This window comes from Centropristis striata, chromosome 24 (assembly GCF_030273125.1).
Source record: "Centropristis striata isolate RG_2023a ecotype Rhode Island chromosome 24, C.striata_1.0, whole genome shotgun sequence".
Classification (NCBI taxonomy): Eukaryota; Metazoa; Chordata; class Actinopteri; order Perciformes; family Serranidae; genus Centropristis; species Centropristis striata.
Window position 1 is genome coordinate 13,865,341 of NC_081540.1, and position 72,089 is coordinate 13,937,429.

Here is a 72,089-nt window from a genome sequence, read left to right on the forward strand (position 1 = left end):
TTTTGGGGGGTTTCCTCGTCTTTTCTTCAGGCCTCACAGAGCTTCTCTTCATGTAAGCTGGCGTGGAAAATAAACCGTCTTCTTCTCCGCTCGCCTTTCCAACCTGGAGACATTTCCAAGTGGGGGAAGCTGACGTGGTGGCACTCGGCCCGCACAGGCGACATCTGCTAACACTTTGCACATCGCTGCAGCAGCTGAGCGGCAACAAGAGAAGAAGGAGAAGAAGAAGACGGTATATAAAAAGTCATTAAAACCAGCTGACATACTAATGCATCAGTTATTACTATATCAAAATATGTGGGCTTTAATTCTGCATTAGAGATACTTTTACTTCTGGTACTTTAAGTAAATAGGATCATAGTTTTGCACGACTTTTACTTGTAACAGAGTATTTCTACACTTTAATAAAGAAAAACCATTAAAGTACTAATAGACACAGGTTAGACAGAGGTTAACAGATTAATTTACAAAAGAATGTGTTAAGTTTAGCTTAGTATAAAGATTGAAGGGTAAAAATTCCAGCCAGTGTAGTGCAAGCCTAATAATATGTTAATTCCATAGTATAATGACAGCTAGTTAGCTGCTTGTAGCTACAGCTAATATTAATGTAGCTCAACACAGCTGTAGCTAGCAGGACATGTTGAGCCTAGCTTAGCATAAAGACTGTGGGTTAAAATGCTAACCAGAATAGCCACAAAACAGCTAACTACAGCTATTGTTATTGTAGCTAATTAAAGCTCACATAACCAGTGTTGTTAAGCTAATATATGGCTAGCGGGATGTGTTTAGCCTAGCTTTGCAAAAAACTGGTAACAAGCAGTAGCGTTAGCTCTGAAGCTAAGTGCTGCAATTTGTCTGGTTTTCAGCACTTTAATCATTAAATCCAGCCGTGGCTCATTAAATTGATCACATAAATAACCTGTCAACTCTTAATTATAACTAATTATTAATTAAGCTGATTTAAAGCACATTTAACAAGTAAACTGAGTTGTGTGTAAAAGTAATGCTTCCAGTGCTGCTCGGCCTCCGAGCAGACAAAGACCGCTCTGTGCAGCAGAGAATAACATAGGTTATATAAGTTTAACTTTCCTCCTCTGTATTCATCACCATGATGTGATGCAGGTGGCGCGTGGGCTCTGGCACGCCAAATCTTTGCCAAGAACGTTTGATTGGTTTAAGAGCCCCCTGTCCACAGCTGACACTCTGTTTAAACATATAATCCTCCATCTTTCCCTCCTAACGCCATTTTTCTTTTCATTGAAGCTTCACAGACAAAATGTTTCAAAATGTGAAGTTAATTATATATATATAAATGAATTTCAATTATTTTATATCATATTTTATTTAGCTTTATTTTATTTCCTATTTTATTTTATTATACTTTATTATATTTAATATTTTTATATTATATTTTATTTGTTAATTTTGATTGTGTAATACATTGTGAAGTACTGCATGTTTTATTTTGAAAATTTTGTTGACTCTCAGAGAACCTTTGTACCTTAGTATCCGTTTGTTTCTTTAATTAATAGAAACCGTCATGTCTCTGCCTTTTTTTATTTATTTAGTCTAAACCTGTTGAGTCTTGGTGTGTTTCTTTAATAAGTCTGAGCCTGTCGTATCTCTGCTGGTCTGTTTCTTTATTTAGGCTAAACCAGTCAAGTCTTAGTCGCCTTCTTTAATTAGTCTGAACCATTGGAGTCTCGGCCTGTTTCTATAATTAGTCCAAACCCATCCAGTATCTGCATCTGGGTCTGTTTCTTCAATTAGTCTGTACCCATTGAGTCTCAGTCTGTTTCCTTAATTAGTCTGTACCCATCGAGTCTCAGTCTGTTTCTTTAATTAGTCTGTACCCGTCAAGTCTCAGTCTGTTTCTTTAATTAGTTTGTAACTGTCGAGTCTGTCTGTTTCTTTAATTAGTCTGTACCTGTCAAGTCTCACTCTGTTTCTTTAATTAGTCTGTACCTGTCAAGTCTCAGTCTGTTTCTTTAATTAGTCTGTACCTGTCAAGTCTCAGTCTGTTTCTTTAATTAGTCTGTACCCATCGAGTCTCAGTCTGTTTCTTTAATTAGTCTGTACCCGTCAAGTCTCAGTCTGTTTCGTTAATTAGTTTGTACCTGTCGAGTCTGTCTGTTTCTTTAATTAGTCTGTACCCGTCAAGTCTCACTCTGTTTCTTTAATTAGTCTGTACCTGTCAAGTCTGTCTGTTTCTTTAATTAGTCTGTACCTGTCGAGTCTGTCTGTTTCTTTAATTAGTCTGTACATGTCAAGTCTCAGTCTGTTTCTTTAATTAGTCTGTACCCGTCAAGTCTCAGTCTGTTTCTTGAATTAGTCTCTACCCGTCAAGTCTCAGTCTGTTTCTTTAATTAGTCTGAACCCGTCAAGTATCAGTCTGTTTCTTTAGTTAGTCCGTACCTGTCGAGTCTCAGTCTGTTTCTTAAGTCCAGAGTCCATTGAGTCCATTGAGTCTTGGCCTGTGAGTCTGTTCCTTTAATTACTCTGAACCCATCCAGCCGTCTGATGTGGGAGCCTAAAAGTTTTACAAGACAAGGCGTGGAGTCGTTCGGCTGCTCGCTGTCTAAAACAAACTTTGTGGAAATGAAGAAGAAGGAGAAAAATAGGGAGGAGAAGAAGAAGAAGAGTGACTTTTGACAGCCTGAGAGCAGTGGACTGTTGACTTTGGCGAGTTACAGCTTGTTGTTTGCAGCTGTCAGACTCTTGACAGCCTAATTCAAACTTTTACACTTCAAAGCATCAGTGACTAGTTTGTGCTCAGAAAGTTTGAGTTCCTCAGAATGTTTGCTTCCAGTCGTTTTGCATGTCTTTGTGGTCATTTTGGTGTGACATGACCACATACCTGCAAAACATTTTTCCAATTAGCTAATGTTTCTGTCTCTGTTTAGCCTGGCTTTGTCTTTGTGGTTGTTTTTTTGGGTCTGTTTGTAGGTGTCTTGCATCTTTGTGGTTGTTTTGCCCCTTGGCTTCTGTTTTACGTCTCTTTGTGATAATTTTGCATCTGTTTGTAGCAGTTTTGCATCTTGGTGGTGGTTCTGCATCTCTTTGTGGTACTTTGGCACCTATTTGGTGGTTTTGCATCCTGGAGGAAGTTTTACCTTGGCTTGTGGTTGTTTTGCATTACGTTGTGGTTGGTTTGTGTCCGTTTTAACTGTATTTAACCTCTTTGTGGTTGGTTTGTGTCTCTTTGTGGTTGTTGCACCTCCTGAACCTCAGCATGTTTGCACTCAGTTGTTCAGTGTTCTGCTGCAGACTGCTGTCAGTGTTTATAGTTGCAGTATTGCAGGTGAACACTGGGGGCAGCAGTCTCTGATATTAAACACATTCATCCAGAGAAGGATCATTAACTGGTTGAGGATTAAAACTTCTTCTTCTGTCCTTTGGTCAGTTTGTGCTGAAGCGTCCGTCATCAGCTGCATCAGCTGGCACCGCTGCAGCTCCATCTTGACGCATGTGACACCACGTGTTGGACCGACTGCGTCCACAGAGTCCAACCCCCCCCCCACCTCTTTTCTTCTCCTTGTTCTTCATTAGGTCGCCAACACGGAGAAAACATGTCAGTGGTTTTGGCTCTGCGTCTGTTTTCCCAGCATGCACGTGTGAAGCGGGCGGATGTGTTGTTATGCGAGTGAGTTTGTGTGTGTGTGTGTGTGTGTGTGTGTGTGATGTGATGGTGTTTCATTCTTCCCATCATGCTCTGCTCCAGGAGCAACGAGGCCACCGAGGACGCTCTAATTTCACAAGCTTCTCTGTAAGCACGTGGAACCAAACCTCAGTGACCCAAACACACATACAGCAGTAGTGTGTGTGTGTGTGTGTGTGTGTGTGTGTGTGTGTGTAGTCTGTTAGTGTCCACAGCTGATGTACATTCCTGTTAAAAACATCACCTCCTCAACACACTTCTTTGACACACACACACACACACACACACACACATGCAAAACATTACAAACCACTACAAAAAGACGCAAAACGACCACAAAGACATGCAAAATAACCACGAAGGGATGCAAAACAACCGCAAAGAGAAGCAAAACAACCACAAAGGTATACAAAACAACCTCAAATAGACACAAAACATTCACAAAGGGATGCAAAGCAACCACAAAGGGATGCAAAACAACCACAAAGGGATGCAAAGCACCCAAAAAGGGAGGCAAAGCAACCACAAAGAGATGCAAAACAACCACAAAGGGATGCAAAACAACCACAAGGAGACACAAAACAACCACAAAGGGATGCACAACAACCACAAAGAGATTCAATACAGCCAAAGGAGACATGAAACAACTGAAGAGATGTAAACCGCCACAAAAAGATGCAAACAACCACAGAGACTCAAAACAACAAAGGGGGATGCAAAACAACCAGTAAAATGCAAAACAAACACAAAGAGATGCAAAACAAACAAAACAAAACAAGACAAAAAACCACCACAAAGAAACAAAGATATGCAAATCAACCTCTGAAACGTGTACGAAACAAGCAGTTCCTGCTGGCAGCAACAGTGACATGATACAATAATAATTCATATAAAACTGTTGTAAATATCAGAGCACAGCCTGTAAAGTAAAAAAAAATCCTCAGTTTTTTTCATGCTTGTGCTCTTTTCTCATTTCATTATGTTCCCTCCAGGAAGAATCTGAGAGGAGGAGGAGGAGAGGAGGGTGGGGGGTTCATGATGAAGAAACCAGAGAGAAGAGAAGGAAAAACTTCATGTTTAAGGTCCAGAGAGAAGAAAAGGGAGAGAGGGGTGGGGGGGGGGGAGGGTACAGTACAACAGAAAGGTGATGATGTCTTCCAAGCCACGCCCCCTGCAGAGCCTATAGAAGGAGGTGTTTTGGTGGCGGTCCTCTCCACAGCAAGAACGTTCAGGCTGCAGACACAGACACACGTGAAGTTCTTGCTCCTCTTCTTCATCATCATCAACATCATCATCGTCAACGTCGTCCCGTAGCTCTGAGTGGTCATGGCGAGCATCGTCCTCCTCCTCCGAGTCATCCTGCTGCTCGCAGGGACGAGTCTCTTCAACTCTGCACAAAGAATTGGAGGCAAGTGGAGAAACTTTACTTCTAATGATCAGAGGAATAAGAAAAGTTACTGCAAAATCTGAAAAAACCCCAGCTTCTGTCCTATTTATAATTAATAACAACACTTATTGAAATGTATGTTTGTTAAATTAATTCATTGTATCAGTTTGTGCTTCTTTTTGGTACTTTGATATCACATGTGTAGTACATTTTATACCACATAATACCTGGTGAAAATTTAGTTTTTCATCTACATTAATGATGCTTTGTGCACTCTGATGTCTCACCTGTTTGCTTCTTATTCCTCTGTGGTATATAAGTTGTGGAAGTTGCAGTGTATTTGCAGTACCTCAATGTGTATGAAGCACTTTGATGAGTTTCTTTGCAGTAAATTTGATGCTAACTTTGAAGTAGTTTTGGTCCTAAGGCAGCTGTTTCCCGTAGTACTTTGTGAGTCTTTAGTTTTAACCATTTATTTTCCTGGAGAATTAACATTTTTTTAAAATCCCTCCAGAATCAACCATTAAGACACCAAGACCTTGAGGAACACCAGAGAAAAAAACATGCTGTGACTTTTGACTTTTTGTAGATTTCTGTATTTTGGCCAATTGTATGGCAAGCACCCTTACTGTCAATATACTGTGGAAAGCCCTCCATCCTCTGAATGCTCTAGGTCTCTAGTTTGTGGTTGTAAAGTTTCATGAGGCTGTGGTTATCGTAGAGGACACAGTAGCTCATTTTATACACCGAGTTCAAGTTTCACTGACTAACATAATTACACATGAATGAAATTGGGCTTTTTGAATATCCAAGCTTTCAGCTTTCCAGTCATACCCGATTTATGCAACTCACAGACTGTTTAGGGACCTCAGTATGCAGAATTATTCACATACGATAGGACAAAATAACACGTTCTACTGCAGGAGAAAAACTGCATGTTATCAGCATAAAGTGGGCATGTCGGTTTTTCCCTTGATTCCCTTAAATTATGCAAACTTTGTAGCGTTATATACCTTCCTTCCGGATGAGATATCAGCACATGTTTGGTTCCAGTGGATTCATATATCTTCTAGTTTCATCTGATACAGTGTCTTACAGTATCTACAGCCTCCAATAAAATCATTCTTCAGGGCCCCTCAGACCATAAGCGGATAAAATAAACTTCTATGCTGATGACACTCAGCTGTTAAAAGAAGAAAAGAAAGAAAAATCTTAGGAAAAAATTCAAGCTTGATCTAAAAAAAAAAAACCGCTCATGTTGTACTTGTTACTTGCTGTTGTACTTGTTGTACACTATGGTTGTGAGTGGTACTTTGTACTGTGGCAACAGTTTGTGCATCTTTTTGGTATGCTGAAGACAGATTGATGCAGATTGATAAGAAACAAGAGAGTCAGTAAATATAAAAACTGACATTAAAATATTTGGTTAAACTTCAGTTCTGCTGCATGAAGTTTCTAACATTTTTTAACTTAAGGTGATTTTGTAGAAAAAAAACAAGATGATTATTTTGGTGCGTTCGGTCCTCTGTACATGTTTGTGTCATGCAGCTCTTCGAAACTGCAGAAAAGTGATAAACTGTGGTGCAGGTTCTTTCTTTTTCTTTTTGCATGCAATTTGGTGCGTTTGCACTGCTGCAGTGACTCGTGTAGACAGGTCTGTGTAATTCATGATATAACCTGTGAATTTTCTGCCTCATTGAGATTTTTAAAGTTATGTAAGATCATTACATCCTTCTTTAGAGGGACGCTGGGCTGAGGAGAGGATTACCTCACCAGGCGGAACAGCCAACAACAACAGAGAGAGAGGGAGAGGGAGAGAGAGAGAAAGGGAGAGAGGTAGAGGGAGAGAGTTCCTCATATGGAAGTTTATGGGTGAGAAAACTGCAGTGTGAGCACGAAGTTTCATTAATGTTATAAAAGAATTTAAAGCCCTCGGAGGGACAGGTTTAACAGTACAGACTTCAACCAAACTCCATTGAAAGTTCTACACAATTTACTTGGATTTCCTGCTGCAGCTGCTATCTGCCATCTTGTTCATGCAAATTATTAAAACGTGAGACGACACTTAAGGACAAAAATGTTATAGTCATAAAATTTGATTAGTAGAAAACATCACTTTTAAGACTTCAGCTCTAATGTACCTAGGAAGGAAGCTACCAAAACCAAAAAAAGAAATAAATGAATGAGTTGCTAAATAAAATATTATGCCATTCACAATAAATACATTTATATTCAGGGAAATAAACTGAGGGGGGAAATACATGAAGAAAATAGTACAGAAATACATTGATAAATATATAATTCAATTTCTCAATAGTAAATTAATATTTCTGTTTTAAATTGCTATAATAATACAAGTGAATGAATGAACAGAAAATGAATGGAGTCTGGTTGTGATTTTTGACACTCTCATAACCTCAGACTGTAAAAGTCTCTTTCATGTTAATGAGCTGTTTTTACTGCTTTAACTCAACAAAATACTTTATTTTCAGTCAAAGTGCTTCCCTAATTACTTCAATAAAAAAGGATAATTTTCCAACCCAAAAATCCAACTCCAACACTTTTCAGTTCTTGACTTTAAAAAATAAAATTAAACTAAATAAAAAGGTTCATTTGTATGGAAGACCAAAGCTGCCACGATAAAAAACAACAACTTAATGTACCATTAAATTTATCAAATGTAACCATAACTAATCAATGAAATACAACTACTACAACTACTACTACTATTTTCAAATATATTTATTGAAATTTAATTTTAGTTTTAAATACATTTTCATGTATTTAAAACTTTTATTTTATTTTATTAACTTTTAAAGCATTTTCCTGCTTCTTATTTCCCAAACTGAATTGCATTTATTCAAAAGCACCAAAAAGTAGCAAAATATGTGTTAACATTACTATAAATAATTAAATATATAATTAGATAAATAAAATCAATTCAATGTCATTAAATAAAGAATAATTTATTGTATTTTGTAGTACTCTTTAGTATTCAAGGTACACTTTTTGTTTTAATACTTTGTGGTACTTTATTGTACCTTTTGTGGCAACTCAGTATTTTTTTTGGTACTTATGGTGGCTTGTGTAAGTTTTTTCTGTAGTACTTAATAGGTCTTTGTAGTTTTTTTGGTACTTATGGTGGCTTGTGGCATTTCTTTTGTAATTCTTTGATATACACTTAGTGAAAGTATTGTAGATTTTATGGCTCTTCATAGTACATAGTGGAATTTTCTGGGTTCTTTATTTTTTAATACTTTTTTGTTGTTTGTTGTACCTTTTGTGGTAACTTGTAGTAGTTTTTGTATTTTTGTGGCAGTTTCCTGTCGTACTTTTTTTGGTTGTTTGCTCTACTTCGCTAAGAAAACCATGTGGCTGTCTTTTTTTTTTTTTGCCAGGACTTTGTTTTTTTGTGGCCTTTTTGTACTTCCTTTAGTTGTCAGTGAGATATTGTAGTTTTTAAAAAAATATATAGTTTTCTTTCTCAGGAATGAGCTGCATGATTCCACACACCCTCTAACCTGCAGCACAAACATGAAACAGAAAACATGAAATCATTCATTCATCTTTAAAGGGACACAACACTTCGTTTAACATCTTCAGGGTGTTTTTATCAAATTCATCTTATTTTACTGAGCCTCTAAAAGGGCACAAACATGATTTTTAAACAAATTATACGTACTATCTCTTACAGCTGTTTCAGGTTATCTTAGTAAAACATGTTAAAATGCAATGGAGTTTGGTTTGATGGTTGAGATTTGTGAAGATTGTGATTTTATTTTAATGAAAATAAAGCAGTATAAATACAACCCAAAAATACAAGTACATGACTCAATAAATAGATGAATATACCATAAAATGTACCAAAAATGTTTTATTACATAATTATTTTATTATTGTACATATCTTCCTCATTTATTTACGCCCCAATTCATATGATTCTTTATCTTCTATTTTCTTCTAAATGGGGCCATTATTAACTATATTAACATCAAATTGTCTTGAAGAAGATTTTTTAGTAGTGATTGAGACCATAATGTTGTCCTAAAAAAAAATTCTGAGGTAATAAATCAAATAAATCAAGAAGTTTTCTTATTAAATTAATAGACAGAAATGTTTTTGCAGCCACACTTAGCGCCCCCTGTTGGAATTTTTTGGTAGAATGCAGCTTAAGGCACTTCCTGGTTTGCCTTCCTGCTCAGACCCGGAGGTTGCCGCCTGGGTGGATGGCTCAACATTGACTCAGAGTTGATATTTAGAAACCAGCTCTTCTTCTTCTCTTCCTCTAAACTATGTCCTTTCTGCTTCTTCTCGTCCTCAGTGCGGCGTCAGAACATGAAGGTCCGGATTAACGCCACCGGCGACACCATTGTGATGAAATTTGTGCGTCCAAGTCCAGACGTGAAGCTGGAGGGTTATATTCTGGGTTATGGCAGCAGCATGTTCTCCAAACAGTTCATCCAGTTGCCAGAGAATGGACAACCCTACGAGACAGAGATGGGTAAGACACTGGAGGGGTCTTTACTCTGTATTTTAATTTTTTTTAATGTTTTTTTTTTCTTTGTAACAGCTGCTACATAAGTTTCCATTTAATTTCTAATATCTTCTTAAATCTGTTATTTTTTTAAACATCATTTAAAGAAAGTAACTTGTGTCATCTCTGGACTATGGAAGACAGAACCTACCTAAATAAATAATAAGTAAATGACTCAATAAATAAATAAATAAATAAATGTATATGCTATTACATTAAAAAAAAGTATATATTTATTTACTTCTCTATTTAACTTTCCCCTTTTTTATTAATTTATTTACTAATTTTTATTTAATGTATTTTCAATTTTATTATTTTGTTCATTGTTTCCGGATAAATGTATTTTTTTTAATATCAACAAAACATTCACGCAAAATAATAAATAAATACATTTTAACATTACCATAAAAAAATCTGTCAATAAATAAAATTCCTCTATTTCTTTATTTCCTATTTAATTTTTATTAAATAATTAATTTCCTATTTAATGTCCCCTTCATTTATTTACTTTGATGTTTTTGTTTTTTGCATTTAGTTTAGATTTATTTAATTTTTGATATATTTATTTTGTATTTATTCATTTTTTAATCCATTTAAAAAAACATACATTTCTATCACAATTAGGTAAATGTGTCATTAAAAAAAGAAAATTATAAATCGGAGATTTAATACAAAAGGTTTATAAATAAAGAACCAAATTAAAATCTAAATATCAGTTATGTATAATGTTTATTTTTATATAATTTTCAGTATCTTTAATAATTCATTATTTTATTTATCAAGTCATTTATGTATTGGTCAATCTTTAATGTTTGTGAGGCTTCAAAATGCACCAAACTGTGTGTGGAGTTTTGTTGTTAGGTAGTTCAGAGTGGTGGGGCGGCAGCAGTAACAACAGCAGATGTTTCTTGGGTTTTCCACTCAGTTTCTTCTAATTTCTAAACTTGAGCAGCAGTGAAACCCTGAAGCTTCAGACCCGTGGGAAACGGGGATGTTCTGCAGAAATACTTTGGGGAAAAGCAGAACGTGAGAAGCTCTGAGAGGCAGCAGGTGGTTCTGATCCTTTTTCTGAAGCTCGGCCAACAATCTTTATCCCATCAGCTCAGAAAAATGCCCAAACTTAAGACATGTGATGTGTTTAAGGCAGCATGTCATCGAGGGGCCGAACAGCAAACCTGCTGAAAGTCGTCCTTCAACACCGTGTGACTCTGGAGGCCCACTCTGTTCACACTCTGCACAACTTAGGAGCAAATTATTGCAGCACGTTGTTGGATGTTGAGCTGAAGGATGAGGGGTTTGTTTTTCTTTCAGTTATATTCACTGTTATCGTCTCATTTACTTTCACAGACAATAACTTTTAAAAGATTTAGATGAATTCTGGTGGACTGGTCTCCTTTTGCTTCTTTGTATTTTGGATGTTGTGCGAGCTTCATAACTTCCACATTTTTGCTGAAGTTTGGTGGCTCTTTCTGATGAAGTTCAAGAGACTTAGTACCAATATTTCAGGCCTGATGCTGAGTCAGAACACCCTAAAATTTGGCTGAAGTTTGGTGGACAGCTCAAAAACAACAACCCAAATATGTACAGGATAGATTATTATAATATTTCTTTCATTTTGGATCTTTTTCTTTCAAGTTTTATTAAATTTGAGAGATGGATTTTGTTACACAGAGCTTTTAAAAAGCATAAAAATGTAGCTGAGGTTTTTTGGTGGTCCTCTGGATATCTTTGAATTTTGTCTGAGGGGGTTCAAGAGACTCCAACACAAATATTTATAATATTCCAATATTTCTTTGTTTTGGATGTTTTATTCACTGTGAAAGCCGGATTTCATTACACAGACATTAGTGTTTAAAAACTTCAAAATTTGTCTGAAGCTTGGTGGACAGATCTCTTAAATCCAAACATTGAAACTGAATTTGTGTGTGTGTGTGTGTGTGTGTGTGTGTGTGTGTGTGTGTGTGTGTGTTTGTGTGTGTGTGTGTGTGTGTGTGTGTGTGCGCGTGTGTGTGTGTGTGTGTGTTTACTTTCTGTGGGTGAATTGAAGCCAGAAGAGTTTTTTAATTTTACATTATCCATCTGTCATCTCTGCTTTTTTCGTCCCCGAGGTCACCTGTCAGTTAAACAGCGTGGGCGGGGCCGCAGTGTTGATGTGGTGTTTACCTTGCTGGTTAAAAACCTCCAGTAGAGATCCATCCATCAGCAGCTTGGAGAGGAGGGCGACTGCACTGTTGACTCTTTAAATCCCACTGGTTTGTGGTGTTTGCCACACGACACTCAATCATTCAGTTATTCCTACAGGAAAGGAATGTTGAAAAAATACAAAAATGTGAAGAAGAAGACAAAGTTTATATTATACGTAGGGTGGCCCTGAGAGCTCACAGCGCTGCAACTTAAAAAAACATGCAAATACACAAAACACAAGCAAATTGAGAAAACATCTTCAACAATTTGACACAAAACACAAACTCAGCATTAAGAAAACACGCTGCAAAGACCACAACACAACACAATAAGTAAAAGCTGCTTGTGTTTTGTGTATTTGCATGTTTTCTTAAGTTGTAGTTGATGTGAGCTCTCAGGGCCACCGTACATATGCCAACAAATGATGGAAACCCACCATTTAGATTATTTAAATACTCAGATTCAGTGGAGGTTTTAGCTGTGGTCGATCTGCACATCAAACATAAGCCAATTTTTTTCATGTTTTTAAACAAATCAAGAGCCGGATGTCCCTCCACTCTCATTTGGAAACCAAATTAAGCTCTCACACCTTAAGATTTTCTAGGATATATTAGAAAAAATTTAGAACATAAATATTAGTGTTGTTGTTGATCTGTCCGTTAGACTTGAGCCAAATTTTGGGCTGTTTTAACTGGGGCTCACTCAGAAAGAATTCAAATGCATCCAGAAGACCACCACCAAACCTTTCACAGAGAGAAACACTGGATTTGAATCCTACAGAAGAATTGTGACTTTTGATTAATTATAATTCTGTCAGAGTATGGCCAAACCGAACTACAGCCAAAGAACACACTCATTTAAACCTGACCTTCAGGACAAAAGCAGCTGATTCATTTTTCAACAAGACAGGAAAAGAAAAGAATTCAGGATTGCTTCAGACAAACACTGACTGCACTCGCTGTTCCAGGTGATTACAGATGATTGATGGGGTCAGGAGGGGAGGGGGATGGGGCATGTTTCCACCTGTCAGTGTAAGGAGCTTTAAACCTCTTAACTCCACAAAGAGTTTGTTTTCATAGAAACAGCACAGTTTTTATGGAGCATCAAAGCTGCCAAAACAGAAGGATGAGGGTTAATAAATTACCAAATAATCCATTAATATGCCATTAAATGTACCATGCATAATATTAACCATAAATTAAGTTATTGTTTAATTGATAAAATGTGACATAAAATTATATTTATTTTTGTTATAATTTTGATCATTAAAAAAATTAAAATTTATTTATTTCATTATTTTTTTAAAATATTTTTTACATTTCAAAATGGCAAAACATAAAATAAATAAATGAATAAATAAAAGGGAAAAGTATTTTTTTTAATATTTATTAATTTTTAAAAATTAATTAAAATATTTAACATTTATTTCTGTAATATTGTGTGATGCAAATGAGGGCAGCTGTCTTTCAAAGTATGTCACAGGAAAAAAAAGTACATTTAGTAGCATATTAATTAATTAATTTATGTTTCTGTAGTATAATTTACAATGATAACACGAGAAAAGCTGCAGGATTATCGGCCAATAACCCGCCACTCCTCCTTCCTGTTTATCCTTCACTCTTAATTCCGAGGATTTAACTCATAATGCCGCTTGGCACATCGCCTCTGCACCCACATGCCCTGACAGAGTTTAACATTTATGAAAACTTTGTGTTGTTGTTGTCATATGTTTTCATTCAGTCCGTGGAATAAAGAAATGAACCCAACCTAATCCAAACATTTAACTGAACACCAGATGCAGAGCCTAAGTACCTGGTGGCTGTCCAGCCGATCCCCGCCAACGACGTGAAGAAACACTGCACAGGTACATCGCACACTTCCTGTTTGTGCTTTAATAAGCTGCGGTGCAACGCAACGCCTCACTCTGTCTTCGCCTGTGTGCACAGGGAAGGTGAACCTGGAAAAGCCGCTGCACCTGGTGATCGGCTCCGTCAGCCCGACGGCGGTGCTGCTGTCGTGGGGGAACTACCTGAAGACGCCGTACGAAAGGAACATCATGAACGAGTGTCTGGAGGATGGGTAAGAGCCCATCGCTGAGGAACGATTGAACATCGTTAGAATAATGTTTCGATCCCAATCTGTGTTTTTTAAAATGAAAAACTAACTTGTCATTTCGGTGTTATCATTACACAAAAAATACCTGATAATAATTAAATGTGATTATCGCAATTACAAGGAAGTAAATGGGGTGCACTTATATAGTGCTTTTTATCCAAAGCGCTTTACATTACACACTACGCTCATTCCATTCACACACACATTCATTCTGGTGGCCGAGGCTACCAGGCTACCACCTGCCACCATTGGGAATTCATTCACTCACCGATGAACGCAGCATCGAAGCCATTTGGGGTTCAGTATCTTGCCCAAGGATACTTCGACTTTTAGGCCGCCATGGTCAGGGATCGAACCACCGGCCTTCCAATCAGTGGACAACCACTCTACCTACTGAGCCACAGGCGCCCCCAAGAAAGTATCTTATAGTTACGTAATCTGATTACTGCAATTAGACAAAAAAATCTCAATGACATTTCAGTTGTCGTAATTATAAGAAAATATCTTATAGTTACGGAAACTGATTGTTGTATTGTAATAATGCATTATAAAATGCATAAGTCGTACATGATAATATATAAAAATAGTGTCAGAACTTTGACGACCTCCTCTTCGTACAAAAAGAAAATAAAAGGAAAAAAGAAATCTGTGTGTGATGAAAAGCCAGTTGGACCTGCTGTGTGGGGAATTATGAACATCTGAAGGACATCAGATCACACGTGTTTCAGATCAAACTCTTCAACATGAAACTCTTTTCATGTGTATTTATGAGCACTGAGGAAGTCTTTATCCTACAGTTTGACTTGTTTTAAATCTCACCCACCAGCCAAGACTTCGACCTATCAACATGACGAACGGTACGATTCATAGTGCTGAAACTGCTGCTGTGCTAAGTGCCATTTCACCGGCTCTCTTTTCCATCAGCTCTCCTCCAGTGATCCAGATTTTTTTTCCTGTCAAACAAGTTGGAAAAGCCATCGGAAAGCTTGACCCTGGAGTGCTCGCCGCTCTTATTACACGTCTTATTAAGAGCTAATGTCAGTTCCTTGTGTGGACTGTTTGGCTGCCACCTCAGCTTCTTTGGATCTGAAAACACAACATGAGATCTGCTGGCCACGGGTAACACCAACTGGGGAAGCTGTTGAGCGATCGCTTGGCGTTAGCGAGTTGTCCAATTCCAGTCATGGGCAAAAGTCAACGAACTATAAAAATGTGGTTTTCTGGTCGAGGAAACTCTGATGAACTGGTTTTTGTTTGAGTTCCAGATGCTGTTTTCAGTTTGCTTTATTTAGCAGTTCAGTGATGATGAACTGAACCATCTCTGACTTAATCGCCACACAAGGACAAAAAACAGTGTTTCTAAACATACATAGCAGAGTTAATGCAAGTGTTGGAGGGATTCTGTATGGTTCGTGTCTCATAAAGAATTCTATTGACTTTTCCTGTAGCGCCACCAACAGGTCAACGTCTTATCCATCAAAACATTTCAACATATATTACATATCCCCAGACCGTATTATCTGATGTCATGACATCATGAGGTCATTACAAGTGACAAAGTAAAAGCAACTTTAAATAGTTTTTGTGCCTGAACATCACCAAGCTTTTGAGGTTTCATTTGGGTTCTTTTTAAAGACTTGTTATGTTGTTTAGGAAGACCTGTCTGATGTTTTATTGACACTTATGAGCCTGTAAAATAAAAATATAAAGGACCCAGAGTTGAACCCTGAAGGACATCGGATGTTTTTAATTTGTTCCGCCGCCCCCAAGTGGCCAAAATCACTCAATTTAAGCAAATCGCCAAACCTTTGATGTAATTTGGGTTCTTTTAAAAGACTTGTTATGTTGTTAAGGAAGGCCTGTCTGATGGTAGAAATTTTAATTTATGAAATACATATTATGTGTTATGTATAATAACATTTAAGCTAAATATAAACTAAAAATACAAAGGACCCAGAGTCGAACCCTGAGGAACACCACAAGTAAAAACTGACAGTGTGGATGGGACGTTGCTCTGTGTCTCATGGATGTAGATAACTGGTATGTCAGTTACTTTATAAATTATATGTTTTGGGTTTCTTCTGCTACCCCCAAGTGGCCAAAAAGACTTAATTAATTCAGCTGAAGACTTAATCATTGTGATGTTCCCCTTCAGGTTCTACACCATCCGCTACAGAGAGAGGAACAGGAAGTGGATCTATCAGACCTGCCCAAGCAGTGACACAGTGATCGACAACCTGAAGCCCAACACACCGTACGAGTTTGGTGTCCGGTCCAACAAAGACGACCGCAGCGGGATGTGGAGCAAACCGATGATCCATAACACCAACATGGGCAGTAAGGACGCTATCTTTTTGTCATTTGACACATTTTATTATGGAGGATTGACACTGCAAAAAATAAATAAAACATACAAATATAAATTAATGAATATGGCATTAAATTTACCAAAATAAATGAATCCTTTAAATAATTGATAAAAAGTGAAAATTGTTTCTTTTTTTATTTACTCTTGTATTAAATTCCTTATTTATTTACTTTCCTATTCTTTTTTTTTTACTGATATGCTTTGAAAGACAGCTCCACTCATTTGAATAATGAAAGAAATGCATATTAATGAAAACGATTAAATGAGTGAAAAAAAGATTAAAACCAATGTTTCTCAAAATCTCAAATAATTGCAAAAATTTGAAATTATTTTATGAATAAAAGGGAACGTTAAATAGGAAAGTAAAGAAATAGTGGACTAAGGTTAATAAATTAAAAAGTTTATGACAGCCAAAAAATTAATATATGTCACATTTCATCAGTTAATTATTGTCTTCTGTGTTTCTCAGATAAAAACACACAGAAGCCTTTCAAGCTACGTAATCCTCTGGCGAAGCCGCTGGTAAGTAAAGAAAAGTGATCTGTTTCATTCTGAAGAGTCAGCTTTTTCAAAACCAACATGGCTCAGTTCAAAATTTTGTTTCAAAACAAAACTTCTCATCTCTTCTCTGACATGATTTTGACATGATATTATAATTCTATATAAACTGAATATATATTTATGCTATATAAAAACACATTTTTGCAAGAGAAATATAATTGTGAATGAAATGTGTAACCTTTAATCATAAACTTCTGTCAGAAATCAAAAAGTTTTGTTTTTGAATCAAAAAGTTTTGTTTGTGGTCGATCTGAATCTGGTGGGCGGGGCCTGACAGATGTAAGACACGTCTCTATTGGTCAGTCTGGATTAGAGTGAGAGCTTGGAAAGGAAAACTTTGGTTAATGCAACAAAACAACAAAATTTGGGGGTTTGTAAGCCCCTTTCTGGGAATTTGCAACACAATTTTAGGATTTGCCACAAAATTTGGGGGTTAGTAAATTATTTTTTCGGGATTTGCAACAACAACAAAAAATTGTATTCGGGTATGGAGCTCTCTGATTGGATTTTTTTTTTTTTTTTTTTACAGCAGTGCGCTCTGGGACTTGTAGATTTTTCTTCTTTTTAATTTGATGTTTTGGAATGTTTGTGTTTTTCAGAAACCTCTGGGTCCTCATGCTCTCTTCCCTCCTCGACCCGGTAAGATTATAACTCTGTGAAGTATTAACTCAGTGTGTCCTCAACACTTAGAGGTGAAGTGAACGTGTCGAGGCGCCTGCTCGTTATTTCAGCGTCACATTACGGGAGGAATCTGTTTAATAGGTGCTCCTCCGTCTGTTTTCTGATCATAAAATCATGTTTCATGTTCAGACGTGTTCCACAGAAACCACGGACATGTCTTTGCTTTTTCACTGAATGAAAAAACAATTTTATTTTATTTATCATTTAATCATCTGCAGAATATAACCAGAGCACACTTTTTTTTACATGAATTGAAGCTCACTTGTTGTTTCATTTAATAACATTTTAATTAACAAATTCTAGAAATCATATGAAAAAAATCTCACTCATCAGCTGAAAACAGATTCATAAATGATAATTATTATTCGTATTATTATGAATTCACTGGTGTGTCTTTATTATCAAACTGAAAAAAAATTAAGAGCAGAACTTTTGTTTTAGAATCCAAAGGTTTGTTTGTTGATCTAAGTGTGGTGGGCACATTTATTTTATAATCTTGATTTGTTTTATGATAAAAAAAATTTTTCCCATAAAATTTAGATTCTCGAAAAGGAAACATTTAAATTATTATTCAATTAATAATTAATTTTAAATGATGATTTTGTGTTGTAGCTCTTCACAACAGGACTCGACTCTCTCCGCTGCTCAAACATTCTGCTTTCCCCGGAGCGCCTCGCACTTCTTTTGGTGATTATCACTTCCTGTTTCCTCCACACACACACACACACACACACACACACACACAAAATGTTTGTTTCCTGACAGACTGAAAGTGAGTGATTGAGTCTTTTGGCTATTTAATACATTTATTGAATAATTAATGCAAAATATTTTGATCATTTGTTAGAATTAAAGAATTGTAAGATTTTCTTGATCAGAGGCTACTGAAATAAAAGAGAAATCAATAATGACTTGATAAATTAATAAACATTTCTATTAAATACTATTTATTTTTTCCTTGTAATTATTTATTTTTTATTTATTCTTTAAATTAGTTTATTGCATTTATTTTATATGTATTTATCTGTTTATTATTTTATTAAGTTTCTCTAAGCATTCATCCCCTCTTTCATTTCTCCCAACTTCTTTATTTCAGTTTTATTTTCTTTATATGTTTCTGCCTGTTATTCATGGCATACATTTTTTGAAAATTGGTAATATAATTAAAAATATATTAAAAATAAATAGGAAATACATTTTTAAGTGCATATGTAATAATAAAAATTAATTAAGGGAAGAAAATGGAGGAATTATTATAAAGGGCAATCAAAACAATAGCAATTTATGTCACTTTATCAATTAATGGTTGATTTTTCAAAGATTATTTTTGATACATTTAATTGTGTATTATTTTTTAATTTATTGAGTAATTTTTTCCCTTCACAATTAAAAGCACTCACTCACTTCCTGTTTGTCAGGAACATATGTTACAATAAAGTTTGTTCAACACTCAGACGAGTCTGACCCGATGTCTGCTTCTATTATTTCTATCATTTTATACTTCTATACTTTCACCACTTTTATCTTGACATTTACTTCCTTTAAACGTGTTACTTCCTGCAGCGCCGCTGGAGAGCCAACAGGAACCTTTCCCTCCCAAACTCGGTAACAACAGAGGCTTTCATTTTGTTAATCATGCAGCTTCTTCCTGTCTCTACCTGCTTCAGCTGAGCCCCCATGATGCACCTGTGAGGGGGCGGGGCCTGTGGCGATTGGCTGCATGTTAGCATGCCTTGAAACTGGTTTAGAAAGTCGATGCGAGGCGCGGAAGTGATGTCACCGGAGGTCACGTGGTACGAGTAAGTTCCCTTTGCCCTGCCAACCCTAAGCACTGCCACGGCTCGTTTTTTTTTTAAATGCCCCGTTGCTTCAACGATGCTTCGTCACTTTTCTTCTTTTGCTGCTTTTCTTCTTTCAGCCTGGAACGTTTTCTGTTTGTCTGTTTGTCTGTTTGTCTCGTCAGATGATCTCAGAGGGCCAACACTTTATTATTTATTAATCATTATTGGATGGAGAAGTGAATCATCATAATCATTTTAACCAATAAAAAATTTGATTTTCACAATAAAATATTGGGCCAACATTTTATTGAAAATTTCCAAATTTCCCCAGTTTTAGCTGTGGTTATGACTTTGGTTCTACAAAAAAAACTTTGTTGTGCTGGAAAATATTAAAATAATTAAATGTTTTGATAGTTTTTTTAACCAAAAAATTCCCAATTTTCCAGTTCCCCTGAGGAACCTATTTGAGAAACATTAAGCCAAAAAACAATGTCTGTCTGTCTGTCTGTCTGTCTGTATGTCTGTTTGTCTTCAGTCTGCATGTCAGTCAGTTAAGATGCAGATGTTGTTGGATTTCCCTTTAAGGGAAAAACAACACAAGTCATTCTGCAAACTCCTCAAACACTTCCTGTCTGTTTGTCATGAGTCACAATGTCTTCTGGACTTTTCTGTATTTCTATGAGGTACAAGATTATGGGACCAAAAACAAATCCTGATCAGAGAATTGAAAGTGGGACTGAGTTTGGACTGAAATGGTACTTTTTAAAAACCTAACGTTAATAAAGTACTTTGTCTTAATAAACAGTCAGCAGAATTTAAGTTAATGTATAAACTACATGATTTGGAGGGTGGATACCCAGTCCAAAGTAAAAGAAGACCTTTATCTGGTAACATTAAGATAAGGTTACCGAAACAAATGTCTTCTATCAAAAGATGATCAGACTCCCATGATCATGGTACCTCTGTCCTCTCTCACTCCAGACACAGAAAACACTGTCCAACCAGCGGATCCACTTCCTGTCTTCCCACAACTCCCATCCACCAAAGCCCCTCTTGCCAACACAGCAGCCTCCCCCCGCCTTAACTTACCATCCAATGGCGACTCACTTCAAGGGCAGACTACTAAGATGCCCACTCATGCCCCTGAGAAGTCTCGTATTCCTGCTGGTAATTTCCATCCCCTAACTTCCCTTTTTTATTATGATATTTATCAAATAATTGCCACGTTTTTGGAGGCACAAGTCAGTAAAAAATAAGAGGAAATGCTTTTGTATCTCTCTTTGTGACTTCCATGAAATCAAGAGTGTCGTCTGCAAACAGTTGCACTCTTAAGGTCACGTTGCCTCACTTAACGGCTGTTAAGCTTGAGATGTAATGAAATGTGAATTCTTCCTTCTGAGAACTTTTCAGTATCCACAGTCTTTGTTGTGTTTGAGAATTTGGTTTCATCATGATTAAAATCAGTTCAAATCTTTTTAAAGCCATCTTTTGGGAAGTTGAATTTCAGAATTTCCTGGTTCCAACTTTCTTTTGTGTATGAGAACTTTTTCGTACTTCTTTAACTGTTTGAGGTTAAAATAGTTCAGTCTTTTTTGATTTATGGGGCTAACTATAAGGAGTTCTACAAACAATTAGGCTTTAACCCCTTATCACCCTGCCCCCTTTTATATATTGAGAATCGGATTATTTTAAAAGACTTATTATGTTGTTTAAGAAGACCTGTCTGAAGGAAAAAGAAACAACAAAACTCTCTTTTGGAAAACTTAAAATTTTCACCTTCATGTCTCAATTTCCATCATACCTTCAGTTTTTTCCTCTGCATGGAATAAAGGTGATTTTTTAATCATTTGTTCAACTACATCCCAGATTCCAAAAAAAGTTAAGACATTGTCTTAGTCATAAATAATATTAATAAGTCCTTTGTGACATATATTAAATTAAAAACTGTACAAATACATTATATTTAATGTTGTACCAAGCCTCATGGAATATGGGCTGTACCATGAAAATAAGAGCGTCATCTGCAAACAGTTGAAGGAAATACAAATCTTGCTCCTGACACTTTCAACTCTTTCTAGGCTACAAGTAAATATTTTTTTCTAATATAATGATTATTCGACAGGTTGTGGACCATCTCTGTGTTAAAGCTTCTCTTTCCCACACAGCTTTCGACAAATCACAGGATGGACTGTCTCGTCTGGCCAATGAGAGAGCCAAAACTAACAGCTGGGGTAATAATGACCTCATCAATGGCTTCCTGTGTCTTGCAATCAGACGCATTCTTGCTCTTTCCGTTAATCGCTGACCATCTAATTTTCTCGAGCTTCCAGATAAAGTTTTTGTCCACAGGAATGGAGCTGCACCTTTTTAAACACATTTCATCCAACATGGCCTCCAATATCTGCATGCAGCACACAATCTCACAGTCAAAACTCATCAGCAGCTTCAATGGCTGTCGTTTCCGAGACCTCATGACCCCATCATTATTATCATAATGACCTTAAGGGTCTTCCATCACTAACATCCATGCTGAGTGCTGCTGCTGCACGCTAACCGCCACCCTGGAAAAACATCAGACTTTAACTCAGGACCTGCAACTGTTTTTGATGTTTTAGGTCAAAGCAGCAAAAGAAATCCACGACTGCCTTTGCAGCCCAACAACCCGTCAGCCAACACGGTTGCCAGATCCTCAAGGCCTGCATCAAGAACCCCCCTCTTTCCCTTCTCTAACAGCCTCAGACTGCCACACTCCTCTTCCTCTAGACCTAGTAGCTCGTCCCCAACCTCGGGGATACTCGGGGGTAATCCTCCTTCGACACGTTTCTTTACTTTCTTTCATTATTTTACATTTGCTCTCTTCAGTGAAACCTTCAGAGCCTGTAAATCTCAGGAGGAAAACTTTTGACTTCCATGCCCTCAAATGACTCATTCATTGGCCATTACTTTTTTATTTGACAGGATGTATTTCAATAATAGCCAATGAAAAAAATGATAATTTTGCATTTTTGGACCATTTAGTTCATGAAAAAAGTTTTTAGATGAGGAAAATAAAGCTAAAAACCATGCTAACAGTCAGTTAGCAATCCAAAGAATTAAATATGTGATATTAACTCCTTTTAAAATTTGTGTAACTCTGAAATCTATCAGTCAGTACGTTTACATGTAACTTGAAAGAAAAAACAAATTTTTGCCTTAATCTGACTATAACTGGACAACTGAAGTGTATGTAAACGTGTTAGTCCGACTAATGTCGGAGTTCTCCAATTGCGATTAAGATACCCAGATAATGGGATTGGAATAGGATTTTTGCTGGCATGTATGACAAGACAATGCATGTGTGCATGCTCTCCCATGCTCTGTCCGGAGCAACAACATCTAAGAAAGCCAGTCACATTAGCCACCGCTGGTCACAGTAGCCAGTCGCATTAGCCGGTCAGTAGCGACAGCCCAAAGTGTCAAACTGAGGTCAACTGGAAAGGGGGCCATATTTACCCGCTGAAACAACGCATATCGCCATCCAGTGTTGAGGAGGAGGACACGTTCCCGTCAGTTATTCGATTTTCTCAGTTGCATGTAAACTGGGACAAGGACAGAAATCCGATTAGATGCCAAAATCGATTTTTAAGCTTAGCTCGACTAAACTGTGCATGTAAGTGTTGAAAACCTCTTGCACAGCAAAGCTCTGCTAAACCAAGCTACACTCAGAAAAAACATTCATTTTAAAAGTAGTTATCTTTTGGTTTTGTAGACAGACCTGACAAAGCATTAATTCAGACGTTTTATCCGTTTATTGACATTAAACTACAGCTATATCACTTTATCTTGGGTTCATACTGATGTATTAGTGCTGTATCAGCTGTCATCCAGACACAGTTCCTGGAGAAGGTGATGAGTTTCCTCCGGATCAGATTCATAATCCAGACATGACGGTTTGGTTTACCTGCGACATTGTTTACACTAACGTCTCCCTTGCAAGTAATGCAAACCTTTGCTTTGTGAACACATCTTTGAATCTTGAATTGTGCCCTCAAGAAACTTATAATTTTTAATCCACAATTCATGGTCTTAAATTTGAGTTATCGCCTCTATCAGTAGTCTCTTTGGATTTAATATAGTTTATATTCCAGAATGAAGTTGTTTAAGACAAAGAAGAGTCCAAACTTTTCCTCCTGACACCCTCCAGATATCTAAGTGGTGTTTTCAGCCCTCGGAGGAAACACTTTGAACTTTTGTGATTGGCTGTAAATGCTCAGGTGAAGCTTTGGAATTGACATCACTGTATCTGATGATTTGCTGCAATGTTCTTTTCATTTTGAATGAAATCCCAACAGGTTGACTTGTCTCTGCACTGATTCACATCTTTCTTTCAACACTTTCACTTTTTTTTTTTGCTGACTCACTTTGTGTCCATAAACTGCGACCTTACAGCCGAACAACCAAACGAGTCCATTTTAAGCTACTCAACCAGACTCAAGTGCTCAACTTTAAGTGAAGCACTTGAAAATGAAAATGTAATATTTCTAAATAAGTGAGAAAAATCTCATCAAATTGGATGCTTTAACATCAACTTCAATGAAAGTATGTTTCGAAACGTTAAGTTCAGCTAGAAGAAGTTTGTCTTTGGAGTTTGGTGAATTCACTGCAAAGAAATCCTGAACTTTGGCACTGATTTGACGAATGATCAGTAGAAGTCTGGTGGTTTTAAAGAGTCAACACTAAAATGAGCGACTCGTAAAGATGAATATGACTTGGACTGTTGTTCTGGTGTTGGGTTTAGGTTTCTGTCCCTTCTTAACATTTGGTTTTATCCCCACAGTAAACGGACAGCCACGCCGGGGCTTTTCTCCTCCTAAACCAGCCTTATGGTCCAGACCTCGACTGGGTAAAAAAACCAAACACTTTGTTTGTGTTTCATCATTAACCCTTCACTCGCTTTCAGCATCTTCACCTCCTGCAGCTCATGTTGGTGTCTTTGTCTCCATCCAGTGTGTTTATTAATACTTTATGTCCATCAGTCCGTCTGTCCATGTTGTCTCACCTCCAGCTTCTGCAGGTTTTCAGCTTCTGGCAAAGACTTGTTCAAATAATCAAGCCGGATGTCGGAGTTGGTGCTTGATTATTTGAGTTAGTTACATAATCTCAGTAACAGCAGCAGATTATGTCTGTGTGTGTGGTGGTGGGCGTGTAAACGTCTGGGTTTGAGGTTGTGGTTTTGACTCGTTCTCTGTTGGGGTTCTTTGGATCATGGACTACAGAATACTTCAGTTTGTCTCACAAACATCTAAAAGTTGTTGTTTGGTATGTGAAAATATAAATGTGTTGCCACCAGTTTATTATTCACTTTGTCTTTAAACTTAGTCTGTAAACTTCATATTTAAACTTCATCTTCAGACTTTAAAACACTTTCCAAATTGTAACTATTCCTTTGCATTTTATAAATATGTTCAAAATATTAACCAAAAATAAATGTAAAAGGGGACAATTTAAATTGAAAAATAAATAAATAATTTTATTTATCCAATAAATAAAATTAAAATTCTGATAGAAAAAATAAATAAATAATTAGGGGAGTATATACAGCGGTAAATAAAACCATTTAATCAATTAATCTTCACAAATTTGTTATTTATTGATTTCGTTATTGTCATCAATTTGTTCACTTATTAATTTACAGTTTACTTTTAAAAAGCTTTATTTGTTCATTTATTTTTCCCAACCTTGAATAAAAACAAATATTTATACATAAATGGATAAATAAATGTAAAGGGAAATTTAAACAGAAAGAATAAAAATAGGTAAACAAAAACATTTTTCTTTTCTTTTTTAATTTTTTTCCCAGTCTTTAAAAAAATTATAATTAGGAAACAATAGTTAACTTAATAGATTAAATGTAAAAATGTAAAAATAAAACTTAATAAACAGTTACAGTAGTAACTATTGAATGAATATATATCAATTTATGTCCATTTTTTTTATCAATGAATGAACGCCTACCTTTATCTTACATTTTATTTTTGGTAAATTTAATGGCATATTAATTAAATGATTGGGCTACTTTGGTCCTCCGTACACATGATTCTGATGAAAAGCATCTTGAGCGATTTAAGCTTCAGACATGTTCATGAAAGCGTCTGCATTGCATCGCGCGGTTTATATCCAAATGTTTGTGTGTGAAAAGAGAAAAATCATTCTGAATAAGATTCCTCTGCTGGTTCCACTCGCTGCTCTGCCTTCATACATATTTACACAGAACTGATTGAGAAGAATGCCTCTTTATTGTTTCATGTTAGGAGCAAAAAGTTTCAGGACTCCCTCATCTTTCATGTTTCTGGCTTTGCATTTCTTCCATTTAGTTTTGGAAGCATGTCAAGTAGCTGATTGTGAAGAATTTTGGCTTCTCCTTAAACAAGAGGAGGAAGGGGGGCATAATAGGCTGCAGGTCCTGGACTTCTTTAGAAAAACACACAGGACCTCGTGGAGTTACATGAGATTGTTCATGTTTTCAGGTTCATTTGGAAACGTGAAACTCTGGAGATATTTAGATTAAGAGATCTACAACTCATCGATTCATGTTTGTGGTGGTTTTCCATGAAATAAACCCACAGATTAGAAAAGTTGTGTGCATGTTAAGATAATGTTCTTGTTTGTTGTAGGATCACCTGCACGCCCGTCCATACCGATTAACAAGAAGCCGAACCTGGTGGGGAAACCTGGAGAAACAGGTGAGCACTGAAGAAGGCTGCAGAAATTTCAGAAAGGATATCTGCATGTTCCCATCTTCTCCATCTTCAACTTTCATCAGACAAGGTGAACAACTTAAAGCAGACCGACAAGCTGCCGATCCTGAAACCCAAAGTCCAGCCTGCAACCGCCAAGCCCACCAAATTGGACCGGAAGCACACCACAACTGGAGCGCCGACAACAACCGGTAGGAACCAGCTGACACTTATTTATTTATTCATTTATGAATAAAAAATAGGGAAAATAACAAAAATGGGAAATAATAAATTAATAAAAACCGTCCTCTAAGCAAGCGACACTGAACTTTACACGAACGACACAGTGCTTTATTCATCTCAATTTTGAAAAATCTGTTTATATTTCTTTTTCTAGCGAGCCGACAGGAAACTTGGGAGGACTCGGAGCTCTTTAAATCTCAGCCGGCCTCTGACGTCGACGCCTTGGGCAAGAAACGTTACGTGGGTAAGTTACTAGAGCTGTTTCAAACAACTTTGGATCAAGAAAAAGCTTCAAACGGGAAACTGAACCTTTCCAGCTTCCAACAAACTGCTTCCCTCCTCCTCACACAGCGCCTCACGTCATCTACCAAACGGGCAAGAAACCGGACGAACCCTGTTCCATCACCTCCTCCCTCAGCTACTTCCCCGGAGACGAACCTGGCGAGGCAAACGTCACCGCTCCACCCAGGTCTCCGCCCTCCAACCTCACTGTGGTAACGGTGGAGGGATGTCCATCTTTTGTCATCCTGGACTGGGAGAAAACCGACAATGACACTACGGGTATGAGGACGAAGCTGAAAGATGTGTGTTTGGTTTGTAGTCTGAAGTTTCTGATGGTTCTGTGAAGTGACTTTGTTGTCCCTTCTCAGAGTATGAAGTCATCTCCACCGCCAAAGGACCTGACGGCGAGCAGGTTTCCATCATGATTACCAACCAGACTCACACCACTGTGGAAAACCTCAAACCTGAGAGCAGGTACACTTGATTTAGGATTTACTCTTGTTCATGTCCAGAGTTTCAGTCAAAAAGTTGACCAGGTCCCCTAAAGTTTAATGTGGATCAAAACTAAATCCAGGAAGAAACTAAAGCCAGACTCGTTCAAGCCAAATCTGTTAAAAGCTCGGATTAGTTTGCATCTGTAGATGCACTATGCATTGTTTGGAAGGCTCAAATACCAACAGCCTCAAACCTGGTTCTGGTCCCAGTCTATCCCACATCAACACCTGGGTCTGATACCAGTCTGTCCCACATAAAGACCCCGTTCTGGATCAGGAGTGAATTGTGTTGTTGTTGCTGTGTCTTTGAACCTGGCACAGTGGAAGTATTCTGATCCTTCACTGCAGTAAAGTACTAATACCACAGTGTTAAAATGCTATAACAGTGAAAGGGTTGGATTGTCCAATTAAAGAGAGGTGGACTTGAACTTAACATGGTTTGGTTTGTTACTAAACTTATTGTCGTCAGGAAGCTGTGAGACTTATTTATAGGTGTATAATCGTTTGGAGGAGCTGGAGGATTACGATGCTGATAATTCGTCTCTTCCTCTGTTTGGTTTTAGCTACGAGTTTAAGGTGAAGCCAAAGAACGAGCTGGGTGAAGGTCCTCCCAGTGAACCGGTGTCCTTCAACACAGAGTCTGGTACAGTAACAGTAACTCAACAGAGCAAAACACAGCATGTTAAGACCCTGTTTATAGGCCAATTAGCCTTAAAGGGACGCTGTAGTTAAAGGGAACAATTTGAACTTTAAAAAGTCATATTTACATGAAACTCTCTCCAGTTTTTCCACCAATTCTTTGAAAAACACATTTTTGATATTTGTTTTCTAAACTATGTTCGATTTGTAACAAATGTTCTGTACGTCAATATTGTCTGAACAGAACTTATCTGGTATTTCAACAACAGGCACAAAACTCACAGGATGAGTCCACATAAGTAGCTGCAACATACCAATCCTTAACACAACACAAATCAGACTATAATTCAGAAATTGTTTGTTGTGTTAAATTATTTGGAAATTGGTTAAAAGGTGGCCCCACCAGTTCCAAACATTTGCATCGTCCTGTAAAACGGGTCAAATTTGACCAGGTCCAGATCAAACCTATGTTGGCTTGAACCCCAGAATCTGCTCAGACTATAATTATTATAAATTATTAACTATCTTTTCCTGTGTGTCCTTCTTCAGCGGATCCACGAGTGAGTGAGAACGTCTCAGGTATGCTCGAATAACCAAATAATCATCAATTCATTCTGGTGATTAATACTTTACACTAATCTGTCAATCATCTCTGCAGGAAAAGACGCAATCTGGACTCAGTTCCCCTTTAAGACGGACTCATACTCAGACTGTCACGGTAAACAGTATGTGAAGAGAACCTGGTACCGTAAGTTTGTCGGGGTCCAGCTGTGCAACTCTCTCAGGTACAAGATTTACCTGAGCGACTCCCTCAACGGTAAGTGGCGTTTCCCTGTCTCGCCTCGTACACGAGTTTATCTGAGCACGTACTGATCTGTATCTGGTTTCACTTTGAAGGTAAATTCCACAACATCGGGGATCAGACTGGCTTTGGTGAGGATCACTGTCAGTTCGTCGATTCGTTCCTGGATGGAAGAACGGGCCGGCAGCTCAGTGCAGACCAGCTACAATCCAGACCTGGTAAAACCTTTATTTCATAATCTCGACACAGTTAATCCTTATTTCCATAGGGTCAATGCCAATCTGACCCGGAAAAACCTTTTATTCATAAACCCCTTTTTGAACAACGCAAACCTAGTTCTTTTCCTGTGTTGGTGCTGGAGCTGGTTCACAGTTGGTTCAACTTGCGAACCGTCTCAGAACCTGTTTGCCTTTCAACAGGCTAGAGAGTCACGTCATAACGTCACTCCGCTAACTTAAGCCCGCTAGCGATAGCCCATATCACAATCACATTGCAGCTAAATAAATAAAATAAAATAAGTGATATACATAATAGTTGGTCTTGTTGGTCACAGTAATTCAGCCTCCAAGTGCTTTGTGGTTCGTGGTTCAAGACCCGCAAAGAGTCTGGAACCAGTTTTCCTGGCTGCGAGCCGGTTCTTTAGCTGTTTAAAAGTGAGGAACTGGTTCAAGATTATGTACCGGCTCCTAACCGGCCCAGGAACTGCTTTGGTCAAAAAGGGTTAATAGTCCTGACACTGTCCAGACCTGGTGAAACCTTTATTTAATAGTCCTAATACTGTCAAGACCCAGTAAAATGTTTATGTCATAGAGTCCTGATATTATCTAGTCCTGGTAAAACATTTATTTTTCAGTCCGGATACCAACCAGGCTTAGTATTTCATAGGCCTAATACTATCAAGACCCAGTAAAATCTTTATTTATTGGTCCTGATATCATCCAGGCCCAGTAAAACTGGTATTTCATGGTCCTGACATCATCCAGGCCCAGTAAAACCTTTATATCACAGTCCTGGTACCAGCAAGGCCCAGTAAAAAAACTTTTTTTCATAGAGTCCTTTGAACCTCTATCTGAAGTGAAACCAGTCCTCACAGCTCTCTTCTTGGTGTTCCTGGTCCAGGTTTCTACAGAGCCGTGCGTCAGGAGCCTGTCCACTTTGGACAGATAGGAGGACACTCCCACATCAACTACGTGTCATGGTATGAGTGTGGGACGCCGATTCCTGGGAAATGGTGAACGGACTGAATGGTCCTGGGAGAAGCACAGAAGAGGACCGGTGGCCCAGACTGGGATGGACCTCCGGACCACCTTGACCCAGAGCTGTAAAAACATGTACAGGACATAATCGTCAGGGATTCTTTAACAATATAGCTCACATGCCTCATCTGTACTATTTATCAACAACAGGGTGGTAGAAGAAGAAGAAGAGGTTCGGTTCAGACTCACGCTAGATTTATTTTGTGTAAAGTAACGGGAAGCTGGCTCCCGCAAATAATAATAACTTATTTATCAAAAGATTTTTGATTACATCGCCTCACCAGGTCCAACAGGAAATGGTCTTCTTCTTCTCTGGTGTCGATTTTCACAACCGTCCTGCTTGAGATTTCAGAACTGGCAGCTGACCAGTAGAACCAGTCCACTACTGGCGGATACGAAGCCGACCAACACGAGTTCAGAAGAAATGTTTGATATGCGCTAAACTTTTCTGCCTCTGACATGACTTTTCTACAAATTTAGCATGATTTCGTTCCTACAAGGCAACAGGTGCTCCGGGTACAACCCTGATTCCACGAGCCTGGCCTCCTAGTCCCTGACTTGGCTCTGACTATGTCTCCTAGTCCCTGACACTGTCTCCTTGTCTCTGAATGAGTCTCCTAGTCTCTGAATGTGTCTGTATATGAAATGTGGGAGTGTCAGAAGATTTTGTGTCAGTCCATCTGAGATGGCGGCGTATTGGCACTGTAGGTAAAAATAAAATTATAAATACAGAGCCGGGGGGTATTCTGAGGGAAAAAAATGAATTTCAAGATTATTCCCCACCTGCTGAGACTTCCTGAATGCTGAAATGTTTTTGAAGTGCCATACGACACTTATAGGATTGGAGCTGTGTGCTAACGTGCTTTATAATTGGCTCAACGTGTCGTCTCTGTGTGTTGAGTTATTTTCTTGTTGATGGTTCCATAAAAACAGTTTACACTTAAACTTTGAGCTGTACTAATTCTTTAGACCTCGTTATTATAAAATACGAGTGCTTTGTAAAGAACATGAGAATGTATGTTAACATGATGTTTTTATACATATTGATTTTCAACAATAAAGATTTGATTTTTGTTTTTTTAAAAGAAATGTCTTTATTTATCCTCATTAAATATTCATATCTGATAATAAACCATTCACTATTGTGTTCAGACTAAAACCACATTTTTAAATTAGATGAGTTAAAGTTCTATGAAGCATTATATATATATATATATATATATATATATATATATATATATATATATATATATATACACAGGTGCTGGTCATATAATTAGAATATCATGAAAAAGTTGATTTATTTCAGTAATTCCATTCAAAAAGTGAAACTTGTATACCGTATACATTCATTCCACACAGACTGGTATATTAGTAAATAGTGTTTATTTCTTTTCATTTTGATTATTATAACTGAAACTAATGGAAATTCCAAATTCAGTATCTCAGAAAATTTGAATATTACTTAAGACCAATACAAAAAAAGGGTTTTTAGAAATGTTGGCCAACTGAAAAGTATGAACATTAAAAGTATGAGCATATACAGCACTCAATACTTAGTTGGGTCTCCTTTTGCCTGAATTACTGCACCAATGCGGCGTGGCATGGAGTGGATTATTCTGTGGAACTGCTCAGGTGTTATGAGAGCCCAGGTTGCTCTGATAGTGGCCTTCAGCGCTTTTGCATTTTTGGGTCTGGCGTATCGCATCTTCCTCTTCACAATACCCCATAGATTCTCTATGGGGTTAAGGTCAGGCGAGTTTGCTGACCAATTAAGAACAGGGATACCATTTTCCTTAATCCAGGTACTGGTAGCTTTGGCACTGTGTGCAGGTGCCAAGTCCTGTTGGAAAAAGAAATCTGCATCTCCATAAAGTTGGTCAGCAGCAGGAAGCATGAAGTGCTCTAAAACTTCCTGGTAGACGGCTGCTTTGACCTTGGACCTCAGAAAACACAGTGGACCAACACCAGCAGATGACATGGCCCCCCAAACCATCACTGACTGTGGAAACTTTAGACTGGACCTCAAGCAATGTGGATTCTGTGCCTCTCCTCTCTTCCTCCAGACTCTGGGACCTTGATTTCCAAAGGAAATGCAAAATTTACTTTCATCAGAGAACATAACTTTGGACCACAGTCCAGTGCTTTTTGTCTTTAGCCCAGGCGAGGCGCTTCTGACGCTGTCTCTTGTTCAAGAGTGGCTTGACACAAGGGATGCGACAGCTGAAACCATGTCTTCATACGTCTGTCTGGTGGTTCTTGAAGCACCGACTCCAGCTGCAGTCCACTCTTTGTGAATCTCCCCCACGTTTTGAATGGGTTTTGCTTCACAATCCTCTCCAGGGTGCGGTTATCCCTATTGCTGGTACACTTTTTTCTACCACATCTTTCCTTCCCTTTGCCTCTCTATTAACAGAGCTGTGAACAGCCAGCATCTTTAGCAATCACCTTTTGTGTCTTGCCCTCCTTGTGCAAGGTGTCAATGGTCGTCTTTTGGACAACTGTCCAGTCAGCAGTCTTCCCCATGATTGTGTAGCCTACAGAACTAGACTGAGAGACCATTTAAAGGCCTTTGCAGGTGTTTTGAATTTTCTGATTAGAGTGTGGCACCAGGGGTCTTCAATATTGAACCTTTTCACAATATTCTAATTTTCTGAGATACTGAATTTGGGATTTTCATTAGTTGTCAGTTATAATAATCAAAATTAAAAGAAATAAACACTTGAAATATATCAGTCTGTGTGGAATGAATGTATACATTATACAAGTTTCACTTTTTGAATGGAATTACTGAAATAAATCAACTTTTTCATGATATTCTAATTATGTGACCAGCACCTGTATATATGTATATATATATATATATATATATATATATATATATATATATATATATATATATATGATATGATATATTTCAATATCATCATCATATATATATACATATATATATATATATATACATATATATATATATATATACATATATATATATATATATATATATATATATATTACGGAGCCCCAGACATGACATGCTAAAAAAATAATAATTGTGGCCACAATAGCTCTATAACGAAGCACGATGGTATAATGTGCGCACGAAATACTAAGCTAATTAATAATATTATAATATAATAATATAATATAATAAAAAAATAAAAATAATAATAATATTAATATCATTCCTGGACAGCTGGGTACGCAAATCTAGCGTACCTTCTCTACTCTAGGAACTGCAATTGCCTACGTGATGTCCTTAAGGTGAATGTCTTTTCTTATTCTGTTTAATATCTTGTTATCCCGCATTTAGGCAATTTAATTAGGCCCATGTTTGATACTTTGTTACAACGGGTAGCCTATCTGCTGACGTCTCACCGACTTACAGACGTGTTATCCTCATCCTGTTACTACACTTTGTTTTGTTGTGCTAATGTGTAGCCGTAAACTCATTTGTGTCTGCAGGAGCTGCAGCCCTGGACACACATCATGACACTTTTTATATTTTATTATAAAGTAGTAGTAGTATTTTATTATTAAGTAGACCAGAGGGGTGTACTACTAAGCGAGTCATGTTGAGCATAAAGCCAGAGTTTTCCGTGTCACGAAGGTGTCTCTCTTTTAACCTGGCTAGATCACCATGCTTACTTATGCTGCAGACCTAACCTGGTCCAGACCAAATGTTAAAGGAACACTCCACCGTTTTTTCATATTAAAACATGTTATTCGGTCAAGTAAGACGAGTTGATACAGACCTCTTGCGTCTCAATGCGTGCACTCAATCGCCCTGGCGCGCGGCACCACTTGGCTAGCACTTAGCTTAGCCCAGTTCATTCATTAGGATCCAAACAGATGGACAGTTAGAAGCGACCAAACTCCTCCACGTTTTCCCTATTTAAATACAGCTACACGAGTAGTTAAACGACCAAGTATGGCGACACAAAATAAAACGTGGCGCTTTTCTAAGCGGATAAAAAGGATAACTATAATGTCTGGCGGAATAGCACTTGGGAGCACTTCGACTCGGCGCAGTAATATCATCACTCCTGAAAAATCTTCTCCCCCTCTCCCCGGGCTGAACACTCAAGTTGGATAAGCTAACGTTATATTATGGCCACTTCCAGGACAACCAATTACCATACAAAAGGATACTTACAGTGTTGGGTGATCCACTTTGTTGTGTTCGTGATTTGAGTATTGTCGGTGTGGCCGCATCCTTTAGGCGTAATCCTGTGGATGTATTAGTCCTCCTGTGTGAAATGCTCGGAGCAAACACGCCAGTTCAGGTGTCGTGCCAAAAAGTGATAGGCTGCCAGAATCTGATTTCTGGCCGCGGGAGCGCACACGGCAGCCCGTTGAGCGGTAGCGTAAACACGTCTGCTTTTCTCTGGATTAAACGGTCTTAATATGCAGATACACACAACTGTATTATAATGTAATTATAGCAAAGGCATGTGGCTTCGAAAGTTTAACGTTTGTTGTTGCGTAATTATTACAACTGTGGACAAAAGAAGTGTATAGTTTGTAGCGAAATCAGACATGGCAACTACGTGATAGACACGTCTATTTCAGTTTTCACCTCGCAAAAACTGATTGAAGGCATAGTATAGTTACTGAGATGTTATTTCTGCCTAAATATGACTTGATCTCATTCATGAGCTTCATAATGTAAACACTAGCGCTCACAGGACAGCTTGGAATCCCTTTAAAGCACCATTACAACACAAAATAGGCATTTTCACCTGCCAAAAATTGATTGAAGGCCAGATACAGTTACTCAAAGGTTATTTCTGCCTAAATATGACTTGATCTCATTCATGAACTTCATAATGTAAAGATCTGACCGCTCAACGGGCTGCCGTGCGCGCTCCCGCGGCCAGAAATCAGATTCTGGCAGGCAATCACTTTTTGGCACGACAACGGCACTATATACCTTCTGCTTGTTATCGCAACCCTTTACGATGCACGTTATAACCATGATTGTTCACAAATATCTTCCTACAACCTGATACTTCGTCAGCTCTGCTCGAACTACTACTCCTGGTGCAGCTCACGTTGGTTCTGTTGACGGAAGTGAGAGGGAGAGGGAGAGGGAGGGGGAGAAGATTTTTCAGGAGTGATGATATTACTGCGCCGAGTCGAAGTGCTCCCAAGTGCTATTCCGCCATACATTATAGTTATCCTTTTTATCCGCTTAGAAAAGCGCCACGTTTTATTTTGTGTCGCCATACTTGGTCGTTTAACTACTCGTGTAGCTGTATTTAAATAGGGAAAACGTGGAGGAGTTTGGTCGCTTCTAACTGTCCATCTGTTTGGGTCCTAATGAATGAACTGGGCTAAGCTAAGTGCTAGCCAAGTGGCGCCGTGCGCCAGGGCGATTGAGTGCACGCATTGAGACGCAAGAGGTCTGTATCAACTCGTCTTACTTGACCGAATAACATGTTTTAATATGAAAAAACGGTGGAGTGTTCCTTTAAGAGTTTCAGCTTGAAATCAGCTAAATCAGTGCCTTTCACTGATCATCTCCTTTGAAAGTAGCATCATGTGTGTCAGACTCTCAGCTGAGGGAACACACAAGCTATATGAGCCGCAACGTTTAATGATGCCACCGAACGAAGCCGTGCAGTTACAGTAGCGCTTACTGTATGTATCGTGTTGCCAAGGGAACCGACAGCCTATCAGTGGCCAGAATCTAGTTTGTATTGATTTGCAGGTTGTTGTTGCTCTGACTGAACTACTGAAGGTGTCTGTAGTGTTCTCTGGACATTTGTCCTTCAATAAAATCACAGAAGATTAAAAGTTCACTACATTATTGATCAGTCTGACGCTTACCTGCATATGAAATGTGCTATAATTCCTTTAAACTATTATGTTAACACTTTGATGATGTTTTTATGCTTGGTCCTGATTTGCTGAAGTCCGATATGACAGCTCATAGAAAACTGATTAGAAAATTGCTCAATCTATTATTACCACAGATAATATCTGATCAATAAAAATTATTTCACTTTGATTTGCCAAAGACTAAAATGATTTCATGGGACAGTGTCAGAGCTAAAGTCAGTTCTTCAATATAATGTTTAAATCAGCTGAGCAACAACAACCTGCAAATCAATACTAATTTGGTATTTCCTGTCATGCTGGGACATGAAGCAGGCGGCAACCTACTTGATATTCAAGACACAAAAACAAAAAGATCTCAAACTGTGAACCTAACTCTGATAACACCATGTGAAAGGGGAACATGTAAGTGAGCTCTGTCCTGATGTGATCTACAGGGCAAAAGGTTAGGGCCACATTTTCTCTTGTTGAAGAGCTAATGATGGAAAGTGCAACAACCAAGTCGAGCGGTGTACGGGACTTTGTTGCTGCATTAAATAACCATCCGGGACTGAGCGGTGTATTGGAGTACAGATGTGTTAATATAACCTGGAGAACTGAGTATTGTGTGCTTCTTGTTTGGCCAGCTCACCCATTAACTTAGAGCAATTGTCAAAGTTGCCATGACAACATGGAATATAGAATTCCAAGCATTCCGTATTATCTGACAGCAGCTCCTGTTTGCAATGAACTCATGGATGTACAGACAACCATCACTGGATTACTGTGATATTGAAAAAAAACCTTGAATCATGAAGAATCTCAGGCAAGCTTCAAGTTTTGCTGCAGCTTCTTCTGTCTCTGATTTCTAAGTGGAGTTCTGGACGTTTCTTTCAGATGCACAACAGAGTTAAATACTTCATCTGGAAGTGAACGTCACACTAACTCTAAAAACACGTGCTTCATGTCTCACTTAGGACTGAGTTTTGAGGACGTGAGTTTCGAGCAATACGTGACTGAAACATGAGAACAGTGTCTGCGTACGTGAGTGACGTCACTCCCCGCTAGCAGGAGCTGCAGGTGTGCTGAGGAGCTCCAGGTGAGAACAATCATTTCTGCACGATTCATAGAAAGGAACATTTCAAGCGTCATTCTGGTTCTGTAAAATAAGCCAGACTCTGGTCTTTTTCTTCACTAAAAAAAATTGTTGGATGTTTTTTAAATGTGAGATGTTTTTAATTTGGAACAAAAAGCTGCAACATGTTTTCAAAGTTCAGCTGGATGTGAACAGAGGCAGAATATATTAATTTTTATTAATAATAATATCATGTACTCATACTGCAAACCTTTTCAGCTTGCACTGTGTTTTAAGTTTATAAAAGATGTGTAAATGTGAATGAGCTTTGGTTCCACCATGAGCCAACAAGCTTTTACCCACAAGCCCCCAGTGAGAAAAACATGACCTCATCACTTTTCCAACTGCAGTCCTGTCGCCATGACAGCCACTGGATTATTTGAGTCCAGGGGGGAAAAAAGTGACAGGTTTATTCACCACAGAGGGAAAAAAGTGAAATCGGAGCTGTGACTGCTCTGCTTTAACACGTGAACACAATAATTAAATAAATAAATGAATGTGCCATTAAATATAACAATAACAATATTTAAAAATATATATAAATTGATTTAAAAATGAATTAATTGATGTCAAATTACATTTGTAACATTTCCCCAATATGTTAATTTATTTATATTTATTTATTTATTTATTTATTTTCCTATTGTAGTTTTCCCTCTATTTCTCTATTTCCACCTAAGATACTTTTAAAATGACCCCATACATAAATAAATGTGTAATTGAACGTAACAAAATAATATTAAAAATACATATTAATTTATATTAATAAGATTAAATGTCAAATAAATAAGGACTTAAATGTCAAATAAATAAAAAATCTAACTAAACAGAAATATCTGTTAATGTCATGTCATGTATATATATTTTTATGCCCACATTTATTTTTAATAATGTTTTTGTTGAATGTTCATTCATATTTAATGCCATATTAATTTATTCATCAAGTCATATATTGTTTTATATACATAGGTATATATATATTTTGTAAATTTTTTGGAATTATTTTGTTTGACAACTTTTTATATAAAGAGCATCAGTAACCGTCAAAGAATAATTAAAAATAAAATTATTTCACCAGAAACTATAAAATATATGATGATGTGAATAGAAGATAGCAAGGAGGAGAAGATAAAGTAAATATTTAGAATAAAAACAACATTTATGTCTGTTATTAAAGAGTTAAAGAGCGGACAGTTTGTGTTGGACTCAAAAGTCTCATAGTAAAAACCATGATGAAGAAAACAGGCTACAGTTAAAGACAGGAAATGATGTCACATCTGTCAACTGTGTGGAGTGTTTGTGCAGAAATATGAGACACATGAAGAAGAAGCAGTTATGTAACATGGAGACGGCAGCAGACCCTGTTATTAAACCCATGAAGAAAAACTTTTATAACTTTAACAAGCAGATATCGTTTCTGCAGAAATATAAAACACATGACGAACTAAACAATATAAATGATGGACTAAATAACTACTTAAATATAATATTTGACTTTATATTTTTGATTTTTTACATCTTATGTGAAGCTAGTGGAGCTGAAACCCGCTGGAGATGTCACAAGTCTTTAAATTGTATTTTTTCTATGGAGGCTGGTGCACAAAGAGAGTTAAACAAAAGGAACTGTTTCAGTCACGTTTAACAACAATTTCTCTCCGTTTAAGACTTCCTCATAATGTGATGTAGTTTCTCATCGTTTCAGGGTCGCTGATGCATTTTTTTCTAAGTTTCCGCAGTTTATCTCAATTCTGACATAGTTTTTTTCAATATAGACATACTTTCAACTTTGAAGTAGTTTCTCGTCATTTTAGTGTAGGGTGTCATCATTTTATTATGTAGTTTCTCATTATTTATTCTCAATTTTCACTGTTTTTCTCATAACTTGATGCAATTTCCCATCATTTTAAAACATTTCTGTTAATATAAAAGTCTTTTTTGTTGAATGAGGCACAGGTTATTTAAAGTCATTGCCTTCAGGCACTATCAGCTTTGGCTCTGACAGCCTCCATCTGTTCCCTCCAAACAGGAAGTTCTGTGTCTCTACAGGTTCAGTTGTTAATTATTTTCGCAGTGATTCGTTGTTCGACCCTGAACATCGCTCAGTGTTTGGATGTTAGTGATGAATGTTTCACGGGACATTTGTTACTGAGCTTTTCATTTTAATGTTCTTTACTTTTACATGGTTGCTTCATTTGTGTCCTTTTCTGAGCCTTCACAGCAGTTCACTTTGCCAGACTCAGACTTGTTTTGTAACGTGTTGGATTTATTGGCTGAAGTCAGATTTTGACATATCAAACCAGTGTTTATTGATTCCCTTGTTTGATTGGGCAAGTGAAAACAGTTTTGACCTGTTGGTCTTTAAAAGGGTCTTAACCCTTTTCTTTTGTTTTTTGTGTATTTTCATGTGTTTTCTTAAGTTGCAGTTGCTTAGAGCTCTCAGGGCCACCGTATAAAACAAATCACTGGTCCTGACTTGTGACCTGGCCTCGAGTCCTTTCAGTCAGATTTATTGTCTTTACATTTAAAAGTGACTGAACTTGTAGTTTTGTTATTGTAACGTCAGATCTTTGTGGTGTTCGTAGGCTTCCAGAGGTTGTGGTGTTCTTAATCCTCCAGAGTTCCTGGTTTTCGTAGTCCTCCACAGTTTCTCATCTGGACTCCAAATACAGTGTATCCCTCTTTGTTCCCTCGAGTTCCTCTGACAGACCAATAAGTTACGATTCAGAGGAACTCCCCGCTCCCCCTCTGAAATCATCGGAACTGGGATTCCCCTTGTTTTAGGAAAATCAGGACTTGGCAATGTTGATCGGAGGCAACAGGGGAGGACATCGTTAAGGATGTAAGGAGGACGAGGGGAGGACAGGAGGGAGGACACAATGAAGGATTAGTGCTGTGTGAGTCAGGGGAACCCCAGACGCTGCTGAGGCGAGAGGCTCACACATTAATAACATTGCCTGATTTTATTGTCTTAAAGTGTTTCACAGAGAAATCTCCATCTTAACTGTTGACCGCAGATCACGATTTGTCTTCTTCTTCTTCTTCTCCTTTTTCTTTCTTCTTTTTCTTCTTCTTCTTCTTCTTCTTCTTCTTCTTCTTCTTCTTCTTCTTCTTCTTCTTCTTCTATTTTACATCTTCTTCAGCCCAAGATGTGTTTTCTACATTTAGAGAGAAGACGTATGTACGTCTATGTACAATGTATAAAAAACAAAACGGTAAAAAGTCTGGCAACACAACACTTACCACCAAATTACGGTAAACAACCGTAAGTTATTTTACTTTATTATTTTCTTTAAATATATGGATATTTTACAGTAAAAGTCTTTATTTAAAAAATATTGACTGTCAAAAAAAACTAAAGGTTTTTATTTTAATATGACAGTCAGTGTTGCTGCTAGGCTTTTTTTTTTTTTTTTTTAAAGATTTCTTTATACAATATTTTTTTACATTAAATTCATAGTTTTACTGTTAGAAAAAAGAACGTTTTCTTAATCTTACATTCCGTCATATGACGTCTAACATTTACTGTAAGTTATAATTTAAGACCATAAGAAATGGAAAAATACTGTATCATAATAATAATAATAATAATAATAATAATAATAATAATTGTTAATATGTGTAATAAAAGGAATTTACCTTTTTTAAAGTATTTGCACCTAAAAATCATCTGTGCATCTGTAAAATAATACTTATTACTATATATAATAATTTTTACAATGGCTAATGCAAATGATCTGCCAAATAACTTATGGTTCTTTACTGTTATATGGTAAGTGTTTGATGAATGTAAAGTTAAGGCAACTTTGGCTTACGGGAAAAAACTTTAAATTAATGTAAAAAAAAAATGTGGAAAAAGAAAAGATATTATACGTAAGTTTACTGTTACTTGATTATAACAACTGTTGCTGCCATACAGATATAACTGTATCTCTCTCTCTCTCTCTCTCTCTATATATATATATATATATATATATAAAATAAATATGATTACTTGACCAGAGCTGCTGATGGTTTGAGCAGAGAGGGTTTTTGGCTCTCTCTGGTTGTAATTGTGTTGCCTCTGGCTCTGGTCTGCAGGAACCTCTCTCAGAGTCTTTACAGGCCTGGGAATTAGTTCAGACAGCTCTCTTCAAATATAACAGGCCGGCCCCGAGGCCCCCGGGGGCCCCCAGCGCTGGCCTCACGTGAGCCTGCTGTATTCATGTCCTTGTCTGGTTTTACTTAGCAGAGTTATGTAACCATCGGGCTGAGGAATGTAGAGTACATACATTTACTCACATATACTGCAGTACATGTGTGAGGTACTTTATACTGCAGCAATTTTTTTCCTGAAATAGTATTTCTTACTTTGTGGTATTAGTACCTTTACTGCAAGAGAACACTTTTACAGTGCGGTATTAGTACTTTTACTGCAACAGAGTTCTTTTACAATGTGATATTTGTACTTTTACAGTGTGGTAATAGTACTTTTACTGCAACAGAGAACTTTTACAGTGTGGTATTAGTACTTTCACTGCAATAGAGTACATTTACAGTGTGGGAATAGTACTTTTACTGCAACAGAGAACTTTTACAGTGTGGTATTAGTACTTTCACTGCAATAGAGTACATTTACAGTGTGGTATTAGTACTTTCACTGCAATAGAGTACTTTTACAGTGTGTTATTAGTACTTTCACTGCAATAGAGTACTTTTATAGTGTGGTATTAGTACTTTCACTGCAATAGAGTACTTTTACAGTGTGGTGTTAGTATTTTTACATAGTGGTTTTAGTACTTTCATTGCAATAGAGTACTTTTACAGTGTGGTATTACTATTTTTATATAGTGTTATTAGTACTTTAACTGCAACAGAGTACTTTTACAGTGTGGTATCAGTATTTTTACAGTGTGGTATTAGTACTTTCATTTCAACAGAGTACTTTTACATAGTGGTATTAGTACTTTTACTGCAACAAAGTATTTTTACAGTGTGGTAATAGTACTTTACATAGTGATAATAGTACTTTTACTGCAACAGTGTTTTATACGTAATGTGGTAATAGTCCTTTTGCATAGTGGTATTAGTGCTTTTACTGCAGTAGTGGTATTAGTACTTTTAGTACTGCAGTAATGCATCTGATGACAGATTTGAGGACCTTTGTGGAGTAAAACCAGTCTTCCGTCTGAACCAGACTTCATTCATAAATCGGTTGTTTTAGCAGCAGGAACAGATCCAGAGAGAAGCATAACATCCACAGGGGATCTGTGTTTTATAACAGGTGAAAATATGAGGCAACCTCTGAAAGTGATGAAACCTTGAGTCCGGACTGTAAACAGCGTTTAAGGTGACGTTCAGGTGAAACAAAGAGCTTCATTCACAACAGACCCCCACTCTGTCATCAGCCACCTGTCAGCTGACGTCCAACAGGAGCGTTTTTTTTACAACACGTGTTTCAGTTTGAGACGCCGACGACTGACGCTTTGTCAGGCAACCTTCTTCGTCTCCGGTGAGAGTACAGAACTTCAATCTGCCGCTACAAAATACACTCAGATGATAAAAACACAAAAGAGACAGAACTGCGTTCCACAGATTAAGAATCTGTTTCAAAGAAAAAGAAACACAGCGGATTGTAAAACTTTACTGCTCTTCTATGAATCACTCTGAGCTGAAAGTTTTACTGCAGAGCTTCTACGAGACAAGATAAATGTTCCTCTAAAAGCTTTTTATCCTCAAGGATCAGTGGAGGCGTCCGGGGCGACAGCTTCATCATCATCTTCATCACTCTGGATGTTTTCCACATCTGTATGGCACACTGGATCACCTGAAAAAGGTTAATGAGGCAGAAACTGACAGGAAACAGAAACCACAGACTTTTACCATGAAAAATGATGATCTCGTAGCTCTTCACTTGACACCTTCATCATCTTCATAATAGTCACTCCTCCACCTGAAAAACAATGTCTCTGGGAATATTTTGGACTCAGTTATTTATATTTAACTCAGTAAAGATATGCACCATGCAGAAACAGCGCACAACCTAAACTAATACACTCCACCCATAAACATGTGCGCCAACCATCAAAATATGCCTTAGCTTATGAAAAAAACGCTCCACCCAAAAAAATTCATTCCACCTTTGAAAATAAGCTTCACCGATAATAATGCGCTCTACCTGTAAATATGTGCTCCACCCATAAAATTGTACCACAGCCATTAAATGATTTACCTATAGAAAAGTGCACCACCTATACAAATTTGTTCAAACCATAAAAATGCACATCATCCATAAAAATAAGTCAATAATTTCACGGTTTCTGGCTGGTATATAGTGCAAAAAAATTTGTTTTGACCCAAAACACCAGGCGGCAACCTCCGGGTCTGAGCAGGGAGGCAAACCAGGAAGTGCCTTAAGCTGCATTCTACCCAAAATTCCAGCAGGGGATGTTAAGTGTTGCTGCAAAAACATTTCTGGCCATTAATTTCAATGCAAAATGAGAAAACTTCTCACTTGATTTATTACCTCAGAATTTTTTTTCTGCAACAACAACACACTATGATCTCAATCGCTAGTAAAAAATCCTCAAGACAATTTGATGTTAATAGGTCAAATAATGGCCCCATTTAGAAGAAAACAGAAGATAAAGAATCGTATGATTTGGGGCATGGCCACCTTTGATTGACAGGTCACTAACAAGGCCAGCCGTCATTTGCTAGCCAAAACTAACATCCCAGTTAATGCTCCAGTTAATGCTCACATGAATTAGCAGCGGCTTCTCTCAGTCCAGATATGGTCTGCTCCTCGTATCGGAAACAAGATGGTGGCGAGTGTAACGCTGAACTCGATGCTTCCAACGGGCCACAAACCAATGGGTGACGTCACGGTGACTACGTCCATTATTTATATACAGTCTATGATAAACACTTTTTTAGGATTTAAGATCTGTCAAAATCACACTTTGTTTAGAGTTATAACTTCTAACATGAAAATTATATTTTTATTTGGTTTTAGGTAAGGATATCTTTTCTCTGATAACAGTCTACAGCCTGAGACCTGGACTTGAGTCCAGCTGTGGACTAGAGACCCAACCCCCTCCTCTTTAAACCAATATTTGAAGCCGAGCAACAGAACATCAGATCTGATTTAGTGGCTCTGACCTGCAGCTCCAGTCTTTGGTTGCTAAATTGAAAAATTGTGCTGACGTAGTTTAGTGGCCCTGAAGGTTGATGTGCAACAGACGTAGTAAATATGTAAACACACATGCGTCGAGGACGAGTTAAAGAGAATCTAAAGAGTCCTTTGATGTAACCTGAAGCCACCAGACCGGGACTCTGTCCAGGTCCTTTTGTGTTTCGCTTAGAGAGAAGTGTCGTCCTTTCATCACTCAGCTGTCCACATGTTTCCACTCTGCTGCTCTCATCATCGTCATTAAAGAGAAAATTAGATTACAGCTCAGAGCTCTGTGCAGCCGGGGAGGCCTTCCACAACCGGGGCCAGCATCCAAACCGCCGCCACACCCGCCAAGCCGGGATCGGCCTGGAAAACGCAGCCGCTGATTGGCCCTGGCAGGTCCGAGCCGCAGCGCTGATTGGCTGAGAGTTCAGACTCGGGTTAGGACACACAGGAACGTGAAGGAAGATTCCCAACAAACGCACACATCGTTAATCAGTGGATCCAGTAAACTGGAAACACGAGCAAAGCAGCCAAACAGGAAATGTTGCAACACGTCGCAGAGGAGATCCTTCTTGAAAAGTCATCAGCGTTTATCCAGCGTCACATCTGTTGTTGTTTTTATCACAAGGTGGAAGATTTAGCAGCTCAAGAGAACAACAAATTAATCAGTGGCTGTGACATATCGGTACATTAATCACACTCATTATGGAATCACAACTCCCTTAAATGTGAACATGCAGAAACTACACAAGGATTTAATTATTTCTGATATTCCTCAGAATAAACATTCAGAGAAAAAGATTGTGACTTTATTTTCGAATTGTTGCGACTTTATTCTTGGAAATAAAATCCTACTTTATTCTAAGATTTTATGACATTAATTCTGAAATGTTACAACTTTATTCCACTCTGAACTTTAAGTTGTAATTGAGAAGATTTAATCAGTTTTGATGATTTATCATTTTAGTCCCTTAATGAAGAAGAAAATCTTAGTTTGTGAGGATTCAGAGAGCAGTGGTTCTGCTTTATTTCCACGTTTGAGGCTCTGCTGCAGATGGTTTACAAAGTACTTGCAAGTTAAAGTACTTCCAAAGTTACTTTTACTCGTAATTCCATTTTTTTTTTTTTTACAGACTAATAAAACTAATAATGTCTTTTACACACACATAGACATTTTATTGTACATCTCTTTTTTTATGCACAAATTAAAAATGAGAATAGAAACATGAAGACAGCTCAACTTTTACATGTTGAATTGATTCAGAAACAAACAGGAACACAGTTTGTCTTGTTTCAATGTTTCCAACAGATTTATTCTGATAACCTGAAGGACTCAGAAAAAACACACACACGTTCAGCTTCATGTGTGGAGGAAACACCCTCCGACTTTAACTCCACATCTGCTTCCAGTCAGAGGAGGTTTAATGTGCTCCAGACTCTGTCCCCACCCGCCCCGCCTCTGCACCCCCGCGGAGGAAACAAACCACCCTGCAGCAGAGCGCTCACATTATATAACGATGTGTTTTCACTGACATGTTGGGTAATGAGATGTTCTCCTGTCAGGTGGATGTATATAAAGAATAATGAGATGTTTTACAGACATGATGAAGGGCTTCATGTTTTCTATTGTAAACATCCAACAACATCTTGTTTAGATTAAGTCCACAGAAAGCTGTGATCTGTTTAAATAACACAGGTATTAAACATAGCTACAGTGCAGGCGATCTGTGACAAAGACTTAATCGAGTCCTGACAACTTAAACAAACAAACCCAAAGTCAAGAAGTTGTACGCAAATAGTATTTTTATATCGGACTGAAGTAAAGGATGTGAGTACTTTATCCACCGATGGCAGAAACCAGTGGTTTCTTTTGGAGGTTTTGTGTTCTGGTCCAGATTTGAGACATCAGAAACTGGTTTTGGTGCAGCTGTCTGACCAAAGCGGCCATGCGATGTCACGTGGATTTGATGTGATGTCACGTGGGCCTGTGGTTTTCAGGCATGTGTTGGCAACTGAAACACCTTCCACTTCGACGACGAAGTCGTCTGTTTAGTGTCAGAGCTGCTGCTGCCTTCACTGGACACTGCGGAGTGCAGAGAAACCAGCGTCACACTGGAGAAGCTGGTCCTGAGTCAGGGGGAAACCCTGAGAGTCCTCAGTCCCACGCCGGTGACTCATGATGGGACTCCATCTCCACCATAAACCTTCAGGAGGTCAGCGTCCATTCTCTCCGGTCTCCATCTTGACTCAACTTAACGAGGAGTTTTTACATCGTTGGGGACGAACGCAGCTTCAGCCAAGATTCTGTTTTTAGTCAGTGACCTCAGCACAGAGTCTCTAATTAAAACACCGATGTTTGTTTTTAAATGTCATTTGTTTCTGATTTTATGGCTCTAAAACAGGTGTAACAGCTGCAGCTTCACACTATCCATCATTTAGTGGTTTCTGTTTTTGTCAGTTTGTTGGTGTGTGTGTGTGTGTTGGATGAGGAGTGGGAAAATGTATTTTACTTTAATGCTCCATTTGTTTGATCGACAACCACCTCCAGCAGAAAAGCTGATATGATGCAGTTATTTCCCACGAAGGAGTGGAGAATGAGTCATAAACTGTGCTTGTGTTTTGTTTGTTTCAGTAGGAAGTAACTCTGAGAGTCGTAGTAACCACCCTGAAACCACCTAAATACATCTGACGACCAGAGAAACAACAAACCATCCAGTTTATTGTTTGTCCAAAACACTTTGGAATAAAATTAAAAGATTGGTTTTAGACCGTCATTACCTGTTTTTATCATCACTGATCACTTTAGACCATTGACAGACCAGTTAAGATTTTTCAAAAAGTTGTTTTTGACCAACTGTGACCATTTAAACATCACTGTATGTAGCCCATTAAAACTAAATTAGATTATTAAAAGCCAATAACTACTTCCAATTCTCTCTTACACAATTAAAACAGATAATAGTAGTTTAGCTAAACCTACTGACATAGACCACGAAAAAACTAGTTGAGGTGGTTTATTAACTTTCACTGCTCAATGTTAACACCAGTTCTTTGTCTGGAGTCAGGACTCCCTCTGGTGGCTCTTTGTCTCCAGTACTACCAGTGAAATCGGCAAACCATCACAAACTGGTGCAGGTTGATTGAAATGAAACTGGTTTAGACCATTTACCAGGACCCTCTTTAGATCATAAAAAGAACAGTTTTAGAACATCAATCACTATTCAAACACTGTTTACACCAATAAAAGACCTGGACCTTGTTCAAAGTAGTGGCTTATCTGAAAACCCTGAGCTTGTTAACCCTGAAGTGAGGGAAACTCTGGGTTTTTAGTTCCAGAAAGGGAGGTAACTTCAGCTCTGGCTGGGTTGCCGCGGTAACCGACTCTGAGAACCTAACCTGCTCAGATTTTCTTCAACAAGCTCTCGGTTTCTCTCAGTCTCAGCCCTCTTTTAGAGACAGACACAGTCAGAATTTGTCAGAATCGCAGTCCTGTTTCTATATAATTTTGTTACTGAATGACTGTGTAAGGTTATTACTTTTGTGTGTCATATGTGTCATATATATGAACCCTCCACTCTGAATCAGGCTCTTTTCACACTCTACAACTTAATAAAATACAAATGTTATAGCTCAGTGTGATAAGAGACTGACAAGAAGACAGATGGTTTTTGGTTCCAACCTTGTGATGGACGGTGATATTCTGTCTCCTTTGGTCCACCATAGTGCGCGTCCACACACACACACACACACACACACACACACACACACACACATAGCCTGTCCCATCTGCTCTGCTCAATGACTTCCTGTCTTCTGTCTCTGTTGGAGTCAGATGAAAACAACACTTTTGTTCCCAACTGTTACAATACTGGGAACAGTGTCCTACGTACACACACACACACACACACACACACTCCACCACCCCCACAACACCCCCCCACTGAATACTGGTATTGTCCTGCTGTCTCTCCCTGAATAAGACAAAGATAAAGTTTTAGACCAGATTGAAACATGCAAGCATTCCCAGCGTCAGTGGGAACACTGTCGATGTTGGCACGGTGAGCAGAGGGTGGCAGCGTTTCCCTGTTTGTCTTCGCGATAAGAGCCACTATGAAACAATGTGTGGAGCGAGGGGGTCCACTTCCTGTCCATAACCAGGTTTCTGTAAACGGTGGCTCCATTGTCTCAAAAAGGAAAAGAGTAATTAAAGAGAAGGCGGCGGGCGGCAAGCCCTGCAGCGCCGTCTCTTTCATGTTTTTCTGTGTGTCTGTCCCTGGGTTTCTGTGGCACTGTGAGGACCCTGACTTTTGGCACCAACCGCGCCGCTCAACAAATGTTATAGTTTTTCATTTAAATAATATCAAATACAAAATGATGGCACGCTGAAGGTCTTTCCAGTTTTATGATGCTGTTGCGTCTCTGTGTGTAGGTCACATGATGTGGTGTAACTAGGTGCTTCTCAAAGTGGAGGAAGGATCCTCAACAACTGAATTTAAAGGAAACAATGTCATTGACACCCAAAGGATTGTTCTGGTGTCAAGGATCCTTAGAATTCTACCAAAGACAGAGTCCTGCTTCTGGGATTTCCCAAGGATCCTTGTGTGTATCCTCTGTGTGCCTTGTGCACCCACAGTGCTTTTAACATAATATTTTCTTCTTCTTTTGTTTTTTTGGATTGGCAAACCATCTACTTACTGGACTGGGGTGTGAAGCAGTAGCCTTTGGTCCCCTGGGAGTTTTAAAAATGTTGAATACATTTAAAAATATTGAAAAGTGCTGATCTATGTGACTGCCCTGTGATAGTCTGGAGACCTGTCCAGGGTGAACTCTGCCTCTCGCCCAATGTCAGCTGGGATCAGCTCCAGCACCCTAGACCTGAATGCGGATAAGCGGTTAAGGATAGTGAATGTATGAATGAATGAATGAAAAGTACTGATGCCAAAACAACATCCATGTTGTGCACTGGTTCTGGGTTGAAAGGAGGACCTGTCCAATTACCAGAGGTGTCAAGTAATAAAAAAGGTAACAAAGTATTTTTACTACGTTACCTTACTTATTTCGAAATTTTGGGTATCTATAATTTACTGGAGTAATTATTTTTCGGCTTACTTTTTACTTCTACGCCTTCCGTCCTACCTACCCCGATCAATAAGATCAACTACTCATCAGCCAATCCAAAAATAACATACCGCCACACATGATCCAATTAGAAAATAGCATTGTTGTATCCAGGTTCAATACAGGCTAACATGATAACATGCCTCTGAAGTTTGACTTTTTGCACCATTACAATACGTATAGGCAGCTAGTCATCATATCTTCTGCTTGATGAAACACATATTAATGCTCAAGTAGTACACATATATGGTTCTTTAATGTTTTTGCATTGTACTAAAATATGTTCATTTTCAATGGGCATAAATGGAGCTGAAACTGGTGCATCCCAAATGTTTCAGCATTAACATTTTAATATAACACAATAGTTAATATGGCTTTTTTGGGGAGGTGGGGTGGTGCACTGTAGGCCCCTGTGGCCCCCGTTGCCTAAGCCTTTGTCCTTAATGGCATGAGAGCCTGTTTCATTCTGAGGAGTCAGCTTTTTCTAAACCAACATGGCTCAGTTCCAAATTTTGGCCACTTACATTATTTTTACTTTTATACTTTAAGTAGTTTTGAAACCAGTACTTTTATACTTGAGTAAAAAGACTTAAACTCAAAATAAGTCTAGTATCTATACTTCTACTTGAGTAATGAATGTGAATACTTTTGACACCTCTGACAATTACACACACTTGCACACTCACAGCCCGTTCGTTCGTTCCATGTGTGTGTTATACCAACACACACATGAGTCTTTCCTCTGTAGGACCTGACTCACAAGGACCTGTCATATCAAAGAAGCATCCTGCACTTTGAGAAGCACCAACTGTCTCTAGATCAGCTATTCTCAACCTTGGGGTCCCGACCCCAATTGGGGTCGCAAAATGATTTCTGGGGGTCGCCAAATCATTTTGGAAGTCAGCTCTGTCCACTGTGTTAATGTGTTTTAGTCTTTTTGGTCATTTAATGTCTTTTTTTTTGGTCATTTTGTGTCTTTTTTGGTCATTTATTTATTTTTTTTTTTACATTTTGTGGTCAGTTTGTGTCTTTTTTAGTCATTTTGTGGGGTTTTTTTTGGGTCATTTTGTTTCTTTTTTGGGCCATTTTGTGTCTTTTTTTGGTAATTTTGTGTCTTTTTTTGGTAATTTTGTGTCTTTTTTGGGTCATTTTGTGTCTTTTTTTGATCATTTTGTGTCATTTTTTGATCATTTTGTGGTCAATTTGATTCTCTTTTGGGTAATTTTGTGTCTTTTCTGGCAAATGCCAAAGCAGCAAGTTATTACTTTACAAGGATTCTCTGGCTTGAAGGTGACAGTTTTTAGTTGTTGTCTGCTTCATTATTTGTCCAAAATACGTCGTATCAACTGAGTTTGTATGATTTGAACTGTGCGTGGAGATTCTGTTCAGTGAGCGGGGGTCGCGGACAACATGCATTTTAAATTGGGGGTCGCGACTCAAAAAGGTTGAGAACTACTGCTCTAGATCACATGATGATGTTGCCTTGGTGACTGTGTGTAGGTCACAGACGTGGATTGATGTAGATTAAGATTAAGAATCTTTTTGTACACTCAAACAGAAGCAGCGAGCAGCAAAATATGTCCTCTGCATTTCACCAGCCTTTGCACAACAGTGAACACACACCATTCTAGCACTTCAGTGAGCCTGGGGAGCAGTGGGCGGTGCATCACTGAGCCGGGGCGCCGTGGTGATCCAGCTGCTGCTGGACGCCGAAGGCAACATAATGAGTTTATTGTAAAAACCAGAACAAAGGCGACCTCTTATTGGTCCAAAATCAACATGTCAGATAAAATAACAACAACAACAACAACATTATTATTATTATTATTATTATTATTATTATTATTATTATTATTATCTAGTTTATGGGGGAAATTATTAGAAACTTATTTTCCAAAAATAAATCAAGCAGGTGTAAGTTTCATGTGACTTTTATTTTTATTCAGAAGCATTTTATATACAATCATCTGCTGCATATATTCACAGCTATAACCTGATTCAAAGCAGACTAATCAATAAAAAACAATAATAATCATTCCTGTCTGATTGAACTTGAAGTGATTTTTAACACATCAGCAGCTTCTTTCCTAAGTAAAAACACATTTTCTATTTTATTTGAAACACATGGATCATTTAGTCTACATTTGAAGATTAATCACGTTTTATAATCAATAATTTGTTGTTTATTACTGAAACAAACTCTGATGGTTATAATTGAACAGACAGAACAAATAAAACCACGAACAGCAGCACCTTTTGTCTCTTTGGCTCCGGAAAAAAGAGAAAAATATCTGAATGATTGAAACTGAGACCAGGAAATGACTCGAATGTGTTTATGAGCTCAAACCAAACTTATTATTTAAGGATGGAGAGCTGAAACAGAGTGAAATAAACTAGCAGATAAAAGCTGAATACTGGATTTTTAAAGCAGAAATAAATCATCTGCATTTTTTATTTAGTTTCACTCACATTTGCTTTCTGTCTGTCTCCTGTAAAAAGGACTCAGACTCCAATAAGATAACATTTAGAGTAAAGCACAACTGCAATAAAAGGTTTTGTTTTCTTAATGAAGTTCTCTGAATGACAGAGCTACAGACAGGATAAATGTAGATAAATGCCTAAAACTCAGAGCTCCATTAAGGAAACAGAGTTGTGTTCTTTTTTTGTCACTTTACACTCTGGGGACCCAAAAACAAGTTTTGTGGGGGGGTGTGTAGTCTCTAACCTAGAAAATGTCATATTTTCTGAGTGAATCTTAGACAGACTAAACTAACATAATTAAACAAGTTGGGAGTAAATTTGGAAACAGACTTGTGGCGTCCCTGATGGAAAGTAGCCTCAGACGTACTCATATCTGGTCCTGATGGGGGGCTGTCTTGGCTGCACCCTCCCCAGAGGAATGGAGACAGGTGTGTGACAGGTTTCCATCTGCAGACACAAACAGGAAGTCACCAGCAGCGTTCCCGCCACCAGGTGAAGGAAACCCGCCGTCCAGCCACAGAACAGAGCGTCCCCAAACTCCCAGCGTGGCACCACCTCTGGCACCGACTCGTCGAAGAAGCGTACGACCGTGAGGTGGGCAATGTACGAGACGGGGACGAGGCCCAGGACCCCGGCAATGATACACAGCAGCCCCCCCACCATCTTCAGCACCCTCTTGCACCGGAAGTCCTCCCGCTGGTCTTTGCAGCTGTTGACCACATGCATGCCAGGGATGGCCAGCAGCAGTCCTAGCAGCCCTGTGGCCAGCGTAACGCACATGAGGATCCGGGCAAGCTTGATGTCCGACGGCAGGCCCAGGAGGCTGTTGTAGGGCCGGCACTCCATTCCCCCGACGTCCTGCACCACGCAGGTCTCCCACAGCCCCAGCTCGTAGCTCTCGCTTGGCAGCAGGTCAGTTGAGAGCGTGAGCCATGTGGACATCAGGGTGGTGGCCAGCGAGCAGAGCCAGGCCCCCCCGGAGAACAAGACCCCCAGCAGCTCCAGAGTGTGAATGCTTGGGTCCATGCTGGCAGCACTCAGAGTATCCCTGGGCCTTCTGTGTGTCTTACCTTCCAACTGTCAGGAGGGGTGGGGGGCTCCTCGCCATGACTCGTTACAGGAAATATTCTGAACGGGCTGCCAGCTCTGGCGGTGTTTCACAAGAACTCCCCTCCACCACCCACCACCCACCCCCGGGACTAAGTGACCGGACAAAGTGATTGGCCGACACTGGAAACAACAGCATCATTGAGGTTGCACACACACAGGATGTTATCAATGCACACAGCTTTGTTTGAAGTTAATCATGCTCCATTTGTACAGATCTTTTTACACTTTTCATTTTATATTTTCTGTGTCACATGCTATAGTATGACTTTTTCATCAAATGTATCAGTATGACTTTTTTGAGGGGGTCATTTTTGGACATCCCAAAATATTGTGTTTTTATGTCATTACTGGAATAGCCACCCAACTACATGTATCAACAGACTATAATAAGACTATTTTGAGAGTATCGGGGCATTTACAAATTTTATGACTTTTGCCCGAAATATTTCAACATGCTATAGTATTACTTTTTTTTGGGTCAAATTTCACACATCTCAAAATATGGTGACTATACTACTACATCATCAGACTAGAAGAGAGGAAGTTAAATAAAGGAAGAGTGATAGCTCAGAGTGATAGATGAATAGTTTGAACACAGGAGTTTATGGGTTCAATTCCTTATGAGGTGAAATTTAAGCCTTTACTCCCCTAGTAAAGAAGTCAAATACACAAAGAGACACGGCCATGTCTGTCAGCAGATAGCTCAGTGGGACAGATGACACAATTGCTGAAATTTGAGGCTTTAAAACCTGAATGACAAAGTCAAATACACGAAGAGACAGATTCCTAACTGTTAAAGCAGATGGCTCATTGCCTTAAATGACTGCTTATAAGACGGAAGGTTGTCGGTTCAATACTTATGAACCGCAATGAAATTTAAAGCTTTCCATCTCAAATGAAGAAGTCAAATATATGAAGAGAAACAGTCATGTTTGGCAGAGCAGATAGCTCAATGGGGTAGGTGACAGGTTTTGAAACAGGAGGTTATGGGTTCAAAACTTATGAGTTGAAAATTGAAGCTTTATACCTGAATGAAGAAGTCAAATATACAAAGAGAAACAATCACTTCTGTCAGAACAGGTAGCTCAGAGAGATAGATGATTGCTTTGAAGACTGAAGGTTGTTGGTTCGATACTTATGAAATATAGTGAATTTTGAGATTTAACATTCAGAGTGACGATGTGAAATACGCAAAGAGAAATGACCAATTCAGTCAGAGCCGATAGTGGGTGACTAGGTGACAACGTTTGAAACAGGAGGTTATGGGTTCAAACCTTATGAGGTGAAATTTGACAGAAGTGATTGTTTCTCTTCGTATATTTGACTTCTTCATTTGGGATGGAAAGCTTTAAATTTCACTGCGGTTCATAAGTATTGAACCAACAACCTTCCGTCTTTTAGCAGTCATTTAAGGCAATGAGCCATCTGCTTTAACAGTCAGGACTCTGACTCTTCGTGTATTTGACTTTGTCATTCCCTATAGCATGTCGATTTGGGGCATTTTAAATTGCCAAAAACTGCTTAAAATGGATCAATTATAGTCTGTTGATACATATTAGAGCATAATATGGCCAGAAATTACAGAAAAACACCATATTTTGGGATTTCAGCCAACACCCAAACAGCAAGAATGAACAGAAACGGGCATCCTGGTGGCTCACATTGGTAGAGCGCTTACCACTAAGGCCTTAGTCCTTGCAGCGGCGGAGCCGGGTTCGAATCCGGCCTGAGCTCCCTTTGCCGCATGTCTTCCCCTCTATCACCCCCTTTCACTCTATCACTTTCAATAAAGCATAAAAATGCCAAAAAAATAATCTTTAAAAAAAAAAAGAATGAACAGAAACATACATCTGAGTCGAGATACAAATTGAAATTCGTTATAAGAATGAAGACAGTTCTTTCATCAAAAAGTGCATAATTATACCAATCCAGTGTTAAGAAGTTAAATAAAAAGTATTTGTATAAATGTCAATTTAAGCCAACATCCCAACCTTTCTGGAACTGGGGTTCAGTTAATGTGGAGAGTTTAAACCGAGACATTGAACGTTTTATACCCAAGAAGACCGATAACATTCAGAACATAAACAATGGTACCATGGTTGTAGTGGCACTGTTGTGCTATTGCAGACATAGTAGTAATATCCAGTGTTGCCAAGGTCAGAGTACACATATATGGTGCAATTACAATATGGTAAGTAGTATAAATCCTTTGCTATTACCCCAAACCAACTGTCATATTCAAAAGACACAAACGAGATAAATAGGAGCATCCTATCCTTAGCATTCTGTATCGAGCATTAGTGGAGAGGCAAATGTGTCTTTTTCATTTTGAAAATCAGAGTCTCTGTCACCATCTGCTGGTGCTTCCTGTGATTTCACCCTGAACATGTCCTGCCTCTCAGGAAGGATCCCCTTGTTGACCAGGAGTGAGGCCACATATGAGACCATGGGAATGGAGACCAGAGCAGACAGCATGCAAATGGTCTTGAAAGGCCCGCTCTGAATGTAAACACCATCCTCTAAAGTGCAGCCTGGGAACTGCAGGATCACAGGGAGGCCGAACAACGGCTCTCCACACAAGACTCTCATCACAAAAGCAATAATATAATATTTACTACCTATATCAAGCCATTTTCATGATTTTCTTGATAACGATTTTGGTTATTATTTGGAAAAATGGCTAAATATCAGCTCTTAAATTAAACTCTTATAAGCAATTTTTGTTGTTGACATTATATTTGCCCAAACAAATGTACCTTTAGTTGTACCACGCATTAAAATATACTAGGATTGAGGAAAACAAGGGTGGTCTAATATTTTTTTTTCCATGACTGTAATGTCTGTAATTTGTTTGTATATTTAGCATTCCCATTGGTATGGGACTAGCTGCATTCGCTCCTTGTCCTGGAGTCCTCATTCATATTTTAACAATAGATCAATAATAGAAAAATCAATACACATCTGAAACATTCATTTCAACAATAAGACTCACTACATAACACAACCCCGACACGTAAAGCCTGTCTAACACAAAAGTTTAATCTCTTAGATCAGCCCCAATTGGGGTCGTGACATGATTTCTGGGGGTCTTTGATGATGATTTTGTGTCTTTTTTTGGTGATTTTGTGTCTTTTTTGATCATTTTGTGGTCAATTTGTTTCTTTTTTGGTCATTTTGTTTCCTTTTTGGTAATTTTGTGTCTTTTTTTAGTGATTTTGTGTCTTTTTTGGTCATTTTGTTTCTTTTTTAGTGATTTTGTGTCTTTTTTTAGTGATTTTGTGTCTTTTTTGGATCATTTTGTGTCTTTTTTAGTGATTTTGTCTCTTTTTGTTGATTTTGTGTATTTTTTGGTCATTTCGTGTCTTTTTTAGTGATTTTGTGTCTTTTTTGGTGATTTTGTGTCTTTTTTGGTCATTTTGTGTCTTTTTGATCATTTTGTGGTCAATTTGTTTCTTTTTTGGTCATTTTGTTTTCCTTTTTGGTCATTTTGTGTCTTTTTTTAGTGATTTTGTGTCTTTTTTTTATCATTTTGTGGTCAATTTGTGTCTTTTTTGGTCATTTTGTCTTTTTTTGATCAATTTGTGGTCAATTTGTGTCTTTTTTTGGTAATTTTGTTTATTTTTTGGGTCATTTTGTGTCTTTTTTGGTCATTTTGTGTCTTTTTTGATCATTTTGTGGTCAATTTGTTTCTTTTTTGGTTATTTTGTTTCCTTTTTTGGTAATTTTGTGTCTTTTTGATCATTTTGTGTATTTTTTTAGTGATTTTGTGTCTTTTTTGGTCAATTTCTTTTTTGGGTCATTTTGTGTATTTTTTTGTGATTTTGTGTCTTTTTTGGTCATTTTGTTTCTTTTTTGGGTAATTTTGTGTCTTTTTTTGTGATTTTGTCTCTTTTTGTTGATTTTGTGTCTTTTTTGGTCATTTTGTGTATTTTTTGGTCATTTTGTGTCTTTTTTGGTCATTATGTGGTCAATTTGTGTCTTTTTTGGTCATTTTGTTTCCTTTTTGGTAATTTTGTGTCTTTTTTTAGTGACTTTGTGTCTTTTTAGGTCGTTTTGTTTCTTTTTTAGTGATTTTGTGTCTTTTTTAGTGATTTTGTGTCTTTTTTGGATCATTTTGTGTCTTTTTTAGTGATTTTGTGTCTTTTTGTTGATTTTGTGTCTTTTTTGGTCATTTCGTGTCTTTTTTTAGTCATTTTGTGTCTTTTTTGGTCATTTTGTGTCTTTTTTTGATCAATTTGTGTCTTTTGTGGTCAATTTCTTTCTTTTTTGGTTATTTTGTTTCCTTTTTTGGTAATTTTGTGTCTTTTTGATCATTTCGTGTCTTTTTTAGTGATTTTGTGTCTTTTTTGGTGATTTTGTGTCTTTTTTGGTCATTTTGTGTCTTTTTGATCATTTTGTGGTCAATTTGTTTCTTTTTTGGTCATTTTGTTTTCCTTTTTGGTCATTTTGTGTCTTTTTTTAGTGATTTTGTGTCTTTTTTTTATCATTTTGTGGTCAATTTGTGTCTTTTTTGGTCATTTTGTCTTTTTTTGATCAATTTGTGGTCAATTTGTGTCTTTTTTTGGTAATTTTGTTTATTTTTTGGGTCATTTTGTGTCTTTTTTGGTCATTTTGTGTCTTTTTTGATCATTTTGTGGTCAATTTGTTTCTTTTTTGGTTATTTTGTTTCCTTTTTTGGTAATTTTGTGTCTTTTTGATCATTTTGTGTATTTTTTTAGTGATTTTGTGTCTTTTTTGGTCAATTTCTTTTTTGGGTCATTTTGTGTATTTTTTTGTGATTTTGTGTCTTTTTTGGTCATTTTGTTTCTTTTTTGGGTAATTTTGTGTCTTTTTTTGTGATTTTGTCTCTTTTTGTTGATTTTGTGTCTTTTTTGGTCATTTTGTGTATTTTTTGGTCATTTTGTGTCTTTTTTGGTCATTATGTGGTCAATTTGTGTCTTTTTTGGTCATTTTGTTTCCTTTTTGGTAATTTTGTGTCTTTTTTTAGTGACTTTGTGTCTTTTTAGGTCGTTTTGTTTCTTTTTTAGTGATTTTGTGTCTTTTTTAGTGATTTTGTGTCTTTTTTGGATCATTTTGTGTCTTTTTTAGTGATTTTGTGTCTTTTTGTTGATTTTGTGTCTTTTTTGGTCATTTCGTGTCTTTTTTTAGTCATTTTGTGTCTTTTTTGGTCATTTTGTGTCTTTTTTTGATCAATTTGTGTCTTTTGTGGTCAATTTCTTTCTTTTTTGGTTATTTTGTTTCCTTTTTTGGTAATTTTGTGTCTTTTTGATCATTTTGTGTATTTTTTTGTGATTTTGTGTCTTTTTTGGTCAATTTCTTTTTTGGGTCATTTACTCTAAATATGGTAAGAAGTATAAATCCTTTGCTATTACCCCAAACCAACTGTCATATTCAAAAGACACAAACGAGATAAATAGGAGAATCCTATCCTTAGCATTCTGTATCGAGCATTAGTGGAGAGGCAAATGTGTCTTTTTCATTTTGAAAATCAGAGTCTCTGTCACCATCTGCTGGTGCTTCCTGTGATTTCACCTTGAACATGTCCTGCCTCTCAGGAAGGATCCCCTTGTTGAACAGGAGTGAGGCCACATATGAGACCATGGGAATGGAGACCAGAGCAGACAGCATGCAAATGGTCTTGAAAGGCCAGCTCTGAATGTAAGCACCATCCTCTAAAGTGCAGCCTGGGAACTGCAGGATCACAGGGAGGCCGAACAACGGCTCTCCGCACAAGACTCTCATCACAAAAGCAATAATATAATATTTAGATAGATAGATAGATAGATATACTTTATTTATCCCAAGCTGGGAAATTACAGTGAAGCAGCAGCATTACACACAGAGACAATAACAACACAATTAAGTAAAAAGAATAACCTAGGCATACTTCAAGCAATAAAATATAAAAATACAATAAAAATACAATAAAATATAAAGTGTCTAAAGAAGGAGTAGAATAGAATTCCAGTGCAGAATAAATATGAATATACAGTATAAAAATGTTGGTGCTATGAAACAAATAAGGTGCAATGAACAGTGTGCATAAAAACACATAAAGTGCATAGACAGTATGTAATGAACCAGGTTATTATTTGTTATTGTACAGTGTGATGGCATGTGGCAGGAAAGATTTTTTATATCTGTCCCTATGACAGTGGAGCTGGAGCAGCCTGTGAGAGAAGGTGCTCCGCTGTCTTTCTACTGTGTGATGGAGAGGGTGCTGATCATTGTCCATGATGGACAGCAATTTGTTCAGTGTTCTCCTCTCCACCACAGTCCCAAAAGTCTCCAGCCTGAGACCAAGTACAGAGCCAGCCTTCTTGATAATTTTATCAAGTCTGTTGGTGTCGCTGGCTCTGATGCTGCTGCCCCAACACACAGCAGCAAAGAAAATGGCGCTGGCAACAACAGACTGGTAGAAGATCTCCAACATCTTGCTGCACACATTGAAGGATCTCAGCTTCCTCAGGAAATAGAGTCTGCTCAGCCCCTTCTTGTACACAGCCTCTGTGTTAGATTTCCAGTCCAGTCTGTTGCCGATAACCACTCCAAGGTATTTGTAGTCCTCCACCTCCTCCACCACCTCCCCCCTGATCAGAAGTGGCTGTGGAAGCATCTTCTTCCTCCTGAAGTCAATCACCATCTCTCTGGTCTTGGTGACGTTCAGCTTCAGGTGATTCTGTTCGGACCACTCTACAAATCTGTCCACCAGTGTCCTGTACTCACCCTCCTCTCCCTCTCTTATACACCCGACAACAGCTGAGTCGTCAGAAAACTTCTGCAGGTGACATGACTCAGAGTTGTACTGAAAGTCAGTGGTGTATAAGGTGAAGAGGAAGGGAGAAAGCACAGTTCCCTGCGGAGCTCCTGTATCACTGACCACCACATCAGACAGGACACTGCCCAGACGGACAAACTGTGGCCTGCCTGTCAGGTAGTCAGTAATCCAGGAGATCCTAGAGTCGTCGACACCCATCCCCCGCAGCTTCTCACCCAACAGCAAAGGTTGAATGTTGTTGAAAGCACTGGAGAAATCAAAGAATGTGATCCTCACAGTGCTTCCTCCACCATCCAGATGCAAATGGGCTCGTTGCAGCAGGTAGATGACAGCATCGTCGACTCCTAAATGGGGCTGGTAGGCAAATTGCAAGGGGTCCAGAAACGTCCTCACCTGTGGCCTCAGCTGGGCCAAGACCAGTCTCTCCAGGACCTTCATCACATGAGATGAGAGGGCGACAGGTCTGTAGTCAGCTGGGTCAGATGGTCTTGACTTCTTGGGGACTGGGACCAAGCAGGAGGTCTTCCACAGCAGCGGGACTTTCTCCTGACTCAGACTCAGGTTGTACAGATGTCTCAGTACAGGAGACAGCTGGCTGGCGCAGGTCTTCAGGATCCTGGGTGCGATACCATCAGGACCTGCAGCTTTACACTGATGGAGTCTTTTGTTAGAAAAATTGCACGAGGAAACCTTGAAAATTGATAATCTGTCACCGACAGAAAAAATCTGTCACCAACAGAAAAAACCTCACCATTTTTCTGCGCATTCTTTGATGGGGAAATGAAGAGCTGGAGAACGTCCTGTTTCTCAGTTTAACAAAAGTTTTATTACAATACGTCAAAAAATGTGCACTTTACAGAGATCTCTGGGTTCAACCTTAACTCATGTCCCTGAATACAAACAGACGTGTTTCAGTTCGTGAAGTCTGAACCCCGACTCCCTCTCTGGAACCCATTAAAATACTAACATTTGTTTACAAAACATGCTGGTCGATTTCTTCCAGGAAGTCCCGCCTTCTTGATCCGCTCATTCGCCAGTCTTCTTTCATACCGTCACACATCAGGCCACCTGGGCAATACAATCACTGCTTCCCATAACAAAGCCTTGTGGCCTGCTAACAAACTTGTTAGCACAAACATTTTTCCTTGTTATGACTTACAGAGATTCTCACACGGGATTTTAATTCGGCCTTCTGTGGTCTCCCCTCTCCAGACAAACATACACACACACACACTCACACTCACAAACGCACATACACACACAGCAAAAACTATGTATCAATATATCTGGATGTCATTCTTTGTGATTTATAGAATCTTAATCAGTTTAAGCAAATGGAATATATGTAATTAAAGTAATCATAGTTTTCTACATCAATATTAACACACAAACACAATCAATGTATCAAATCATATTGTCTGACTTAATATAAATGCATAGAGATATTTATTACAGTCAAGGTTTGACCTTTGATAGTGACCTGCGTCACTCACAGAGAACAGAGACAGAAGCAGAAATAAAGCATAAAACCATTTACCAATATAGAAAATAATCAATTATTTTAACAATTCCCTCTTTTGGCCTAACATTCATTAGGCCAACTCAAACAAAATTATGAATAGTAGCAATATCAGTGAGCAGCAAAGCATTTCAGAGTGGATTAATGTCATTTGATATGGGGAAAGGGATTTACCTTCGATGACCATGGAGATGCAAAACACAGACAGAACAGATATGAGAAATACACACAACACACAACACCACTATGCTTGTGTCATCAATATGTCAATTTCTGTACATAATATAGTAATATTACCACCGTCCACTCTCCCCCTCGGCTCCAGGTGACACAACAGGAAGCACTATAAAGAGAGATAGCAGAGCCAGAACAACACAACCGTATCCAAAACAATCTTTCTGTACCCATTTATCAAAAAAAAATTTGCAGTATATAATGTCAAAAACAATGAATATGATTTTTTCATGAATGTATGATTCTCACAGCTCTTTTTTTAACCTAATATGGACTTGCCCAACGTGGTTCTGTCCACTTCCTGTTGATGACCTTCAGCCACACACACACTCTCGGAGGGTCTTGCACCCTGCCAGAGTTTTTCTCTGTCTGGAGCTGTCATGTCTCCTGGACCTGTGTGGACAGGAGGCTTCCAGTGCAGTTAATGTACAGCAAAAGGACACACGGCAACCGTGGTAAATCCAGGGGCACCCCCCTTTCACCCACAGTGGCTGGTCCTTTAAAACATTTACTGTAGAATAGTGACGCATACTCAGTGGAAATGAAACCAAAATGTAACAAAATATCTCAGTACACTGATACTGAATCAGTATCGGAGAATAAATTGCATGAAATGTTGGGGCAAGAATATAAATTCAGGCAGATTGTGAGTTCAAACATCCCAAAAAAAAAATTTTTTTAATTACATACAGTTCGTAGCAAGCAAGTTGCCCTTTTCTTTTCTTCTCTTGTCAACACATACTAATACCTTCTTTTTTGTCTCTCTTCCCCTACGTACTCTTTTCCATCTATTACACTCACTTGATTTCAACCACCTGTCATCTATCCTTTAGCAAGATATCACATCAACTTACACAGAAAGTTGAGCAACTTGCGTTAACAATCTATTTCAGTTCCAAAACATAACTTTGACCAATGGGGTAAAAACAGACTGCATTTAAAACGGCTGCAATTTGCTATATAAATGGAGCGACGCCTGCGAGCTAGTTCAGGCAGGCAACTCGAGCTGTGCTGCCATACACATGACATGCCCCACTCCTCATACATCCTCCACTAAAACACACCCTCTATCCAATCTGGCGCTCTATTTAAGATGAGAGTAATCCTCGCTCTCCTCTGCCTGCCTATGCTGCTGCTACATCTGTACTGCCGCTCGCTTTCTCAGCTCTGTAAGCCTTGTGTGCGTTCATTTTCCTGCGATTTCAACCTACCTCGTGGCTCGTTGGATGCCATGCCCTTAGACGTCTCCGATTCATAGTAAGTCTCAGACCTCCGGAGAGTATACAGCTTTATCCCCGAACCAGCTCAGGCTTCTGTCTCACTCCGGGCTCGAAGCGGAAGGGCCTTCGCCGCGCCACAGCTCACGCATTTAATGCAAGCGGCTCGTCGGATGGCCGTGCAACGCATTCTCGAAACACTCCATGCATGGAACATTCAGTTCTTTCACTGGCGGTCTCAACCACGAAGAGCTCTTCTTCTACCTTCATTGTTAGACGAGCAACAGGTGAAGCGGCAGCTAAGTGCGCGCGCCGCTCCCCACCGGCTTTTGTCAACCTGCGGCCAACGTTCCTCCAAAAAGAATCAAGCAGTCCGTGCCCAGTACTGCAGAAGCATTCATCCTGTTTTTCTTGGTGAAATGAAGTCAGCAATCAATGTAACCAACGCAGAATTAATCCCTGGAAGAAAACGCCGATTCCTCTGCCTCCAATGTAAACAACCGTGACGTAATCTGACACGGCCAGTGCTCCCGCGCTACCTGCTGACGTCACACCACACGACCCTGGGAAATGCAGTCTCAGCTCCACCCATGGGCTCCAGACCCCTGCCACTTGCAGCAGCAATTCATGATTCCCTCAGGAATCAAATACTAAGGTATTTTATTCTTTCGTTAAAATGAATAAATATGCACAATGATTTTTATAAACAAATGATGGATAGTTTTAACAACAGGCATAAATCAATAATTATAGTAAGAGCTTTGGATGCATATGTCTGCCATGGTATAAAAGAGTATCAATCATTTAATAAATGCTTAATTAATTTGAATATAATATAAGAATAATGATATAATTTTAATAAATATATCTTTCTTGGGAAAAAAAAAAAAAAAAAAAAAAAAAGAACCTGCGCTTATCTCGGCAGGCCAGGACATAAATCTGGTGTAGCTTAGCTCCTCAAGAGCCTTTTGCTTGTTCCATGCTTCTGATTATTAAGCCTACAGGTGTCGGTGCATGGTGAGGAAGCAGATATCAGATGCCACCCTCTCAATGGCACCTTTCAGATGTAATGGTGTTCCAAATTGAATTTCTGGTTTAATGCCATTTGGTTGGCGCAGTAGCCATGCTTTCGTATCTGTATCTGAAGCATGCTGGATCCTTCACAACTCCTGTAAATACCCTTTCATCCTGCATCTTTTAGAATAATTTCTAGTCATATATTTTCCTTTCCCTCCACCTCTTGCAGCATGTCTGTAGTTTTAAGCTTATTCAATGAGCTTATTCAATGAGCTAGGTGTCATAGAACAATAAAATAAATAAATATAATTAATAAATTAAATTGTCATTATTAAAAGTGCAACATAATTTGTGCGCAATCCCATTCATTGCAAAGAAAAGTATTTAAGCAGGAATAAAGAAGGAAATTCTGAATAAATTGACCAATAATAATGTGTGTGTGTGTGTATATATATATATATATATATATATGCGTGGTTATGCAAACAATATATATATTTTATTTAGTAGTGACATTTCATGTGATATTGCCGAGTTTAATGATTTTTATGTTTGTGTATAAAAGAGTCTCCAGTGTTCATTTAGTATCGCAGTAGCCCTGAGATATGTGCTGCTTTCAGCCTGTTTGTTGTGGTTTTAGTATCTGTATCTCCTCCTTGAGGGTAGCAGTTGGAACAGGTGATGTGCTGGGTGGGATGAGTCCTTCAGAATACTGCAGGTTTCCGTGGCAGCGGGACCTGTACAGCTCCTCTAATGAGAGGAGAGCACAGCTGTTAATTTATGTGCTGTATTGATCACCTTAACTTTGCCATGCGCATCATTCCTTGACACAAGCTGTCGTCATCTCAAAACTTGACTACTGTAACGCCCTCCTGACAGGCCTGCCAGCCTGCACAATAAAACCGCTTCAGATGATTCAGAACATGGCGGCTCGCTTGGTCTACAACCAGCCAAAAAGGTCACATGTCACACCGCTGCTCAACAAGCTCCACTGGCTACCTGTTGCAGCCTGCAATAAAATTCAAATCTCTAATGCTGGCCTACAAAGTTGTCTCCGGTACTGCTCCTACCTACCTGAACGCCCTGATTCAGACATATGCTACCTCACGACCGTTGTGCTCTTCCAATGAATGGTGCCTGGCTCTGCCCCCTGTTGGTCCAAGGCAATCCAGACTCTTTGCATTTCTTGTTCCCCGCTGGTGGAACACACTACCAGTTCCAACCAGAGCAGGGGCGTCCCTCTCTACCTTTTTATATATTTAAAAAAAAAAAAAAAAAAAAAAAACCTCCTGAAGACCCAGCTCTTCAAGACACTGTAATCTCAGGTGAAGTTTGTGCTCAGATTTGCAGTTCTGGTTCCTGCTATGTGAAAATGAAACAGCATTTCATTCTTTTACAATGTCTATTGAGTCTTCAAATTCTCTCAGGCCGATGCAGCTCCTTCAATTGGTTTTGGGGGAATTCTTCAATATGAGTGGTTTGCAGATGCCTGGTCAACTAAAATCAGTCCCTCAGTAACCACTTAAATCCAAGGCTCTTTATGAGCATACCATATCTCCATCGCATATTTACTGTGGGGTAGTATAGGCACAAGAAAGCAATCATAGCATTCTGCAACAATGCTCCTACAGTGGAAATAATCAATAAGGTTTGCTCTTAAATACCCATTAAACAGTCTCATGCGATGTTTAACATAGTCATGCACTTTTAATATCTTCATATTGTGAGCTACCTTCATCTCTGGTCATGGGAATTATGTAGTTGATGCTATGAAGTTGAAAACTATATGCCTCAAGGCCAAGCCCTCCATCGTGCCATGCCCTCCATTCTATCAGCTGACTCTCGATTAAGCAAATCCAACCTCTGAAGGATTTCAGACGGCTGGTGCCAGGCCACACATAGCAGTTGCACTAGATAGCATATTCCCCTTGCAGCCGCTGTGCTCTATGGGAATGGCCTCATGGTGGCTGGTGCCGGGCCCACACATAGCAGTCCCAATAGATAGCTTATTCCTCTTGCAGCCGCTGTGCTCTCGAGGAATGGCCTCACGGCGTGGTGCCAGGTCACACATAGCAGTTGCACTAGTTAGTATATTCCTCTTGCAGCGCTGTGCTCTTGAGGAATGGCCTCACAGCGCGGTGCCAGGTCACACATAGCAGTTACACTAGATAGCATGTTCTGCACCAAACATATGAGACTTGGTTTAACCAAAAGCTCCATTAGAGCTCATGATTCAGCCTTGTATTTCTTCTTTCTGCGCCAGCCTCCTCCTTAGTCCTGTACCTATAAAGATCTCCGTAGCTTGGCATTCATTGTATTTTTATTAGGATCGTGACATCTGCAAGTGCAAGTAGCATAGCATGCTAGCAGGGTTTCAGTGCCATATAAGATGCCAAAACCCAGCCTCCCAGAGCATTCTTGGGAATCTAATTTCATTACTGCATCAGGTGGTTTGCTGGATCATTGATCTCATAGTTTGTGCATGTGCTGTTTTGAATTTCAGGACTCTGCTTTCACCGTTAATATTTGCCAGATGGCCTAATGATTCCAGTAGGTAGCATATTCCCCTCGTAGCCGCTGAGCTATTGGGGAATGGCCTCACGGCGGCGGTTGCCAGGCCACACATAGCAGTTGCACTAGATAGCATATTCCCCTTGCAGCCGCTGTGCTCTTTGGGAATGGCCTCACGGCGGCTGGTGCCAGGCCACACATAGCATTTGCACTAGATAGCATATTCCCCTTGCAGCCGCTGTGCTCTATGGGAATGGCCTCACGGCGGCTGGTGCCGGGCCCACACATAGCAGTCCCAATAGATAGCTTATTCCTCTTGCAGCCGCTGTGCTCTTGAGGAATGGCCTCACGGCGCGGTGCCAGGTCACACATAGCAGTTGCACTAGTTAGCATATTCCTCTTGCAGCCGCTGTGCTCTTGAGGAATGGCCTCACGGTGCGGTGCCAGGTCACACATAGAACATCAGCGCTAGGCTCTGAATCTTTTGGTTTTGGGGGATTTATTGCATCACTCCTCAATACCTCATGTAACTGCTGAGGAGTGATTTAGTCGGAGCCTAGACGCCAAATCTAATCTATGTTTATTGTCCAATAAACACATTTTGTATCACGTGAGTTGTCTGACTGAAATGGAGCGACGCCTGCGAGCTAGTTCAGGCAGGCAACTCGAGCTGTGCTGCCATACACATGACATGCCCCACTCCTCATACATCCTCCACTAAAACACACCCTCTATCCAATCTGGCGCTCTATTTAAGATGAGAGTAATCCTCGCTCTCCTCTGCCTGCCTATGCTGCTGCTACATCTGTACTGCCGCTCGCTTTCTCAGTCCCACCACCACCCCAGCATCCACCTGTAGGCTCCGACTGGGGGATTTATTGCATCACTCCTCATTACCTCATGTAACTGCTGAGGAGTGATTTAGTCAGAGCCTAGACGCCAAATCTAATCTATGTTTATTGTCCAAAAAACACATTTTGTATCACGTGAGTTGTCTGACTGAAATATATATTTGCAATATAATGAATGGACAAAATTTAAATATGCTGACGGGACTTCTGATAAATCCCCCCTCTTTTATTTTTTAATTTTTAATTTTTAAACTGGCCTTCAAGACAAGTTTCACTCTGTCTTTTATAATTTTATCACCAACGTCAAGGCCAAAATGTTGTGCTATTTTTAACAGCTGCTCTTTTGTGCAGAAAGCCAATAAGCTCCACTGAAAGGAGAAATAAAAAATAAAGAACAAAAATAAAAATAAAAAATAACTCATCAACACTTGTCATACTTGGGTGTGTGCAAAAAATCAATACACAACCAGCCAAACACTATGGACTGGACAGTAAACAAGGCTCCCCTCTAGCTGACTACCTGACCATTACTAACTAGCTAATCTCAACCCTAGTCTTCATGTGGATGACCAGCGGTGGGTATTTATACACTGAAACTCATGGCGAGGTGAAGCAACCAGAACTGGCCACTTCCCCTTGACCATGATGTGCTCCCGAGACAAATGCTCTAACCAGAGCCACCACAGCACTAGTAAAACAAAAAATAAGACGAAACCCAAAGGGGTAACGCCACTTGGCCTCACAGGGGAACATTTGTTTACATTACAGTAACATTCTGCACACCAGTCAATTACAATTTTACTACGCTTCCACACAAAGCAGGAAAAAACAAAAAAACTCCTCCACCCAAAACATAACTCATAAGGGCAAACAAAAAAAAAAACATAAACCAAAGATAAAAGTCAGAATAGGTAAGTGAGTGTAACTGTTAATTTGAAAAGAAAAATGTTATGTCTCCATAAACAAAACAATCAGGCCTGAAGGAGAGAACAACACCAGGCAACCTTGGAGCCTCTGTCTCTCTGCCTGCTTCTCTCTTTTCTCTCTCCACTGGGAACAAAATATAACTCATAAGATTTACTTAAAAAATATATTGTCAGTATTTGCACACAAATGATTTCAGTAAAATGTAATGCTGGAATATCAAGTAACACTCACTTGCAAGTATCAAGTAAATTTTACATTCCATAAAACATAACAGTTCTGAAGATATTAAGTAACATTTACTTAATTCCATCCAAGTTTTAAATTATATTTATTTAACCAAATTAAGTAAAGTCTATTTGTTTTTTCATAAACAAGAACATCATTTTACTCAAAAATGTAAGAACACTTTATATATCTGTACATTGTAAAAACAAAAAACAATAGCTACTCAATAAAAAATGAGGCAACAGATTGCACGCAAGGAAGTGCCTGTCAATTAGAAACAGACAAAATTCTCTTGATTTAGAATTACATACACATAAAGATTATATTTAATATGATCAAACTAAGTAGAATACTTCTCAAACATTTTTATATTTAAAGTTACTTAAACAACTGCCTCAAAATCAAGGACACATTTATATTGAATACATTTTATCAAATATATTAAGTAAAACAAAGTGACTACAGAACAAGTCAATTAATCACCTTTGACTTTGTAAAAATAAAATACAATAAAAACTGAGCAGGTAAAATTTTAACCAAAATAGAAACTGGCAAAGTTGTTTTACTGGACATGCATATTTCATTAGACTGTGCAGGTGTCCCAATTATTTTGTACTTATTACAGATCTGGAATAGTACTTTTTAAATATGTAGTGAAAACTTATCACCCTCTTAAACAGAGTTTCAACATTCTTACAGAAATCACTCACACAGACATGCTCAAAACAACTTCTGGGGGAAGGTCAGTACAGAAACAGTCTCTTAAACTTTGAGCAGTGGCGTAAGGATTATTCATACCCTTATTTAAGTGGAAAACCAAACAAACAAACAAACAAAAATAAAAAATGTACAAGTACTGCATTAAAATTTGTACTAACTGTAAATTTAAAGATGTATCTCCAGCTAAAGGAATTTAAAGTAAGACTTAGTATATTTTTTAAAAGAAAAATATCCAAATTTTGAGTACAAGCAGGGTATTGACTGGCCTTGACCAGTGTGTGGATACTTCCACCTATATTTTTGTATGTATAACACATAGTACTGTAGTATTTAAACTTATTATCAGCATTATTAACCTACACCACCTGTTACCATCCCCCACACACACACCCACGCAGCACACACTTTTCATCTCACACACCTATTTTCATGCCTATATTGAGTGAAGACATTCTCTTTAAATTTGACTTTGAAGTGTTTAATTCTTCAGACATCCCATTCCAAATTTTTACTCCACTGAATGAGATGCAGAACCTTTTTCTATGATATATATGTTCAGATAAATTACTTTGCCACACATGCTGAGTCACAGATTGTATTGGACGCATTGCCCCGTGTTATGAACCAGACTGAGAAGCTTCTACAACATTTAAAAGAAATGTTGCGCTCAGACACTTGGAGTTAACTCAGTTCGCACACAGTTTTAAATACAATCTTGACAGAGTCATCAATTATTAAAACAAACCTCCCACAATACCCAACAGACAATTCTCAGAGTAGACACACAAGACGTGTAATCTTTAAATTCACTCTATGAGAAAAGACCCAGCCCATACATTTCAACCCTTCATTAATCACTCTGATTGATTATTATATAAACACACATGTTATTAAAACTTCTTGATTAGAACAGTCTTTATTAAAACATTTTGATTGGAACAATATTGATTGGAGAAATACAGCGAGACACTTTGCCTCCTGATTTTTGGCCGGATTTTCTAAAAAGAAAATCCCCCTTTAATCAACACAGAGAACCGTATTCTCTGTCTTCAGGCTGGATTAAAATCACGTAATCCACCTTTTCTGCAATTTATACAGCGGACTCCAAACGCGGATCCCTGTTTCCGGCGAGACACGTCGGCCCCCCTTTACATCAAAAGGCCTTACAGCGGGACCGTTATCCCCTGTCTTCGAGCTGGACAGTCGTATGTCCCCTCTTTCTTCTATTTTTATTTTATTCTATTTTAATTTTTAATTAAAATAAAATGTTTTATTTGTTTTATTTATTTTTTTATTATTTTTTATAAGTCAATAAATCTTCTTGACATATTGTATTTCTAACTATGACATCTGTTTTCTATTGACAACAACTCAATTTTGCAATTAGGCCAATTTGCACAGATTTTATTAAAAAGGTTTGTGCTCACCTTCCTTTTGATTAGGGTACCCTGCTGTTGTCAACAAAGTCTGGATGTCAGTGGTATCAGCAATAATTCAGGCTGTTATCTATTTCCAAAGAGAATTACAGGTTAAATTTCAGATCAAGCATATATAAAAAAATAATTTTAATACTCACGTCCTCCAGCTTCCACTCCCCATCACGTCGGGGTCACCATTTGTTAGAAAAATTGCATGAGGAAACCTTGAAAATTGATAATCTGTCACCGACAGAAAAAATCTGTCACCAACAGAAAAAACCTCACCATTTTTCTGCGCATTCTTTGATGGGGAAATGAAGAGCTGGAGAACGTCCAAGTTTCTCAGTTTAACAAAAGTTTTATTACAATACGTCAAAAAATGTGCACTTTACAGAGATCTCTGGGTTCAACCTTAACTCATGTCCCTGAATACAAACAGACGTGTTTCAGTTCGTGAAGTCTGAACCACGACTCCCTCCCTGGAACCCATTAAAATACTAACATTTGTTTACAAAACATGCTGGTCGATTTCTTCCAGGAAGTCCCGCCTTCTTGATCCGCTCATTCGCCAGTCTTCTTTCATACCGTCACACATCAGGCCACCTGGGCAATACAATCACTGCTTCCCATAACAAAGCCTTGTGGCCTGCTAACAAACTTGTTAGCACAAACATTTTTCCTTGTTATGACTTACAGAGATTCTCACACGGGATTTTCATTCGGCCTTCTGTGGTTCCCCTCTCCAGACACACATACACACACACACACTCACACTCACAAACGCACATACACACACAGCAAAAACTATGTATCAATATATCTGGATGTCATTCTTTGTGATTTATAGAATCTTAATCAGTTTAAGCAAATGGAATATATGTAATTAAAGTAATCATAGTTTTCTACATCAATATTAACACACAAACACAATCAATGTATCAAATCATATTGTCTGACTTAATATAAATGCATAGAGATATTTATTACAGTCAAGGTTTGACCTTTGATAGTGACCTGCGTCACTCACAGAGAACAGAGACAGAAGCAGAAATAAAGCATAAAACCATTTACCAATATAGAAAATAATCAATTATTTTAACACTTTCCAGCTGCCTCTTTACCTGGCCTGTAGTCACCGCTGAGGGGGGGTTGGTGCAGATGTCATCAGTGTAGGAGGAGGACTCCTACTTACTACCTATATCAAGCCATTTTCATGATTTTCTTGATAACGATTTTGGTTATTATTTGGAAAAATGGCTAAATATCAGCTCTTAAATTAAACTCTTATAAGCAATTTTTGTTGTTGACATTATATTTGCCCAAACAAATGTACCTTTAGTTGTACCACGCATTAAAATATACTAGGATTGAGGAAAACAAGGGTGGTCTAATATTTTTTTTTCCATGGCTGTAATGTCTGTAATTTGTTTGTATATTTAGCATTCCCATTGGTATGGGACTAGCTGCATTCGCTCCTTGTCCTGGAGTCCTCATTCATATTTTAACAATAGATCAATAATAGAAAAATCAATACACATCTGAAACATTCATTTCAACAATAAGACTCACTACATAACACAACCAACATAAAGCCTGTCTAACACAAAAGTTTAATCTCTTAGATCAGCCCCAATTGGGGTCGTGGCATGATTTCTGGGGGTCGCCAAATCATTTTGGAAGTCAGCTCTGTCTCCACTGTGTTAAAGTGTTCATGTGTTTTAGTCTTTTAGGTAATTTAATGTCTTTTTTTGGTGATTTTGTGTCTTTTTTTTTATCATTTTGTGGTCAATTTGTTTCTTTTTTGGTCATTTTGTTTCCTTTTTGGTAATTTTGTGTCTTTTTTTAGTGATTTTGTGTCTTTTTTGGTCATTTTGTTTCTTTTTTAGTGATTTTGTGTCTTTTTTTTAGTGATTTTGTGTCTTTTTTGTGTCTTTTTTGGTGATTTTGTGTCTTTTTGATCATTTTGTGGTCAATTTGTTTCTTTTTTGGTCATTTTGTTTTCTTTTTTGGTGATTTTGTGTCTTTTTTAGTGATTTTGTGTCTTTTTTTTATCATTTTGTGGTCACTTTGTGTCTTTTTTTGGTCATTTTGTTTCTTTTTTGGGTCATTTTGTGTCTTTTTTGGTCATTTTGTGTCTTTTTTTATCGTTTTGTG

At 38.3% G+C, this 72,089-nt stretch overlaps 2 protein-coding genes across 2 annotated transcripts; one reads left to right on the forward strand and one right to left on the reverse strand.

Annotated features, from left to right (window-relative positions):
• Nucleotides 1–4,802: 4,802 nt before the first annotated feature.
• On the forward strand, nt 4,803–30,790 carry abi3bpb (ABI family, member 3 (NESH) binding protein b). Its single transcript, XM_059328045.1, has 23 exons — nt 4,803–5,066; nt 9,367–9,546; nt 13,559–13,627; nt 13,710–13,842; nt 16,034–16,215; nt 16,716–16,768; nt 17,407–17,446; nt 18,101–18,175; nt 19,052–19,093; nt 20,203–20,436; nt 21,435–21,500; nt 21,885–22,070; nt 24,086–24,151; nt 25,923–25,991; nt 26,072–26,197; nt 26,383–26,472; nt 26,580–26,789; nt 26,879–26,984; nt 27,568–27,647; nt 28,193–28,222; nt 28,302–28,460; nt 28,541–28,663; nt 29,565–30,790. Exons 1-23 carry the CDS (start codon nt 4,985–4,987, stop codon nt 29,678–29,680), a joined length of 2,517 nt encoding a protein of 838 aa, XP_059184028.1. The 5' UTR covers nt 4,803–4,984; the 3' UTR covers nt 29,681–30,790.
• Nucleotides 30,791–51,495: 20,705 nt separating this feature from the next.
• LOC131963018 (putative claudin-24) lies at nt 51,496–52,573 on the reverse strand. The gene has a single exon (XM_059328143.1). The coding sequence runs from the start codon at nt 52,432–52,434 to the stop codon at nt 51,766–51,768; it is 669 nt and encodes a 222-aa protein (XP_059184126.1). The 5' UTR covers nt 52,435–52,573; the 3' UTR covers nt 51,496–51,765.
• Between the last annotated feature and the right edge of the window lie 19,516 nt (nt 52,574–72,089).

Coding starts and splice junctions, on each gene's coding strand:
- abi3bpb (XM_059328045.1), top strand. CDS start 4,985: ATGGCGAGCATCGTCCTCCTCCTCCGAGTCATCCTGCTGCTCGCAGGG. Junction 5,067..9,366: donor CTCTGCACAAAGAATTGGAG/GCAAGTGGAGAA, acceptor TCTCGTCCTCAG/TGCGGCGTCAGAACATGAAG. Junction 13,843..16,033: donor AACGAGTGTCTGGAGGATGG/GTAAGAGCCCAT, acceptor GTTCCCCTTCAG/GTTCTACACCATCCGCTACA.
- LOC131963018 (XM_059328143.1), bottom strand. CDS start 52,434: ATGGACCCAAGCATTCACACTCTGGAGCTGCTGGGGGTCTTGTTCTCC.